General features: G+C 43.6%; 4 protein-coding genes across 9 annotated transcripts in view; 1 reads left to right on the top strand and 3 right to left on the bottom strand.

The window, feature by feature from the left end:
• The window catches only part of LOC115175647 (ATP-binding cassette sub-family F member 1), an 18,823-nt gene extending 15,571 nt beyond the window's left edge, over positions 1-3,252 (bottom strand). The window contains exons 1-9 of one of the 2 annotated variants that reach the window (XM_029735054.1): positions 2,982-3,252; positions 2,320-2,366; positions 2,117-2,188; positions 1,580-1,706; positions 1,416-1,447; positions 1,170-1,271; positions 640-696; positions 210-308; positions 1-59 (exon numbers count right to left, since the gene is read on the bottom strand). The exon at positions 1-59 is cut by the window's left edge and continues 10 nt beyond it. In XM_029735054.1, coding sequence (XP_029590914.1) covers positions 1-59; positions 210-308; positions 640-696; positions 1,170-1,271; positions 1,416-1,447; positions 1,580-1,706; positions 2,117-2,188; positions 2,320-2,366; positions 2,982-3,051 — 665 coding nt within the window. In that variant the 5' untranslated portion in view covers positions 3,052-3,252. The remainder of the gene's footprint in view (positions 60-209; positions 309-639; positions 697-1,169; positions 1,272-1,415; positions 1,448-1,579; positions 1,707-2,116; positions 2,189-2,319; positions 2,367-2,981) is intronic. The other variant, XM_029735055.1, reaches the window with a different exon arrangement.
• Positions 3,253-6,162: 2,910 nt separating this feature from the next.
• On the top strand, positions 6,163-10,839 carry LOC115175645 (uncharacterized). The gene is made up of 7 exons (XM_029735053.1): positions 6,163-6,378; positions 8,221-8,456; positions 8,583-9,284; positions 9,377-9,465; positions 9,609-9,809; positions 9,957-10,026; positions 10,170-10,839. The coding sequence occupies exons 2-7, from the start codon at positions 8,367-8,369 to the stop codon at positions 10,353-10,355; spliced, it is 1,338 nt and encodes a 445-aa protein (XP_029590913.1). The 5' UTR covers positions 6,163-6,378; positions 8,221-8,366; the 3' UTR covers positions 10,356-10,839.
• Positions 10,840-13,562: 2,723 nt separating this feature from the next.
• On the bottom strand, positions 13,563-29,520 carry bag6l (BCL2 associated athanogene 6, like). 4 transcript variants are annotated; one of them, XM_029735050.1, is made up of 24 exons: positions 29,120-29,520; positions 28,791-28,878; positions 28,490-28,607; positions 27,750-27,961; positions 27,483-27,554; positions 25,516-25,638; positions 25,201-25,400; positions 24,933-25,062; positions 24,458-24,664; positions 23,993-24,251; positions 23,663-23,722; positions 23,195-23,517; positions 22,871-23,009; positions 22,401-22,759; positions 21,666-21,948; positions 18,873-19,042; positions 18,661-18,714; positions 18,479-18,581; positions 18,195-18,319; positions 17,749-17,937; positions 17,295-17,507; positions 17,005-17,112; positions 16,537-16,683; positions 13,563-14,749 (listed from the first exon to the last, which is right to left on the bottom strand). In XM_029735050.1, the coding sequence occupies exons 2-24, from the start codon at positions 28,869-28,871 to the stop codon at positions 14,651-14,653; spliced, it is 3,774 nt and encodes a 1,257-aa protein (XP_029590910.1). In that variant the 5' UTR covers positions 28,872-28,878; positions 29,120-29,520; the 3' UTR covers positions 13,563-14,650. The 4 variants fall into 4 exon arrangements, with proteins under 4 accessions (XP_029590910.1, XP_029590909.1, XP_029590912.1 ...); XM_029735049.1 differs by having other exon boundaries at positions 29,133-29,520; XM_029735052.1 differs by having other exon boundaries at positions 21,666-21,897; positions 29,133-29,520.
• A 626-nt stretch (positions 29,521-30,146) lies between these two features.
• LOC115175643 (lysophosphatidylcholine acyltransferase 1) lies at positions 30,147-66,299 on the bottom strand. 2 transcript variants are annotated; one of them, XM_029735047.1, is made up of 15 exons: positions 66,022-66,299; positions 50,751-50,890; positions 49,872-50,086; positions 47,711-47,823; positions 47,537-47,597; positions 38,088-38,146; positions 37,319-37,353; positions 36,416-36,470; positions 36,183-36,265; positions 35,901-36,026; positions 35,716-35,727; positions 33,229-33,382; positions 32,511-32,609; positions 32,178-32,319; positions 30,147-31,907 (listed from the first exon to the last, which is right to left on the bottom strand). In XM_029735047.1, the coding sequence occupies exons 1-15, from the start codon at positions 66,139-66,141 to the stop codon at positions 31,729-31,731; spliced, it is 1,593 nt and encodes a 530-aa protein (XP_029590907.1). In that variant the 5' UTR covers positions 66,142-66,299; the 3' UTR covers positions 30,147-31,728. The 2 variants fall into 2 exon arrangements, with proteins under 2 accessions (XP_029590907.1, XP_029590908.1); XM_029735048.1 differs by lacking the exon at positions 35,716-35,727.
• Between the last annotated feature and the right edge of the window lie 4,514 nt (positions 66,300-70,813).

The raw sequence follows: 70,813 nt of genomic DNA, 5'->3' as shown, positions 1-70,813 counted from the left end.
TCCTTCTTGCCTTTCTTTGGCTGAGGCTTCTCCTCCTCTGCTTCCTCCTCCTCAGTTGCCTACAAGGGAAGAGAAAAAGGAGAGATCTTTCTCATTTAGTTCTCAACATAATGCTGAATCCCAAATCAATACTCTCTAAATACTCCAGTAGATCTAAAATTATTTGATAGGTATAAGCAATATTCCACCAAGCCAATCAGAAGCCTGACCTTGGGTGCTGTTTTAGCCTCTGGGTTCTTGTTATTTTTCACAGCTTTTTTCTCATCCTTGTCTTTCTTCTCTTCCTCCGCCTCATCATCGGCGGGAGCCTGGTATTATGTAGTAAAAATAGAGTGAGGCTCCACGTCTGGGAACAAGTGAGATCAGACTCACACGGTTTTATTGTATTGAGTATCTCAGTGGGTTAGATCTGGAGATATGAGGTGTACAAATAGAAAGACGTCAAACACAGAGTAGAGTGGATTAAAAGAGAATGGATTGAGAGGGGAATGTGTTAGTGAACATTTAACATGTGCTGCCTTCTGTTATCAAGCCTGTTGGATGGGAAACAGACAGGCACAGGGGTAAAGGGTATGAAGAAAGGGGAAAGGAGAGGGAATGAAAAGAGTGCAGAAGGAGAAGAAACATTCCATCACCCACCTTTGCTTTTGGCTTAGGTTTATCTTTTTTCTTGCCCTTCTGCACCTTCTCAACCTCCTGTGTTAAAGTATTAAAGACGCACAGACACGCACACAGATACGCACACAGATACACCAGTTCCTTCATATTAGACATGTCCTTACACCAGATCACCATGTCATTATGAAGAAAAATAACATGCTTGATTCAAATCATTAGATTTTAAGTGCCTTGCAAGCCCCAACCTTTCTGGCCAATGCTAATTTGTCCAAAGCATGTAGATGAAATGCAAAAAAAGGTAATGATTTAGGAATCACTTAGAATATGGATGTGAATATGTGTAGCAGGTCTTATTGTGAGTGTGTGACGAAATCCAAAAGAGAAGACAGTAGAAAAGGAAGAGGAAGGAACGATACGAGGAGGGATGGATTAATTAATAAACATAAACACATTCTTAGAGCTGCCTGGACCTCTGAAACAAAAAGTATCAATAGAATCAACATTCAGTCAGAGAACATGATACATAAACATAAGAAGCAAACCCCACACACCTTCATCCGTCTCTCTTCTTCATCATTATCATCCTCCCCTCCAGCCACTCCATCATCACCATCACTGTCTCCCTGACTGAGAGCTGCAAATATGTTCCCGGCCTGAGACAACAAAAATAACAAATACAATTTAAAAGTGGATTATAGCGTAGTCTCCCCTCAAAATGTAATAGAATAGGACAGTGATCAAATCTGCTAAGACTGTAGATATAGTGATCAAGACTGTTGCATGCACAACACAATTACCTTACTTCCCTTGCCTTTTCTGGGGGCCACAACTGAATTAAGAGAGAGAGGAAGCAAGAGCAAGAAGTTGATGAAAGGCTAGCTAAGCTATCAACTCCGCACATTTCCATCTTGAAATGTATACATCATTTACGTTTGACAGACTTACTAAGCAGTCAACTTACCCTCCTCTTCCTCGTCCTCGCTGGCTTGCACTGACAGCTTCTTCAGTTTCTCCATCATATCCTCGTCATCATCATCGTCTCCCTCTCCAGCTTTACCTTTCCGCCGGTCTTTCTTTTTCTTCTGAGGCTGAGAGCAAGAGAGATTATATTAGATGGGCATGATGGTTTACATGATAACTACTAGGGTAGGGACCAGGAGGGTAGCAGGGAGGGACCACACGAAACACATAGGGCACGATTTTTAAAATGTGATTTATATATATCTCATGATTTTCTATGTTGGAGATTCAATACGGCAAGCTAGCTACCACTCTGGCTAGTAGTGGCTACCTCCCCAACCTCTTCAAGCTCATCTTCTGTCTTTCAAGAGAGCAAATTAGGTGGGAAGGGAAGAAACATAACAATTATGTAATAAGTGGACCTATTAATGACAACATATCACTGGACATCGTGTTATTGATACAGTATTGCAAAAATAAGTAATCCAACTGAAAATGACCTAAATGATCATCTGTATTAGTCAAGGAAAACAATGACCTGCTTTCCTTGAGTCTCCTTCGCCATAGGTCCATCCTCCTTTTTGTTATCTGTGGCCAGCTCATCAAAGAACTGTGAGAGAGTGTGACAGTCAGTGAGAAATGTTGATACATTTTGTTTAATGTGTTCACACATCGACAATTACGTTTTCTTTCTCACCTCATTCAATCTACTCAAAATATCCCCAAAAGAGGTATACTCACACTCTTCTTCCCCTTCTTATCCTTCTTTCCTTTCTTTACTGATTTTTCTGAAGAGGGGAGAGAAAATGTAGGTAACAAAATTAGCAAGTTTGTCATCAACATATGGATGCACTGAGTGACAAAAGAGAGGGTCTGAATGAGCCAGAGGGGAGGTAAAGCCCGTTATAAGGGAAGCGGAGGGCTGGCGTATTTTCAGAATGACTTTTGGCAACACAGCAGTTCTTCTAACAATGCATGTTAGCTATGACAGAGCTAACCTAGCCTTTATGACTTCAATGAATGAGAAATTCATAACTAGCCATGACCCTGTGTTGATTATTCTTCCACAAAGGACCCCTTTTACATGTTGAAGTGTGTCTCTACTTGACTGTCAAGTAGAGAGAACAAGGAATTATTTGTCTGACAATTACAAGGAACGCATATGGCATTGCATCATTTTCAAAACATTGATAGCAAGTTAGCTAACGTAGTTTCTAGGTAGTTAACCATCGCTAATGCCACACTGTTGTCAAAATAACCCCTATCATATGACAGCCAGGACAGCTACTTGTTAATTAAATATCACATCGATGCACAATAGCTAACGTTAACTAACAACTGTGGTGCAGTGGCTGGAAAGGATTCAGTTGTAACCGTTAGCTTAGCTGCTAACAATTAGCTACCTGCCGCCGCTGGTGGGGCTGCTCCCTCTTCTCCTTCCCATTCTGCATCTTCTTTTGCTTTCTTGGGCATTTTCGTCTATTTATTTATACGTATATTAACAGATAACCACCTGAATCTGTCTTAAAATAACTTAAAAGCAGTGGTAAGTGTGGCTGTCAGTGAAGCGCAAGTGTTTTGTCACAATACACGAGGCCTAAGAACTTCTCTCTACATGATGAAGCGAGAGCACCACCAAAGAGGAAGAAGCAAAGCGAGAGGCCTAACTCAATGACGTGTATAAACACATCATTGTCCCAACTCGGCCAAAAATCTGTCTTCTCCAGCAGGCATTCTTTCGTTTCTTTCTCTCAGCAAGCGATGAGTTTTCGTATGGAGGTCAACGAGTGTCGAATTTGGTCCATAAAAAAATCGAATGGTGTAAACATTAAACATTACACTCACAAAAGTTTCAGAGGAATAGAGACATTTCAAATGTCATATTGTGGCTATGTACAGTTTATAACAATGTGAAAATAGTAAAGTACAAAAGGGAAAATAAACATAAATATGGGTTGTATTTACAATGGTGTTTGTTCTTCACTAGTTGCCCTTTTCTTGTGGCAACAGGTCACACACATCAGGTCACACTGCTGTGATGGCACACTGTGTATTAAACCAAATAGATATGGAGTTGATCAAAATTGGATTTGTTTTCAAATTCTTTGTGCGTCTGTGTAATCTGAGAAAATATGTGTCTCTTATATGGTCATACATTTGCCAGATTAGGAAATGCAGCTCATTTTCCACCTCACTTTCTGGGCAGTGTGTACATAGCCTGTCTTCTCTTGAGAGCCTGGTCTGACTATGGCGGCCTCTCTCAATAGCAAGGCTATGGTCACTGTCTGTTCATAGTCAAAGCTTTCCTTAATCTTGGGTCAGTTACAGAGGGCATGTAATTCTACCACTCTCTCCATTAAATATAGGCGGTTGACTTCAACAACCCTCTTCGAATATTTAAAAAGTAACAATGAAATGTATCCACAAATCCAAAGAAAGGACAGGCGTGAGCTAGACAGCCCGCCGAGACGCTTTATGGACAACGACTCCCATTGTCAGGGCGTGGACACTAGTATCTTGTCAGTATATCCATCATCTTTGGCACCACCGAGTTTCATTCGCTAGTGATAGAGAAGCAATATTTCACAGCGCCACCAGTAGGTTTGTCACACAATTGTAGTCTCTTGTGAGTGAAAAAAGCAATTGATCGTGAAATAATAATTTTGTTTAATGGATAGGATAAGTATTACATAATAATATTTTTTCTCAATAAATTGCTTGAAAAGTTTCATATTTATTTTATTTTAGTATTTTATTTCACCTTTATTTAACCAGGTAGGCTAGTATCATTTGCAACTGCAACCTGGCCAAGATAAAGCACAGCAATTCGACACATTCATCAACACAGAGTTACACTTGGAATAAACAAAACATACAGCCAATAATACAGTAGAACAAAAGAAAACAAATAGTATATTTACAGTGAGTGCAAATGAGGTAAGTGAAGGCAATAAATAGGCCATGGTGGCGAAGTAATTACAATATAGCAATTAAACACTGGAATGGTAGATGTGCTGAAGATGAATGTGCAAGTAGAGATACTGGGGTGCAAAGGAGCAAGATAAATAAATAAATACAGTATTGGGATGAGGTAGATTGGATGGGCTGTTTACAGATGGGCTATGTACAGGTGCAGTGATCTGTGAGCTGCTCTGACAGCTGGTGCTTAAAGCTGGTGAGGGAGATATGAGTCTCCAGCTTCAGAGATTTTTGCAGTTTGTTCCAGTCATTGGTAGCAGAGAACTGGAAGGAAAGACGACCAAAAGAGGAATTGGCTTTGGGGGTGACCAGTGAGATATACCTGCTGGAGCGCGTGCTACGGGTGGGTGCTGCTATGGTGACCGGTGAGCTGAGATAAGGCGGGGCTTTACCTAGCAGAGACTTGTAGATAACCTGTAGCCAGTGGGTTTGGCGACGAGTATGAAGCGAGGGCCAGCCGACTAGAGCGTACAGGTCGCAATGCTGGGTAGTGTATGGGGCTTTGGTGACAAAACGGATGGCACTGTGACAGACTGCATCCAGTTTGCTGAGTAGAGTGTTGGAGGCTATCTTATAGATGACATCACCGAAGTCGAGGATCGGTAGGATGGTCAGTTTTACGAGGGTATGTTTGGCAGCATGAGTGAAGGATGCTTTGTTGCGATATAGGAAGCCGATTCTAGATTTAATTTTGGATTGGAGATGCTTAATGTGAGTCTGGAAGGAGAGTTTACACTCTAACCAGACACCCAGGTATTTGTAGTTGTCCACATATTCTAAGTCAGAACCGTCCAGAGTAGTGATGCAGGACAGGCGAGCAAGTGCGGGCAGTGATCGATTGAAGAGCATGCATTTAGTTTTACTTGCGTTTAAGAGCAGTTGGAGGCCACGGAAGGAGAGTTGTATGGCATTGAAGCTCATCTGGAGGTTAGTTAACACAGTGTCCAAAGAGGGGCCAGAAGTATGCAGAATGGTGTCGTCTGCGTAGAGGTGGATCAGAGAATCACCAGCAGCAAGAGCGACATCATTGATGTATACAGAGAAGAGAGTCGGCCTGAGAATTGAACCCTGTGGCACACCCATAGAGACTGCCAGAGGTCCGGACAACAGGCCCTCCGATTTGACACACTGAACTCTATCAGAGAAGTAGTTGGTAAACCAGGCGAGGCAGTCATTTGAGAAACCAAGGCTGTCGAGTCTGCCAATAAGAATGTGGTGATTGACAGAGTCGAAAGCCTTGGCCAGGTCGATGAAGACGGCTGCACTGTAATGTCTCTTATCGATGGCAGTTATGATGTCGTTTAGGACCTTGAGCGTGGCTGAGGTGCACCCATGACCAGCTCTGAAACCAGATTGCATAGCGGAGAAGGTACGTGGGATGTTTGTTAAATTTCATAAAGAAATGTAGCTAAAGAAGGTAGTCTAGAGTTACAAAATGTTCACAGCAGACTTCGATTTAATACTATTATATAATAAAAAATATATAAATATATTTTTTCTTGCTGATAATGTAATGATTGTATAACTTTTATTGATAACGACTGAAATTTGCATTCTCCACCAATCGGCGCTACGCCGGTGTATGACGCGTGGGCGTTTTTTCCTTCTTCTAGAAACGTTCCTACGCTTGAGTGAGGCGTGTTGCTGCTGGACAAGGACATTGGGAAATGGAATGACATTTCTGTAACGTTTGATAACTTCCAAGTTCGTAACATTACGTGGGAAATCAAAAGTAAAATACCCGACTTGGAGGATTATCATCTGGTCCTTGCTAAACTGACTCATCGCAATTCCGATCCAATTCTCTTCTGACACAGGCAGGTAACATGCTAGCTACTAGCTAACCCAATGTTGTGCTGACATGTGATCTAGCTGCTAGCTTATCAACTAACTAGTTAGCGAGTTGTAGAACGTTGGCGTGCGTTTTATAACTACACTGAGGGGTCCATATATTCGTCAATCAATGATGTATTTCCATACATAACGTCAACGTTGATGCATGTTTCACTTGTTTCCGGTTGTGTCTGTTAGATTGTTCATCGTCCAACCAATCCACTCGGCTACCAGAGGTTGAATGTCAGTTCACGTTTAATAAAGTCTAGAATGTGAAATGTTACATCATAATATTGTAACTGCCAGAAAAACTGATTGCAGTTTATTCTGCCTCTGCAATCATTGGTAAATATCGGTTGTCTTTAATGACAAGCAGTACGCTGCAGTGTTAGGTATGTACGGTTTTTCTATGTCATGTATCAACATCACGGTTCTATAGTTATAGAAGAAACATCACGATATTCGCTACTGTAGTTATCCAGTAAATGTACCAAATTACTGTGTTATTGGAAAGACGAGACGTCTGAGTATCAATTACGATCTCGTGGGTCGCTGTTTCCACAACTCACTGTCATCATGGGCAGTGTTGCCAACTCTTCAGTAAGGAAATTGGCCATGTGCATGTAATTGTGATGGAAGCTGTAGGAGAGAGGAATAACGTCGTGGGAGAGACAAAAAGTGAGTAAAAAACACCCTAAATATGTTTAGAACTACAAATGAACTTTCTTCTGTCGATTCTTTTTTTTTTTTATGTCACAATTCCAACCCTGTTTTATCTGGGCTTGGGACCTGCAAAAGTGACCCAAAAGAGACACTCTGTCTGAGTTAGTTTTTTATTTAAGTTTTTATTTTAGTTTTTTACATTTACATCCCGCCCTGAATGTTTGCCAGGGCGGGATCAGCCAGTGGCGGCTTCCCGCATGCGCGATTAATTTGCAGTCTGGATGCGGAGGGGTGAACATCTCCTGCTCTGACTGCAGCTGGGAGTGACTGCTGCGTGAGGACTGGGCCGCCTGTGAGTGCTTTGGGACGGGGTTGGGGCCCACGGCAGCACCCGCTGCTCGTTGAGAAGAGTAAGAAAGATACGTGCTTTCATGTCAGAGTCTCCAGTAACACCAGAAAAAGTCGCTAGATTTGTCGCTAGTCGTTTTTTGAAAATGTGTCGCTAGAGGAGTCTGAATTCTCGCTAAATATAGCGGCAAAGTCCCTAAGTTGGCAACACTGGACATGGGCTACTGGCATATTTTTCGCGCTCTAAAAAGATTTTTCAAGTGGGTTGGGTCAACGTTTAACGTAAAAGAGGACGGACATGCTTCAAATCTATTGCTCCTAGATGAGCACTTCCAAGGGCTGTGTTGTCAATTTATGGTAATTTGGCAAAAAGTTTCAAAGGAAACTTTTAGAAAAATTCAGTCAAATATGGAATTTGAAGTTGAACAACTCAAACTCCAGGGACATTTAAAAATGTGTCTTGAATCATTATCACCTCATTCCGGTTCTCTTCCATTTGGCAATATCTCAATAGAATTTAGTATTTAAAAACAAAACCCATCTGTGAAATTCCATGGATGCTAGATCTGACCTTCGTCATGGTATAGGCATGCATGTATGTGTTATGTGTACCGTATGTATACCTGTCTGGCATAGCAGTGAATGCCAGTAGTATGAAGGTCATATAGGTCTTGATTTACAGCCTAGCAACCTACGCATGAACTCAACTGTTCCTTGAGGAGCCAACACATTCACACACCAGGCCATATGATCATATGGACATTTCATTGAGACGATGGTCTAAAAATAACTGTTCACACTCAACTGCCCCCCATCTAGGTTTCTTATTTGGGATTGAGAGGGGACCAAGAAGATAAAGAGCTGGTCCTTCCTTTGGGTTGCTGTGGCATGGTGGTCTGGTGACTGTCTGGGGTGTCCCCTGCCCCTGGTGACTGGGGTTACACCCTCCCTCCTCCCTGTTGTGAATGGCTGCATATAGAGGGGCCCTCGCCTTGTGTGTGAGGAGCCATGGCAACAGGCAACCAGTCAAGCAACAGTGCTGGAGTCTTGCACAGGTATTGTGTTGACAGACAGGCCTACATTAATCATTTGAATAAATGCAAGGCTGGATCCAAGTCTGGGACCAGGCTAAATAAGAGCACCTTATGGATAATCTTTACTTGTCCTATGTGAATTTGCAGGTGCTGGATGTGCAGTGGCGTGGACAGATTCGGCCTCTCAGCAGCGCGTCATGGGCCCTGGTTCCCCCCAACAGTCTGAGGTACCAGAACATCAAGCAGCCGTCCCTGTCACACCCCTTCCACCATGCCAGCCACAGCCAGAGGCCCCCGGGCCTGGACGAGGCCTGGGAAGAGACTGTCAGCCTGTGTTTGCTGGTGCGGCCTGTCCCTGGGGAGTGTGATGACCAGCACACCCTGGCAGAGGTGCCTCTGTTTGGGCAGACTAAATTAAGTGAGATCCTGGCTCCGAGAGGACTCAGTAGGCCCGTGGAGTTCCTCTTCCCCATGACCACTGTGGATGGGAGCCGAGAGGACGACATCATCGTTGGGATGACGAAGATGAACGAGGGAGAATGGCTGCATGATGATGCAGAAAAGAGGGAGAGAGGATCGTTCCGACGCCTGTTTGAGACGGAAGGATGTCCTGCTCCATTTATGTATGGGTCCAGGTTTTACTGCTTCCACTGTCCTGGAATGGAGCCGTTGCCTGGTTACGGGGACAAATCGGGCAATATGATTGGACTAGAGAAAGAGTTGTCGCTGTTCCACACCTCTCTGTATAGTAGCTACACAGAGAGAGAGACAGTGGAGGGGCGACACAGCGACAAAGAGAGGGAGGATGAGGAGAAACTGGCCTTGATGTATGAAAAGCTGAGGATTGAGGTAAGAAGGGTTTGTTTGTTAGGAGATGGCTGTTTGATGGCATACACTGCTATTTAGTTATTAGTATTGATGATGATTTGTTTGATTTGCAGCTTCCTAGTTTTTTTGTGAAGAGTCATGACTACACCATGTACACAAATGATATTGAGTTCGTCAACTGTATTCTAAATGCCAAGACCAGGTAAATGCTACTCAATGGCAGTTCACTTTCTGAATTGAAATGGAATTGACCTGAACCCTGATATTTATACATATGTAACTACACACATTTACACCCCCATAATAGGTCTATATTATAATAGTTATACTGTCTCTGTCCTCTAGGGGCAGAGTTCTGTACCAGCTGAGCCTGTCTCTGTGGAGGCTGCTGTGTCTCTGTTATTATGCTGAGGCCCGGTTAGAGGTACTGAAACTGACTAAGCACCCAGAGGACGGGACCATCAAGGCCAGGTGGAGGGTCAGAGGACTGCCCTTCCTCTCTCTGCTGCTGAGATTCTACCGCAAGGACAAAACTGACCTCTACAGGTACAGAAACCTGACTGGGATCTTTTTGTCTTTACACAATGTTCAGATAGAAATGTATTGGAATGGATAGTGTTTCTGGTAAGTGTTCCTCTTCATTGTGAATTATTTTTGATCATTCATACTCTAGTAAACACAGTCTTTCAACAGGTCATATGATGCGTTCTCCACCTTCTACCTTGGCCATGATGGACTCATACACTGTCACAAAGTGGAAAAAGTGAGTGGCCCTGTTGTGTACTGTCTCCTCTGACTCTGAAATGGACATGCCTACAAATTGCTGAGAAATATAATCAGATTCTCTGCCTTGCCTGAACTGATCATGTCAAACTTGCTGAGTATTGTTTTCCCGTCTTCCTCCAGATGATGAAGGCCCAGCCGCCCATCCTGCCCAGGGTGACCACTCTGTTAGCGGGGGCCCTTGTGGCCCTGGGGGTCCAGGAGCACCGGCCGGCCCTCAACCTCCTGCCCCCCTTGCTCTCCTCCCTCCGACAGAGCCGAGACGGAGAGAAAGGAGGGTCTAGAGGAAGGAGCATGTGTGTACCATGAAAGGAGTAACGCACACACAGAGAGAGCGGGAAACGTGCAATCAATGTTGTCCAGAAAAACGTGTTTATCCCTGATCACTCGTACAATCTCCCCCTATTGTACGCCTGCTCTGGAAAAAAATTACATTAAAATAAACCTTTCCAAACCTGTTCTCTCTCTGGACTCCCACAGCAATAGAATAGCTGCTAATACTTTAGTTCATATGCAATCCAGAACTTCAGTTTATCCAATAAGTTGAGTTGGTACCTTATTAACGCACAAACAAATGATCGCACAGCACTGAGTGACTGCTTGTGGGATGTTGAACCTCTCTCTGGGCCTACACGCTCACCTTGCACATAGCCTGCTGCTCATAAAAGTATCTGCTAAATGGCATATATTATTGGACAAGCCTATTTTCACTACATTACATGAAGACCCTGTTAAATGCAACAAAAAAATAAAGAAATGCAAGATTAGTATTAAAGTTAAATCGATGAATCATTATTGGAATCAGTCATTTTGTGTTTCATGTGTCCTCAGCCTATGGGGCAGTCAAGCGTGTCTGGGAACTGGGCACACATTTGTCACTGGTTTCCTTTGAATACAGTTGTCACTGGTGAATGCATTGTTGATGTAACAGTTTGCTCACAGCCCAATAAACCCTTTATTGAGGCCAGGGGGTCTTAATATGGAGAGATTAGACCCCATTCCATATAGCCATTTGAAGTAGTCTATTATCTATGGCCTGCCATGACTCAATGTGGGCCTTGTTCTAACATACCCTCTGATCTCTGTGTGCCAGTAGAAAGTCATCGAGATAGCATCCATGTGGTATAAAGCAACCAAATGCGTGATGTTGTGTCGGTCTCTCTGTCCCTGTACAAACTTATTTTGAAGTGTACATGTCAATCTCATAAGACTCTTATTTTGAAGAGCCTTAAATCTCATGTCCTCATTGCTGTACCTTTTAACTCAACCCCATTTGTACCTTAGTTGGAAATGGCTAATATCCTTCCATGTTGGATGGCTAACTGGCTGTCAGGGAGAGGAGACAGCTGCCGACTGCCTGGCTTGCAGTTCATGTCTGACCTGACCTCAGCTCATGTCCCTGACACTGCAACACAGTTGCGTGACATACACCACATGACCAAAAGTATGTGGACACCTGCTCATTGAACCTCTCATTCCAAAATCATGGGCATTAATATGGAGTTGGTCCCCCCTTTGCTGCTATAACAGCCTCTACTCTTCTGGCAAGGCTTTCCACTAGATGTTGGAACATTGCTGTGGGGACTTGCTTCCATTCAGCCACGAGCATTAGTGAGGTTGGGCGATTAGGCCTGGCTTGCAGGCAGCGTTCCAATTCATCCCAAAGGTGTAGGTTGAGGTCAAGGCTCTGTGCAGGCCAGTCAAGTTCTTCCACACCGATCTCAACAAACCATTTCTGTATGGACCTTGCTTTGTGCATGGGAGCATTGTCATGATGAAACAGGAACGGGCCTTCCCCAATTGGAAGCACATAATTGTCTAGAATGTCATATGCTGTAGCGTTAAGATTTCCATTCACTGGAACAAAGGGAACCATGAAAAACAGCCCCAGACCATTATTCATTCTCCACCAAACTTTAGAGGGCAATATGCATTGGGGCAGGTAGCGTTCTCCTGGCATTCGCCAAACCCAGATTAGTTCGTTGGACTGCCAGATGTTGAAGCGTGAGTCATCACTTCAGAAAATGTTTCCACTGCTCAAGAGTCCAATGGCGGAGAGCTTTAAACCACTCCAGCCGACACTTGGCATTGCGCTTGGTGATCTTTGGCTTGTGTGCGGCTGCTCGGCCATGGAAACTAATTTCGTGAAGCTCCTGACAAACAGTTATTGTGCTGAAGTTGGTTCCAGAGGCAGTTTGGAACTCGGTAGTGAGTGTTGCAACCAAGGACAGATGATTTTAACATGCTTCTGCACTTGGAGATCCAATTCTGTGAGCTTGTGTGGCCTACCACTTTGTGGCTGAGCTGTTGTTGCTCCTAGACATTTCCACTTCACAATAACAGCACTTACACTGGACTTGGGAAGCTTTAGCAGGGCAGAAATTTGCCGAACTGACTTGTTGGAAAGGTGGCATCCTATGACGGTGCCACATTGAAAGTCACTGAGGTCTTCGGTAAGGCCATTCTACTGCCAATGTTTGTCTATGGAGATTGCATGGCTGTGTGCTCGATTTTATACACCTGTCAGCAACATGTCTGGCTGAAATAGCCAAATCCACTAATTTGAAGGGGTGTCCACATACCTTTGTATATATAGTGTAGATAGCACTCTGGAGTCAGGTTTCTGAAAACATGTGCATTTGCCTGTTCGGGACTGACACTTCTCTGTTATTTTCTGAACGGTAAACAATACTCTTGATTGGAATGACAGTTGACTTTTAATTTAATGGTTATTATAAGTTGCAAAAAAAGGAGTATGTGTAGAATATTGAGTACCTGTCATCAGAATGCGACTCAAGCTTCCTCTGCATCGTTGATAAAATATGTTTCACTCAACATGATAATGTGTGTGTTTGAGACTACAATACATATGCTTTCTTAAACTAGGTGACAAAGCATGCCATGTGTTAAATCTAGCATGACCGTTAATACTCAATAACACTTTACTTTGAGGGGGCATACGTAAGACATTCATAACACCTCATGAATGACGTTGAATAAATAAGTTATGAAGGTTGTTATGAATGATACTGGAACACTTGTAAAGTTGTTACGATCTCTTTCATTAAGGTTTTAACCCCTTCAAGTAACGTGTTACCTAACTCTTTAGTAACAGTAAAATTCAATCAGTACAAAAATCGTAATGGAAAAAAATGAATGAAACATTCTCGTCTAGTGCCGTGTGTTTCGCTACTTTAAGATTTGACTCAAACGTTTTTGTTGTTGCAATAACTCAACATCTTGTGTGAAACCTGGCTATGTATGTGTGAATAAAACTATCTAGTGATTATACATGTATCTGCTGCTGTTCTTGACTGAGTCATACCCAACATTAGCACCTCAAAAGGACCGCACCAGACACTTATCTGACAACTTCAATCATATTTACATTTCTGCAAGAGCCGAGTGCTCAGTCAACCAATTGTTGAAAAAAATATGTTTAAAAAATCCCTTATTTCACAAAGTTAGCTCTACAGTGTAGAAGTGTGTGTGGTTTCTTGAGGAATTTTCTATAGCTTTTCGACATCGACAATTTATTTTAAAGCAATGTTCACAAGTTACATAGCATTCAACTTTTTACAACAGTCAGGTTCTAGAAATGATAGCCGTGGTCGCCTAGAAAGAAATACATTGGCATAAAACGAGACTTATCTTTATCATGGTCTTGATTATGGCAGTTATTATTACAACTTAACATAATTATGGCTAAAACACCATTGAGCCCCGTATTCACACTCACTTTAAAATAGCTAAACACAAAATATCACTGATGACATGACAATCACCCCTAACACCTAAACCATCCTCTATCCTGAAAGTAAATATGTTGCCCGGTTACACCAGACAATGTTGCGCTCACCAGTTTCAGTTGTTCACACGGTTCAGTCTGGTTTAACCAGGCCAGACAACATGTAGAATCTGTGCTTCTTTCATCTCTAGTCAGGATACCAAACTAAATGCCCCCCCCCCCCCCCAAAAAAGCCTACGGAAGGTTTTCGTTACTTAACAAGGAATAGCTGTTGCATTATCACTAGAATATTATTACATCACGTTCTTAATACAATGTACAATTTGTGCTAATTTACAAGTTACAGCAAAACCTTAAGGACAACCGGACATACAGATGACACAACCGGTTAGAAATGAGTTTGTTGGAATGAGAAAGCGGTGCTTTAGGGGAGATACCACAGAGAGACTGACATTTTCCATTGATAGATGACAGACCGGTTGTAAAGCTCTTCTCGGTTTTAAATACGTGTAATTTCAATGAGAAAGCAGGATTTAAGCAAGTCAAGACTCTTGTGTTTTCTTTTCTCTTTGTTCTTCACTGGACATGACAGAACCACAAGGAATGTTGCAGAATCGAATCTGGGGCGTGTTACAGAATGTTGAAGATAGAAATTTCACAAATAGAGCTGACATGATTCCAGATGTGATGTTGAGATGCATGATGATGAACACACCCCTGGATACATCATGGTTGTGAGTGATTGGCTAGATAGGGTTATTGACAGGTGTGGTGACCAATCAGATTAGGAGTCATCCAGGGAGAAAACTGTGATTGACAAGATGGAGTGGTTGACAGGCCTGAGGACCAATAATATTTAGGAGTCGTCTAGAGAAAATGCCCGGTGTGTGTTGGGGAAACGCTGGGAGCTGAATTCTGGGTCATCTCTCACTCTCTCCTTGATGTCACTCCTCACCTGAAAAACAAAGGAGTCAAGGTTAGGGTTGGTCAGTCTCACATTGCCACGCTTTAAAGTCTCGTTCACCCTGCTGTTTCAGAGTGAATGTGAGCCCAACATGTTTTAGGTTTAGGCCCGGTTCATATACTTTTCAAATGCTTCTGTTGTTCTGCCCTTACTTTGAGGTTATTACTAATGTACAGTGCATTCGGAAAGTATTCAGACCCCTTGACTTTTCCACATTTTGTTACTTTACAGCCTTACTCTAAAATTGATTAAATAAACATTTTTCATCATCAATCTACACACAATATCCCATAATGACAAAGCAAAAACAGTTTTTTTGACATTTTTACAAATGTATTAACACTTTAAAACAGAAATACCTTATTTACATAGGTATTAAGACCCTTTGTTATGAGACTCGAGATTGAGCTCAGGTACATCCTGTTTCCATTGATCATCCTTGAGATGTTTCTACAACTTGATTGGAGTCCACCTGTGGTAAATTCAATTAATTGGACATGATTTGGAAAGGCACACACCTGTCTATATAAGGTCCCACAGTTGACAGTGCATGTCAGAGCAAAAACCAAGCCACGAGGTCAAAGGAATTGTCCGTAGAGCTCCGAGACAGGACTGTAATCGAGGCACAGATCTGGGGAAGGGTACCAAAAAATGTCTGCAGCATTGAAGGTCCCCAAGAACACAGTGTCCTCCATCATTCTTAAATGGAAGATGTTTGTAATCACCAAGACTCTTCCTAGAGCTGGCCGCCCGGCCAAACTGAGCAATTGGGTGAGAAGGGCCTTGGTCAGGGAGGTGACCAAGAACCCGATCGTCGCTGACAGAGCTCCAGAGTTCCTCTGTGGAGATGGAACCTGCCAGAAGGACAAACATCTCTGCAGCACTCCACCAATCAGGCCTTTATGGTAGAGTGGCCAGACGGAATCCACTCCTCAGTAACAGGCACATGACAGCCCACTTGGAGTTTGCCAAAAGGCACCTAAAGGACTCTCAGACCATGAGAAACAAGGTTTTCTGGTCTGATGAAACCAAGATTGAACTCTTTGGCCTGAATGCCAAGCGTCACATCTGGAGGAAAACTGGCACCATCCCTACGGTGAAGCATGGTGGTGGCAGCATCATGTTTTTTAGCAGCAGTGACTAGGAGACCAGTCAGGATCGAGGCAAAGATGAACAGAGAAAAGTACAGAGAGATCCTTGATGAAAACCTGCTCCAGAGTGCTCAGGACCTCAGACTGGAGCAAAGGTTCAACTTCCGACAGGACAACGACCCTAAGCACACAGCCAAGACGACGCTGGGGTGGCTTCGGGGCAAGTCTCTGAATGTCCTTGAGTTGCCCAGCCAGAGCCCGGACTTGAACCCGATCAAACATCTCTCGAGAGACCTGAAAATAGATGTGCAGCAACTCTCCCCATCCAACCTGACAGAGCTGGAGAGGATCTGCAGAGAAGAATGGGAGAAACTCCCCAAATACAGGTGTGCCAAGCTTGTAGCGTCATACCCAAGAAGGCTCGAGGCTGTAATCACTGTCAAAGGTGCTTCAAAAAAGTACTGAGTAAAGGGTCTGAATACTTCAGATTTTGCTTTGCCATTATGGGGTATTGTGTGTAGATTGATGAAGAAAAAAAACTAATTTAATACATTTTAGAATAAGGCTGTAACGTAAGAAAATGTGGAAAAAGTCAAGGGGTCTGAATACTTTCCGAATGCACTAAACATGTGATTGGATTTGGGAAGATGTTGCATCCTCCAGAAAGCAACACTGGCCAAAGTTTACCTGTTCTTGGTAGGCCTCCTGAAGCTCTGGCTCCTCTAGCTCTCCCTGGAGGCTGTCTGGGGTAGTGACAGGTCTGACTCCTGCAGCACGGGCCGCCCGGCTCACTGCCTCAGACAGGGACAGGTGAGGGCCTTCACCCTGGTGGGTCTGCGAGAGGGGGGTAACAACAGGTCAACACTAACCAGAGCTGTGTTCAGTAGGCACGAAACAGGAGAATAATATGTTTTGAAATTGGGAGGTATTACACAAAATTGTCCAATGATAAACGCTAAATCTCCTCTTCCGTATCAAAATGTTTGACTCTTACTTCCTATAGAAACACTGTTAGAATAACCAGGTATATAGACTACAGACTTTCTGTTGAGAATATTCCTTGGCCCAGTATTACTTAATGGGCATAGTGTCCTCATGACAAATAATTCTAATTTACAATGGCACATTAGGTTTCTAAGCAGATGGACAGCTCACCTTCCTCCTCTTGGCAGGCATCCCGTGGAGGTATGCATCAGACAGAGGGGGCTGAGCCTTCATCTTCCTCTGAGACAGCATGTCGTGTCTGATGATAGGAACCCACTCCTGATGAACCCAAACACACAGCTCAGTGGTTAAACAGGTGGGCCTGTAACCCAACAGTCACAATATCAAATCCCATGTCTGACTGGGGAATTCCAGGCATCCTAGAAGCCATCTCCTGTAATTGTGTCCTTGAGCAAGGCACTTAACCCCTAAACAATAAAGCATAGGTCCTATGTCCTTACTGGGGGCACTGCAGCTGCCCAGGGCTCCACGTCTCCTCCAGACTCCTCCCTTCCTCCTGCTGCCATGGCAACAGATCCTCTGGTCTCCGCTGACGATGCTCTCCGCGAGGGGGTGGTCACCCCGGGGGATGCTCCGACCTCCTGTGTGTTCCCTGATGAAGCCATGGCTTCCTCTGCTGTGGTGGCCGGGGCCGGGGACAGACCTTCATCCATCTAGAGATAGGGAGAGAGAGGAGAGGAGAGAGGAGAGGAGGTTAACTAAGGTCAGCTGTACTGTCTGAAGACAAAGATAACCATGTCCTCAAAACTGTCTAAACTTTGTGTTCCTTGCTGATTTCCTGGTATTACCAGATGTTTTTCTAGGCGAGCCCAAGCATGCAGTGTCCTTATAACCCTCAGATAACAACACCTGGAAAGACTGACCACACACACACACATACACACACACACACACCTCCACACTCTGTGTGTCTGTCTGCTGTCCAGCCTGTGCCCCAGGCTCTGCGCTCCGTGTGTGGATGACATAGTGCTGGATGTGGTCCTCAGTGACTGGGTTGTGCTCCAGGATGACATGGAGCCTCATGGTCATCATACTGGTCAGCCAGTTGACCAGGCTGGGGTTGACCTCTGCTGACATCCTCCTCTGTGGACATAGAGAGGAGAGAGAAAACATGTATAGATCTTTACATCATACACACCAAGCAGATATACCAGGACTCAACCCACAACCTACCAGATACAATTGGATTCCACTGATTCTTTCATTGACTAGTTTAGCAACTAGCTTGTACTGAAATGGGAAAATGTTGTTGACCGGCTATGGGTCCTGGGGACCGGGTTAGGAAACACTCAAGTCTATCAAATATTAGAGTGGATAGAGTAGTGGAGGAGTGTACTAACGATGCGGTGGTTGATGACTTGGGTGAGAGCTCTCTGTTCCCCTCGGAGACAGTAAAGGTTGAGAGCCAGACACTCAAACAGACCCTGGGTGCAGAGCAGCAGCAGGCGGGGGCCAAACGTTTGGTCTGCAGAAAGGTAGAGACACACAACACCAACAACACATTTACTGCTGCTGTTTGGTACTAGACTAGGGTTGACAGTAGTCCGGTGAACCAGTTTGGTAACAATGTGTAGGACCCAGTATAGAAAAGCTGTATTTTACACAAGGGGTTTGAGTGTTTTACCTGTGCAGCGTAGGATGTGCGTGGCCACGCGGGTGAACTGCTGTCTAAGGAAAGAGATGTTGGTTTGAATGATGTCCACTCCCTCTCTCACGGTCACTGTGGCCTGAGAGAGAGACAGGGTACAGTATTATTACAATATTATCAACATATAGTGACAATTTAATAGTTCGAGGGAGACTTACAAAGCTCTCCGTTATGTATTCCTCCAGATCATTGATGAGGTCCACAGATGCTGCCTGAAAACCCAAAACACAGCAGCTTCAGTTTCTAATCTTTTGAGGTGAGATGCCACAAACACTGGCCTTAATAAAGTTCACTGCAAATGGAGAGGATACTGTGCCAATGTCATGCTTCTCATCAAAACAGCAGCTGGCAGTAGAGCAGAGATACTCACGTTGATATTGGCGTCAGTAGGCTCTCGACCCTGCAGGTAGTGCTGGTTGAAGAATTCAGTGAGCTGGGGCTGGATCCGGCTGATTGGCTGGGCGTTACCATGAAGTAACAACACCATGTCCACCATGGAGAAACTGTGACACACCAGGGACAACAGGTCCCCAAAGAACCCTGCAGAGAGATGAGGTCAAAGAATATGTTCAGCAAAAACTAAGACACTTTGGTCTTCTTTCACTTTTCTAAGAACGCTATCACAGGTGTAGACTTATACAAAACATATATATTTTTTTTACATTTACAGTCGGAAGTTTACATACACCTTAGCCAAACACACTTAAACTCAGTTTTTCACAATTCCTGACATTTAATCCCAGTAAAAATTCCCTGTTTTAGGTCAGTTAGGATCACCACTTTATTAAAAGAATGTGAAATGTCAGAATAATAGTAGAGAGAATGATTTATTTCAGCTTTTATTTCTTTCATCACATTCCCAGTGGGTCAGAAGTTTACATACACTCAATTAGTATTTGGTAGCATTGCTTTTAAATTGTTTAACTTTGGTCAAACATTTCAGGTAGCCTTCCACAAGCTTCCCACAATAAGTTGGGTGAATTTTGGCCCATTCCTCCTGACAGAGCTGGTGTAACTGAGTCAGGTTTGTAGGCCTCCTTGCTCACACACGCTTTTTCAGTTCTGCCCACATATTTTCTATAGGATTGAGGTCAGGGCTTTATGATGGCCACTCCAATACCTTGACTTTGTTGTCCTTAAGCCATTTTGCCACAGCTTTGGAAGTATGCTTGGGGTCATTGTCCATTTCGAAGACCCATTTGCGACCAAGCTTTAACTTCATGACTGATGTCTTGAGATGTTGCTTCAATATAGCCACATAATTTTCCTCCATTTACATTTACATTTTAGTCATTTAGCAGACGCTCTTATCCAGAGCGACTTACAGTAGTGAATGCATACATTTCATTTCATGCATTTCTTATTTTTTGGTACTGGCCCCCCGTGGGAATCGAACCCACAACCCTGGCGTTGCACACACCATGCTGGCATTGCAAACACCATGCTCTACCAACTGAGCCACAGGGATGCCATCTATTTTGTGAAGTGCACCAGTCTCTCCTGCAGCAAAGCACCCCCACAACATGATGCAGCCACCCCCGTGCTTCACGGTTGGGATGGTGTTCTTCGGCTTGCAAGCCTCCCCCTTTTTCCTCCAAACATAACAACGGTCATTATGGCCAAACAGTTCTATTTTTGTTTCATCAGACCAGAGGGCATTTCTCCAAAAAGTACAATCTTGTCATGTCCTGACCAGTAATAGGGGTTATTTGTTATTGTAGTTTGGTCAGGACGTGGCAGAGGGTATTTGTTTTATGTGGTTCGGGGTGGTGGTTTGTTTAGAAGGGTGTTTGATTTATTATTTCTGGGTTATGTTCTATGTTTTGGTATTTCTATGTTCTTTCTAGTTTAGTATTTCTATGTTTAGGTATTGGGTGTTGGACTCTCAATTGGAGGCAGGTGTTTTCTAGTTGCCTCTGATTGAGAGTCCTATAATTAGGTATGTGTTTGTAGTTTGTGGGAGATTGTGCTAGGAATAGCTTTTATGCCTTACCGGCCTGTTACTCGTCATTGTGTTTTGTGTACGTGTTTATTTTGGTTTTTCCTTCTTTGCCAATTTAATAAAAGAAGATGAGTGCACATAACCCTGCTGCGTTTTGGTCCGACAATGATTTTTCTTTATCATCTGACGAAGAAGATTGTGACAGATCTTTGTCCCCATGTGCAGTTGCAAACCGTAGTCTGGCTTTTTTATGCCGGTTTTGGAGCACTTCCTTGCTGAGTGGCCTTTCAGGTTATGTCGATATAGGACTCATTTTACTGTGGATATAGATACTTTGTACCTGTTTCCTCCAGCATCTTCACAAGGTCCTTTGCTGTTGTTCTGGGATTGATTTGCACTTATCGCACCAAATAACGTTCATCTCTAGGAGACAGAACGCGTCTCATTCCTGAGCGGTATGACGGCTGCGTGGTCCCATGGTGTTTATACTAGCGTACTATTGTTTGTACAGATGAACGTGGTACCTTCAGGCATTTGGAAATTGCTCCCAAGGATGAACCAGACTTGTGGAGGTCTACAAAAAAAATTCTGAGGTCTTGGCTGATTTCTTTTGATTTTCCCATGATGTCAAGCAAAGAGGCACTGAGTTTGAAGGTAGGCCTTGAAATACATCCACAGGTACACTTCCAATTGACTCAAATGATGTCAATTAGCCTATCAGAAGCTTCTAAAGCCATGACATCATTTTATGGAATTTTCCAAGCTGTTTAAAGGCACAGTCAACTTAGTGTGTGTAAACTTCTGACCCGCTGGAATTGTGATACAGTGAATTCTAAGTGAAATAATCTGTCTGTAAACAACTGTTGGAAAAATTACTTGTGTCATGCACAAAGTAGATGTCCTAACCGACTTGCCAAAACTATAGTTTGTTAACCAGGCATTTGTGGAGTGTTTGAAAAACAAGTTTTAATGACTCCAACCTAAGTGTATGTAAACTTCCGACATCAACTGTATATTCTAGTCATTTGGCAGCCGATTTTAACCAGAGACACTTACCTATTTAAGTTGAATGCTCATATTGTAAGGAAACCACATATCCCCATTATTACAAGTAAATCCGTCTAAATAGGCGCTATCTTTTTGGTGGTAGTAAGAAAAGACAAGTGTGTGTATGAGTGCAAGAAAGACAAGTACAACAGTTAAGTGTTGTCAGTGACTCACCGACAGCGTCCCCAGATCCAGGTGTGAAAAGGTTGGTGGTCTGAGACAATCTCTGGATGAACTGAGCGATGCTCTCCCCGTTCCCCTGCGGAGCCCCCAGAGACCCCATCATGGTGGAGAGGACCCCCTGGACAATACCTGTAAACAGCTCCGGGCTCAGTGATGGATCCCCTCCACCCCCAGGGGCCGCCTGGGGAGGGGGGGTAGGGGTGCCTTGGCCAGGGGGAGGCTCCTGGCCAGGTGGGGGTACGGGTGAGGGTCGGGAGAAGATGGGTTGGTTAGCCTAGAAATGGGAGAGGAACTATTGGGTAACTACTGGGTGACACTTTGTTGCACAGTCATCTAGTTGTCTAGAGTTTACTTCTACTAATTGCGACTACTTCAACTAATGACCACAACTTCGACTTCTACTAATGACGACAGCTTTGACTAATTACAACAACTTCTACTAATTACAACTTCTACTAATGATGACAGCTTTGACTAATTCAGACTTCTATACATTTCGCCGACTTCCGACAACTCCGACAAATTCAGCCAACTTCGGCCTAATTGCTGAGGCTCCGACTTCTACTAATTAGGACTACTTTAATTACAACTACTACTAATTAGGACTACTTCAATTTCTATTACAGCGTGATAACAGAGTAATTACATAATTATTACCTAAGAGTTACTTTTCAGTCACATTGATTATAAGAGTTACCAATATGGTTCAATAATTTCCTCTCTCACCTGGATGAAGTCTGACATTCCCTGGAAGAACCCTGGGACTCCAGGTACGGTCACAGTGATGTGTGGGTTAGCTCCAGAACCAGAGGCTCCTGGCCCACTAGCTCCACCCAGCAGGGAGCCCAGGAGTTGGGCTAGGTTGGCCTCGGCGACCCCCTCCGGTGGCTGGCCCATGGAAGTGGTGTTGGTGGTGTGGGTGGTGGTCTGGCCAGATGTGTTCGCCCCACAGGAGGCGTGGGGAGGGACGGGATTGGAGGAGGAGAAGGAGGAGGAGGCAGAAGAGGATGAAGAGGAGGAGGTAGAGAAAGAGAAGGAGTGGGAGGCTGAGGAAGAGCTGGTGGATGTCTGGTCACCTGGAGGAACTGGGAAAAAGAAGACTTCTGAGTTGTTGCCCATTTTCTTTGAACACTACAAAATAAAACCTATCATTCACCCAATATAATAATCAATAAATCAACCAATCAATCACTCACCTTGCTGTCCAGGCATCTGTTGTCCAGGCATCTGTTGTCCAGGCATCTGTTGTCCAGGCATCTGTTGTCCAGGCATCAGTAGCTGTCCAACCAGACCACTGATCATCTGAGTTAGGGGAGAGGAAGCCAGAGGTGTGCCCTGGAAGAAGAGAAGAAATGGATGAAGAGATCAGTTGATTGGTTGAATCAGGTGTGTTAGAGCAGGGCCGGAACAAAAGTCTGCAAAACCAGTAGCTCTCCAGGAGGATTGGCCACCCCTGTCAAAGTACAACAGCACAAGGACATAAGAGACCAAACTCGTTCCTCACAGACTTCTCTCCTCACCTGAAGGTTCTGTTGCCCGCCAGCAGGGGGCACTGAAGCCCTGAGGTTGATGGTGGTGCCCCTGGTGCCCACAGGCTGGGGGATGTGGGGGGAGAAGGAGGGGTGCGTGATCACCACCCTGGCTCCAGGGGGCAGAGGCCCGTGAGGGTGAGGGGGGGCAGAGGGGTCAGAGCTGGGGCTGGTCCTGGGGACGCCTGCTCCTGGTTGCCCGGGTTGACCTGTGGCAGCAGCGTTTGCCATGGCAGCAGCCTGCTGAGAGATCTGGTGAACGATGGCCTGCATGAACTCTGGAGGAAGGCCTGCGATTTGGACTGGAGTAGCACCTTCAGATTGAGAGAGTACAGAGATAAATAGTTGATATAACGGTCAGCAACATCCTAGGGACTGGTGGTTCAGAGACTGTGGTATAGGGGTCTGGTGTATATACCATAACGAACATAGTGTGATGTAGGAGTCAAAAGCACTCACCAGGCTGTCCAGTACCCATAGGGATCTGTTGTCCTTGGACCTGAGGGCCGCTGCCAGATTCTAAGAGAGACCAACCAGGGAGAAGACATTACCTTACAACTCTGAATATGTATACTGGGTATGCAAGTTTTTGCTACATTCCAGCTCTCCTCAGACACACCTATACGTTTCCTATAGGAGATCAACAATGACTACGGTCTCTCTCGGTTTGGAATGATTATCTAATGTACTGATTATTTGGTACGCATGAAAGACAGTTAGGGCATGACAACTCCAAGATGAGCCAAGAGCAAGAGAGAGAGAAAATAACAAAGGTGTCCCCTCCCTCACCATCCAGGTTCATCTGCATCATTACCACAGGCTCCATGGTCTGGTGGGTGATTCTGATCACATGCGGAGGCCCCTGGCCCTGAATTGGCTGCTGATTGGCTGCGTTGGGCTGTGGAAGCGGGGCCTGGCCCTCTGATTGGCCAGGAGCCTGAGAGGGTTGGGCCCAGCCCTCGGCTGCATGCCTCCCATTGGACGTCATGGTCACTGTGGTTCCCAAATTTCCGAGGTTCCCCAGGTTTCCTAAGTTTCCAAGGTTTATCTGAAGACACAAGTCAAGTTAGTAACGTCCCAAGAAAATGGTGCGCATGTACAAAGTTACATTTGAAAAGACCTACAGCTAAATGCTGGTAAAAGGTATGAATGGCTGGTGATTTGAATCCACCAACCAGTGAGGTTTAGTTTTAGAACCTGGTGCTAAAATGACTGAGAGTATATGTGGAAGAATCTCTCCACACAGTGACCTACCGGAATGGGGGTGTGGTGTGGCATTCCACCCTGCAGCAGGACGGGGGAGCCGTAGTGGGACATGGGCCGAACCACGTGGAGGTGACGGGGGGGAGGAGTGGCCAGGTTACAACGTAGGTCACTAAGGGCAACCAGGGTGTTGCCAAGGAGACGTAGAGACTCCCCGACCAGGTTGAGAACGTGCTGGTCTTCTTCTCTTTCCTGGATCTGTGAAGACAGATGAACAAAGTGGCGATTGATTCACATGTGGTTTATTCAAGTCTGTTTGGGGCTCCATTTTACTCATGCAAAGCAGCACTGTGACTGACCTATTCAAAAAGACTAAACTCTGCGGCGCAGTTTATGTTGTAACTTTTCTTCTCATGGACACCATTGAAGTTAAAGGAGGAATATGTAACAGGAGTGTGATAATGTGTTGCACAGGTTGAATAGGTAGTCGCTGTGCAACTGAATATAATGGAGTCGTAGTGTTTACGTTGTTGTTGTAGTCTGCTGAAGTGGCAGCCCCAAGGATGGAGTGAGTTCTCTCTATGAAGGGACGAAGCCTCTCCTCCACCCTCCTCACCTCTGACAACACCTCCACTAGCGCTGCTGGGCTGGGGTGGCTGGGGAGGGAGTAGAGGAAGCAGAGAGAGAGAGAGAGAGAGAGAGAGAGAAAGAGGTGTGTGTTCAGTAGGCATGAAACAGGAGAATGCGTTTTGATTCTATTTGAAACACTACGCGGTGCCCTCCTGAGCACTTACTTGGGCCCGGGGTGGGGTGGTCCCTCTGTCTGGCTGGAGGAGGTGGGAGGGGGAGGTGGTGGAGCAGGAGGGGAGGTGTCCATAGGCTGGGATGCTCCTGCAGTGGCAGCTGTAGCGGAAGAGGATGAGGAGGAGGAAGAGGAGGAGGTGGACTGAGATGTCTCCGGCTCGGCTTGAGATGGAACACCACTGGGCTGTCCCTGCAAACACAAACATGTTGTCTAAAAGGTAAATTAGGCACTGAAAATAGATTCCTGTATAGTATAGAATAATAGCATAGCATAACATAGCATAGTATGCGAGTTGTTACTGTACCTCCAGTCTGTGGATCAGAGACTGGGTATCCCTTAGCAAGTTCTCAGCCAATTGCAGCCTCATCCTGGGCTCGCTCTGCACTGATTGGTCAACGTTGATATGCACATCCACTGAACCGTTGCTCTACAAACAAGACAGATCATAAACATACCCTAATAGCAATGTAATAGACAGATCATAAACATACCCTAATGGTAATGTAATAGACAGATCATAAACATACCCTAATAGTAATGTAATAGACATATAATAGACATATATCTATGTGTATACATATTCCTTGATTTTGAAAGAGAAGCAATTTTTTTTGTCCATTTAAATAACATCAAATTGATCAGAAATACAGTGTAGACATTGTTAATGTTGTAAATGACTATTGTAGCTGGAAACGGCTGATTTTTAATGGAATATCTACATAGGCGTACAGAGGCCCATTATCAGCAGCCATCACTCCTGTGTTCCAATGGCATGTTGTGTTAGCTAATCCAAGTTTATCATTTTAAAAGGCTAATAGATCATTGGAAAACCCTTTTGCAATTATGTTAACACAGTTGAAAACTTTTGTTCTGATTAAAGAAGCAATAAAACTGGCCTTCTTTAGACTAGTTCAGCATCTGGAGCATCAGCATTTGTGTGTTCTATCACAGGCTCAAAATGGCCAGAAACAAATAACTTTCTTCTGAAACTCGTCAGTCTATTCTTGTTCTGAGAAATGAAGGCTATTCCATGCGAGAAATTGCCAAGAAACTGAAGATCTCGTACAACGCTGTGTACTACTCCTTCCTACTCCTCTTTCTATTCTGGTTAGAGCCCGTTTGTGCTGTTCTGTGAAGGGAGTAGTATACAGCGTTGTATGAGATCTTCAGTTACTTGGCAAATTCTCACATGGAATACCCTTCATTTCATCAGGCCAGAGAATCTTGTTTCTCATGGTGTGAGAGTCCTTTAGGTGCCCTTTGGCAAACTCCAAGCGGGCTGTCAAGTGCCTTTTACTGAGGAGAGGCTTCCATTTGGCCACTCTACCACAAAGGCCTGATTGGTGGAGTGCTGCAGAGATGGTTGTCCTTCTGGAAGGTTCTCCTATCTCCACAGAGGAACTCTGGAGCTCTGTCAGAGTGACCATCGGGTTCTTGGTCACCTCCCTGACCAAGGCCCTTCTCCCCCGATTGCTCAGTTTGGCCGGGTTCCAAACTTCTTGGTGGTTCCAAACTTCTTCCATTTTAGAATGATGGAGGCCACTGTGTTCTTGGGGACCTTCAATGCTGCAGACATTTTTTGGTAGCCTTCCCCAGATCTGTGCCTTGACACAATCCTGTCTCGGAGCTCTACGGACAATTCCTTTGACCTCGTGGCTTGGTTTTTGCTCTGACATGTACTGTCAACTGTGGGACCTTATATAAACAGGTGTGTGTCTTTCCAAATCATGTCCAATTAATTGAATTTACCACAGGTGAACCGCAATCAAGATGTAGAAACATCTCAAGGATGATCAATGGAAACAGGATGTACCTGAGCTCAATCTCGAGTCTCATAACAAAGGGTCTGAATACTTATGTAAATAAGGTATTTCTGTTTTAAAGTGTTAATACATTTGTAAAAATGTCAAAAAAACTGTTTTTGCTTTGTCATTATGGGATATTGTGTGTAGATTGATGATGAAAATGTTTTATTTAATCAATTTTAGAGTAAGAGTTTTAGAGTAAGAGTTTAATTTCGAGTCTCATAGCAAAGGGTCTGAATACTTACGTTAATAAGGTATCTGTTTTTTAGGTTTAATACATTTGCAAACGTTTCTAAAAAACTGTTTTCGCGTCGTCGTTATGGGGTATTGTGCGTAGATTGCTGATGATTTTTATTTATTTAATCCATTTTAGAATAAGGCTGTAACGTAACAAAATGTGGAAAGATTCAAGGGGTCTGAATACTTTCCGAAGGCGCTGTATATGACAGTAATAAGGAAGACTGACTCGAGTGCTGGTGCTGACTCTGGTATTCCTTCCTGCTTCTCCCACTCCTGCCATCATCTGCTGCACTTGCATCTTCCAAGGAAACCACAGTTATTACACTTGTATTACTTCATTGTTAATACACTCGATGTTCAACAAATCCTACAGACACATTTGGTACCGATTAAAACTGTTTGATTCAATACATTTTTTGGTGCTCAATATTTTTTCTGAATAAAGACTATGAAACAGCTGCACAGTGCACACCAACACACAACCTTGACTCACCTGTATCTGCTGAGGGTCCATGATGTTGACGGGCAGGTTAAAGGTTCCCAGCATGACGTAGCTGTTCCCGTTGCGGTCCTGGGGGCCTCCCTGGGAGGAGGTGGTGGCACCTCCCTCTGTTCCCCCTGAGGACACTCCTCCTCCCCCACCGCCAGACTGGGAGGTCTGAGGAGGAGCACGCTCCACCAGGTGGATCACCTTACCAGCCACATCTGAGAGGAGGCCATAGGAGGAGAGAATGAGAGTGGAGGAGAGAGAATGAGAGTGGAGGACAGAGGAGAGAGAAGGAGAGAGGACAGAGGAGAGAGAAGGAGAGAGGACAGAGGAGAGAGAAGGAGAGAGGACAGAGAATAAGAGTAGAGGATGACAGGAGGACAGAGAAGCAGAGTGGAGGACAGAGAAGCAGAGTGGAGGCCAGAGAAGCAGAGTGGAGGACAGAGAAGCAGAGTGGAGGACAGAGAAGCAGAGTGGAGGACAGAGAAGCAGAGAGGAGGACAGAGAAGCGGAGAGGAGGGCAGAGAAGAAGAGAGGAGGGCAGAGAAGAAGAGAGGAGAAAAGACGGGGAGAGAAGAGAAGTCCGGGGGTTACTGGAGCAAGGTGCTCTCATGTACATTCTCAATAACACAAGATGTCCAGCAATGTTAACTGTTTAGCTGCTTTACAACAGTGCAGAGACTATGTATGTAGTATATTACTTACTGTGTCCTTTGAATAGAATAGTTGCTGGCTTTTTTACTCACTGTATTCGTTCAGTGTCCTCTCATCCTGCAGCACTCTGCCCTGGTAGATTAGTCTCTGCTTGTCCACTGGGATCTCCACTGATGCAGCTATGTGTTCTTTGAACTCCTTCACTGTCAACTGAGGGAGAGGTTGAACGCTCACTACATTGCTAGTACAGAGCTGAATAAATATATTTCCCACTCATAAGTGTACAATACATAGGCCACATAGGAGTAGCCTGGAATCTAAACTGATATGTTCCGTTTGATTTCAGATTAAGACCGAAGCAGACAACAACAACAACAGGAAGTCACAGCCTACCTCCCTGCGGACAGTGTAGCTCCTGCTCTGGGAGTCCAGGGTCTTCACAGTGACCTCTATGGTGTTTGCTGACTCCTCCATGGTTTCTCTGCTCGAGCACAGAGAAATACAGTCAGCAAATGTATTTTCTCCCAGAAAATGTTCACCCATGAAGACAAATGGGGTGTATTCATTACGGAAAACGTTTAAGAAGCATTTCGCTACACCCGCAATAACATCTGCTAAATCCGCAATAACATCTGCTAAATATGTGTATGTGATTAATACAATTTGATTTGCCCCGCCCGCCACAAAGTCGATTGGTACCCAGATCGTTAATAGTACTGTACCATAGTACGGTACCTGTTTTGGGTAATTTCACTTGAATCAGGGTTGTTGTTAGCTTGCTAGCCAGCTATCATAGCTGGCTAATCCAAATGGAATTATCAGGAAGCCAGCTAACCTCCCAGAGGAACTTCTTTGTCTTCGTTCAATGTCAAAGCACGGCAATTCCGTTACTTTCTCTGCATCCAACGGAATACACGGTAGGTGAAATTGCAATGGTATTACATGAGCAAATAGGTACTTTGTCTATTCTTCAAATATTTAAAGTTCATATTCCGTTCAATAGTTGCTAAAAAAAAGTGCGACACCACCTATTCGGGCAAGGACCCATATGACGCACAAAATGCGAGTGTCCATTTTAAATGCCTGTTTGTTTTAGTATGAGTCTGAGTGTGAGAGAAGAGTGTAATAACTGACTACAGTTAAACTAAATTGACCAATTATCAGTTTACCGATGCAGTTTGACTGTGTGTCTAATGTACTCTACTGTATGCTCTCCCTCCTAATGTTCTTTCTATCTCTCCAAGACCCTTACTTCCTTCCTCTGGCCCTTGGGAATTAGATTTGGAGCAGTGTTCCCTCTATTCATCCCTCACTCCTTCACCTCTTTCTCATCCCAGCTTGAGCTTAATCCTGCCTATTTTTAGCTGAAGCCAGGATGGTTGGTGTGTGTTAATGGGCACAGTGTTAACCTTACCTTCATGACACAATGTTCAGCTTGTGTAAAGAGGGTGTGAGAGGAGAGGGAACACAAGAGGCCATATGCACTGATTGGAAATAACTGGACAGTTGAGAACAAATTCCACAGACATTGCTTTCACCTTTCCTGTGTTCTGAAATTAGCCCAGATGTAGGGTGGTTGGCGGGGAGTGAAAGTCACCATTAACTACAGAGATGGATATATACACACACTTAACATTTTTTTCTTCCAATCATCCTTGCCAAAGGCATAGAATAGTCACCATCTAATAAACTGAATATCTATGTATTTCCACAGCTTCCACTAGTGGCAATAAAGAATAACGCCGCAGCTGTAGAAATGTCATGATTTAATTCAACATAAAAGGCAGGGATGAGCACTGCATAGGTATTCATAATTTACAATTCACTTTCTTACAAAATGAATATTCAAACATTCAAAGATGTAGATACCACAAATGTACAGCATACAAAAGGTGTCAATTTAAAGTCAAACGGCAGAGTATTCCCAAAACAAAACCAACCAGCACAAAAAGCCAGAACAGATTGATGGTTTATCATAAAGTCAGAACTAATCCCAGATCAGTTTGATGATGGCCCCCTGCATAACGGTTAATGTTAGGATTTCAGCAGGGTGGGCTTTCAGCAGGGTGGGCTTTCAGCAGGGTGGGCTTTCAGCAGGGTGGGCTGGTCCTATATATTTGTGTAAGGTCAACTTCATTCCAGAGTGATATGAGAAAGGCAATAAAACATGTTTTTTTTAAAAAGAGGTAAACATCTGAATGTGTCCCCCAATGGCATCCTGTTCCCCATATAGTGCACTACTTTTGACCAGAGCCAAATGTGCACTCTTTAGGGAATAGGGTGCCATTTGAGTTGGAACCCAACTCTTGTTCTCTGTTCATTCCAATAAGAAAAGAGAAAACAACAAAATGTTCATCTTTGAGACCCCAGTGTTTATGCCTATGAAAATAAACACACTTAAGCTGTGGGATGTTTCACTCAAGCAACATTAAAACAACCATTAACATGTTTAAAACTATTTAAAAGGCAACAAGGAGCTCAATGTGAACGTGGTTTAAAAATAAGAAGTCTATGTTTGGTCCCATATTCACCCATGTTAACAGTTTGTCTTGTGAGTTGCTATGGTCTGCAAGGCAGTGAGATGCTTAGTTTCAGCTCGATCCAATTGATCTCCGTCAGTCTCGTTATGAACAGCAGTGATTAAGCTCAGCTCAGTTTGGTGCTTAATCACCTGATAAAAGGAATCTTGAAAAGAAATATGAATCATCTTACCAGAGTGTGCATTTCATTGTCATTATGATAAAAAGGAAAGATAAATAAATACCTATACTGTACATAACAGAAAAGTAAAACCCTTTTGAAAATAAATAGCCAAAGTGTTTGATGAACTCAGAAGACCTTCAGAGGTGTCCAGGTCCTTTAACTCATGTTGGAAAGTCAGAAAGCATACAAAGTCCTTGAAAACAGTAGCAGACAAAACCAGAGATGGGAGTATTGGTGTGAGATGGTGTCCGGAGGAACAGATTGTCTCCACCCTCCATCATATTCTCTCACTAACCAAATCTCTCCCTCAACATACCAAACCCATCTTTCCCTCCATCTCTCCCTTTCACAGTCTCAATCTCTTTCCACATAATAGTTTCTTACTTCTCTCTCTCTCCCTCTGTCTATCCACCCCTTCTTATCTCAATATATCCTATCCCTCGCTCCCTCCCTCCTCCTCCTCTCTGGTAGAACATACGGGCCACAGTAACATAGAAGATATAGTAACTGTAGAAGACAGATTTGTTTGATAGAGGCCCAGGACCTCCCGATCGTCCTTCTATCCCGCCATCTTTTCCCTCCTCCCTCCTCCTCTCTCTGTGATTGGCAGTAGATAGATCCATTTGAGTCAGTCTTCTTTCCTCTTTTGTCCAGGGAGGCTGCAGGTCTGCTCCTCCATGTCGTAATGGTCCACACTGAAGCCGTTGACCAGGGGGGCTGTGTGGGGGGTAGAGGGGGTTGTCCTGGAGGAGAGGAGGTACTCCTGAGCAAAGTCTGGGTGCTGCTCTACGAACCGACAGAAGTCATCTACAGACGGATATAGAGAGAGGGAAGGACAGAGCGAAAGAGAGATTGTAATTACAGCGTTGGCCGTGGTCCCGTTAGTTGGACGCTCTTAACCACAGTGATTTACAGTTAGTGCATTCAACTTAAAGTAGCTAGGTGAAACAACCACATATCACAATCATAGCAAGTAACATTTTTCCTCAATAAAGCAACTATCAGCAAAGTCAATGCTAGTAAGAAAAGACGAGTGAGAGCGTTAGAGCAAGAAAGGGCGTTAGTGTGTGATATCACCGTGTGTGATCTTCCCCGCGTCAAGTGTGTCGATCGCTGAGAACAACTCTGTGACGTCAACCTCCGCTACTCCCAACGCCGTTCTCAAAATGGACGCCAGATCCTTTTCCACGATCGCCCTGTCCTCCTTCGCCTCGTACATCTGACCAGGGTCAGGACATAGGACAGTTATAACGTTTTATATAGCAGACGTTTTATATATTGTCTAGGTATTTCTATTATAAATGCCTTATAAGAGCAGACAAAGATATTATAATGGTTTCAAAGAGCAGACATTGGGTTCTTATAGTGCTTCAGAGGAACTGTTATAAAGCTTCATTGCCTGTCACTCACCCCAAAGGCCAGCCTGAGGGTGTCCATGGCTTTCGAGGGTTGACACGCCACAGACAGGGCTATCACATACTCCCTGATGTCGATCTGACCATCTCCATGCTTCAGAGAGGGAGAGAGAGGGAGAGAGGGAGTAAGGGAGAGAGAGGGTAAGAGAGAGAGAGAGAGAGAGTAAGAGAGAGAGAGGGAGTAAGGGGAGAGAGAGGGAGTAAGGGAGAGAGAGGGAGAGAGAGAGAGAGAGAGAGTAAGAGAGAGAGAGAGAGAGAGTAGAGAGAGAGAGAGAGAGAGAGAGAGGGAGAGTGAGAAGGAGTAAGGGAGAGAGAAGGAGTAAGGGAGAGAGAGGGAGTGAGAAGGAGTAAGGGAGAGAGGGAGAGGGAGAGAGAAGGAGTAAGGGAGGGAGAGGGGAGAGAAGGAGTAAGGGAGAGAGAGGGAGAGAGAGGGAGTAAGGGAGAGAGAGAGGGAGTAAGGGAGAGAGAGAGAGGGAGAGAGGGAGTAAGGGAGAGAGAGGGAGTAAGGGAGAGAGAGGGAGAGAGGGAGTAAGAGAGAGAGGGAGAGAGGGAGAGAGAGGGAGTAAGGGAGAGAGAGGGAGAGAGAGGGAGTAAGGGAGAGAGCAAGAAAAGAACACTAATGGTTATTTATTTCTCCTAATTTGATTGATTGACTGAATAAAATCAGTGTGTTGGACACTATGTGAGTTATACACTGTGTGTTAGATACCTACCTGGTTGAAGAGGCTGTGTAACTCTGTGAGCATGTCTGTCACAGGTAGGTCGAGGTAATGAGCAAAGTCCCCCAATCCCAGTCTGTATCCCCAAAGTTTCCTGGCTTTGCTAGCCTGCTGCTCTAACACTGTATCTGTCGTCCCCGCTCTCAGCCTGCACATAGAAAATACATGGTTAAGAAATACATTTCCTACTGTCCAGGCTTGTGGCTAGAAGCTTGGTTTTGTCCATTTAATGCAGCGGTATTCAAAGTCTGGGCGCAAGTATTGCAGTGGGGTCACCAAATTAAATATATATATAAAAATTGGGAACCAGTACAGATTATTTTATGGGACAATATACAAACTTTATTGATAAATAATTTGAAATTTGATTGAGTAAATGTATGTATTGGTTGTCTTAATGTTGATAGGAGAGATGAGAATGTAATGAATTGAAGGTTATTTGTTGCTGTGAAAATAAAAATGTACCGGTTTTAAGGATGTGTCATTAGATTTGGGGTGGGAAGAATTTCTGGCGCCAAAAATGGGGTCCCCGCTGAAAAAGTTTGAAAACCACAGATTTAAATGGAAAAATCAAGTACATCTCAAATAATTTGAAATACTATACTTTCTAGTATCTGAATCTATTCAACATATTCCTTTGACATAGATCTGCCATTTTCCTTAGTACTATTTCCCAGTATTATCAGTAAACCCAGTAGTATTTCCTAGTAAACCCACTAGCATTTCAGTAGTATTACCCACTATTATAACTAAACCCAGTAGTATTTCAGTACCATAACCCCAGTATTGTCAATATGTCCAGTTTAATTTCAGTACTATTTCCCAGTATTATCAGTAAACCCTGTAGGATTTCCCAGTTCGACCAGTAAACCCAGTAATATTAGTCGTAGTATTTCCCAGTAATATTAGTCGTAGTATTTCCCAGTAACCCCAGTAATATTAGTCGTAGTATTTTCCAGTAAACCCAGTAATATTAGTCGTAGTATTTCCCAGTAAACCCAGTAATATTAGTCGTAGTATTTTCCAGTAAACCCAGTAATATTAGTCGTAGTATTTTCCAGTAAACCCAGTAATATTAGTCGTAGTATTTTCCAGTAAACCCAGTAATATTAGTCGTAGTATTTCCCAGTAAACCCAGTAATATTAGTCGTAGTATTTTCCAGTAAACCCAGTAATATTAGTCGTAGTATTTCCCAGTAAACCCAGCAATATTAGTCGTAGTATTTCCCAGTAAACCCAGTAATATTAGTCGTAGTATTTCCCAGTAAACCCAGTAATATTAGTCGTAGTATTTCCCAGTAAACCCAGTAATATTAGTCGTAGTATTTCCCAGTAAACCCAGTAATATTAGTCGTAGTATTTCCCAGTAATATTAGTCGTAGTATTTCCCAGTAAACCCAGTAATATTAGTCGTAGTATTTCCCAGTAATATTAGTCGTAGTATTTCCCAGTAAACCCAGTAATATTAGTCGTAGTATTTCCCAGTAAACCCAGTAATATTAGTCGTAGTATTTTCCAGTAAACCCAGTAATATTAGTCGTAGTATTTCCCAGTAAACCCAGTAATATTAGTCGTAGTATTTCCCAGTAAACCCAGTAATATTAGTCGTAGTATTTCCCAGTAAACCCAGTAATATTAGTCGTAGTATTTTCCAGTAAACCCAGTAATATTAGTCGTAGTATTTTCCAGTAAACCCAGTAATATTAGTCGTAGTATTTCCCAGTAAACCCAGTAATATTAGTCGTAGTATTTCCCAGTAATATTAGTCGTAGTATTTCCCAGTAAACCCAGTAATATTAGTCGTAGTATTTTCCAGTAAACCCAGTAATATTAGTCGTAGTATTTCCCAGTAAACCCAGTAATATTAGTCGTAGTATTTCCCAGTAAACCCAGTAATATTAGTCGTAGTATTTCCCAGTAAACCCAGTAATATTAGTCGTAGTATTTCCCAGTAATATTAGTCGTAGTATTTCCCAGTAATATTAGTCGTAGTATTTCCCAGTAATATTAGTCGTAGTATTTCCCAGTAAACCCAGCAATATTAGTCGTAGTATTTCCCAGTAAACCCAGTAATATTAGTCGTAGTATTTCCCAGTAAACCCAGTAATATTAGTCGTAGTATTTCCCAGTAAACCAGTAATATTAGTCGTAGTATTTCCCAGTAAACCCAGTAATATTAGTCGTAGTATTTCCCAGTAAACCCAGTAATATTAGTCGTAGTATTTCCCAGTAAACCCAGTAATATTAGTCGTAGTATTTCCCAGTAAACCCAGTAATATTAGTCGTAGTATTTCCCAGTAAACCCAGTAATATTAGTCGTAGTATTTCCCAGTAAACCCAGCAATATTAGTCGTAGTATTTCCCAGTAAACCCAGTAATATTAGTCGTAGTATTTCCCAGTAAATCCAGTATTATTTCCCCAGTATGACACCCTTAAAATTTCACAAAACGAGGTAAAGAGATCACTCATCCCCTACCTACCCAGTCAGACACCTAAACAAAAACAGAATGTACGATTTTAGAATAAACATTTATAACATTTTGAAATGTTCTTATTCATTCAACATCAACGTTTTGTTACATCAGCAAAACAATTCTGTTTTTAAAAACTATTAAGGACCTGTAATAACGCTTAACAACCAATAGTAAAGTAAATCCCAACTCACCCGAGCCTTCGCGCTAGTCTATTGAACTGCAGTAGGCTGCTGTTGCTAGGGACACGCATTGGGCCCTTTGCTAGGCTCAGCTGGCAGTCATCAAACGACAGGTCTGTGATGGGCAGCTCCAGGGCCCTATCAGAGCACGGAGAGAGCAGTCAGGACCCACCCCCTGACATGTCAGATATACTGTATATGTTGCAGGCATTTAGAGAAGTATAAAACACACAGATAGCCAGATGTAAACGATGCAACCTGGGGAGGCCACACACACACACACACACAACTAACTTGGCCATGATGCTTCTGACATTATTGGCGAACAGAGCAGGGTTGTTCTTCTCTTCCTCAGAAGGAGTGTAGAGAGGCAGGTACTGCATGGAAGAAAAACTCATTGTTATCACCTGCCCATCTTCCATTTCTCTTTCTTCAAGAGAGATTGGACGTCCGCACGCAATAAGACGCCCCACTATGTAACAATGGCGTCATATTTGCTGAGTCCACCTTTAAAAAAGAACCGTTACCTCAATCTCTATGGGGTTGTGAAACTGGCACAGTGTCAGCCACAGTATCTCAAACCTGAGTGGAAAGCGAGAGAGAGTAATCAGTTGATTCAGAAAGAAAAAAGGGGGAGGGGTGATGAGAGAATAGAGAGGAGTTGCGCATGGGGATATTGTGAAGATTAACCACAGGCCTAAAAACACAACATCCTCGTCCAATCTAAAACATATCGCCAGATGTGTGCCGCTTTTGAATATTGATGAGTGATTGTCAAGGACGCACAGAAATCCCAAAATGTGTGGAGCTTTTGTTTGCAATGTGTGATCTATAGGCTAAGAGAGCTGTTGTAGTAGTGTGAGAAGAAAACCTATTTGGTGAGAATTACAACACAGGGTACAACGTCTATTCTAGCTCCTAAAGGGGCAGTAGCCTACCTTGGGTGTAAAAAAAAAGGTTTTTATCTGCAGATATTCTATTGCTATTTATTTTGTTCCCAATCAAATTTACATGTTAATAGTATCTTCTGATTACAATTATTATGTCTCATATTTTACCCAAATGCAATCTATTAGCTTCCAAAATATAAGTACTGGAAGTATATCTAGCTGTCCGATAACGCATTCTGATTGAACGGCTGGTCCTGTACTTTGTAAAAACAGAGTACATGTTGGGAAAAGGTCTTGGTTCCTTTCTAAACATAGCAATGTGAATGCAAAGAGGACTCTGTCCACAAAATAGGTGAAGCGACCTGGCTAAAGAGTTGAGTCCTCATTCAAAGGCAAGGGCAGTATGAATACAAAGAAACTGAGTTCACTTTAAAGAGGACTGAGATGGGTTCTTTTAAAGAGGCCTATATGTGAAAACACCCTAAGAGACAGAGAGACCTAGAGACAGAGAGATGAAAATAACGAGGAAGAGATACTCACGCTCCAGGGCCTTGCCATGTCCACGTGATCGTATCCTGTTGGAAGAGGAAATTAGTTACACAGCAAGAATGGGGCCTACACAGAGGCTGCATCTGAATACTTTACACTGGCTTCCTCTCCTCTGTGGGCCAGAGACACAGACGCATGAATAGGGATCAAATCGTACGACGTACATCATTGTCTGTTTTTGTCCGTCAAAAACTCAAGCCAAATATTTTCAGACGAGTTCTATCTGTCTAAAGACAGACCATTTGTGCATTTGTCAGACAATCTGTTGTCATTCATCTGTCAACAGAAAACTCCCATTGAAAAAGCATTGGCTCCATCCGAAATACTCGAACACAAAATCACAGTGTGCTCATGGCCTAAATGAGTGACACACAGCAGGACTAGCGCCTACACAGAGGCTGCATCTCAATACTCTACAGAGGCTTCCTTTCCCCTCTCCTTCGTCTACAATGGTCTGAAAACTATGTACAAGTGAAAGCAACTTGGGGCATCTTCTATTTGAGACTTGCTTTGACTTTCAGTTATTTTGTGCTATTGCAGGTCAAGAGGAGAGGACGACATTGTAGAAATTAAATATCACTCCGCACGATTATGAAGCCACTCAAAACGGACACAGACTGACTCACGCCTTGAGAAGAGAGAATCTGTCAACGGACGAAGGGAGGGAGAGGGGAAGGAAAGATATGGAAAGGAAAGTAGGAATGGAGAGAGGGTGGTTTGGAGGAGAAGAGGGAGGGAAGGAGAGTAGTTGTATGCTTACCATTTTGTTGGGATAACGTAGGACTACTGGTTGGACTGGAACTGCTGGAATGAAGGCCCCTGAGAGAGAGAAATGTTACTGAGTGAGCTCGAGTGTGTGTCTATGCGTATTTGTGTGTGTGTGTGTGTGTCTATGTGAGCATATTCATACTCTCCCATATATACCGTATACCGGTTACTTGGAAATAGCCACGGGATGGTTTTTCAATACTGCTGTAACTATCATTTTTTTTATAAATGTGAATATTTCTAGGTACTTAAGTATACTGAAAAATATATATAAAACGCAACATGTAAAGCATAAGTACGATGTTTCATGAACTGAAATAAAAGATCTCCGAAATTTTCCAAATGCATACAAAGCTTATTTCTCTCAAATGTAATGCACAAATGGATTTCTCCTTTTCCAAAATAATCCATCCACCTGACAGGTGTGGCATATCAAGAAGCTGATTAAACAGCATGATCGCTACACAGGTGCACCTTGTGCTGGGGACAATATAGAGCTGACCCTATTTAGTCGACTGGTCGATTGTTTGGTCGCTAGGCTGTTGGTGGGCCGAGCGGTCTAAAAGATATGTTTTTATGGCATATGAGACACCGGTCTGATTCCCGCCTGTCTCAGTGGACTAATCCATTGCTGAGGCCGCGGGGTTGGCTCACCATTATCACCAATAGTGCATTTACCGTTCATTCCCATCATTTCTAATGTTTTGTTACGGCCATTTCTGTTAATGCATTCAATACATTCTTATATTCTTTAACCTTTCTCATTGTCGAGGGGACCACACAACCTATGCTACATTTGTGAGGAACAAGTTTTGGTTTATTTCATTCCATTTAGGAGTTGTCAATCAATTCATTGTCGTTTGTTTGTAGCGCTCCTGTCAATGTTGAGTAAGGACGCACACCTGATTATACATAGAAGTAGGCCGAGGCCACCTGGCCTGCACACAAATGTAGGCCTATAAAAATGTGCCCAATTGGGGATCTGATAGTATTTCTGATTGTCTTAATGCACCACCACCGTGGAACTTCTCAAAGTAATAAATTCTTCACCTCAAACAGCAAGTAAACAAAGTCTGTTCTTACATGACATTAGTTCCTCAACTCAGCCTAGTTAAAATCTTTCAACCACTCACCGTGAAAAGAAAAAGAATGGTCATGCTCTGATCCAGTGGAAACGTCATAAAATAAGCCTACCTGATTATTTCTTATCCCTTTCGCAAATAGCCTACAGCTATGTCTGTCTGGAGCTGACTGGAGCAGGAAACTGAGGGCCCAGAAAATGTTACACAATGTTGCAAGTTTGCTAGTGCTAGCTTCAGGATGGACCAAGTTAATAAATAACGCAATGTTTCAAGCTCCTTGCAGACAGGCCATGCGTAGCCAATTAGATTTATAGAATTTTTTTTTTTTTTTATCAAGATATTTTCTACCTGCAGGCTGCAATGTTATTTGTTGGCCTTATGTAGGCTATTTTTATATAGTTGGCAATGGCAATAGAAGTTACTTTGAGAATTTTGATTAAGTACATGATAATAATTTTGAGATACGAAGACTATTATAAATGAAAAGAAAACTGTTCCACGAAAATGTGCACATAAAAAGAATAACTGGCATGCAGATCGGTAGAAATGGTAAGATAAATTGGCACTCCAAATGGTAGCCTATTCGTAGCATTACAGCCGGAGCTGAAAAGCAGACTCTGTAAAGGCCAGCAGCAGTAGGAGGAAGATGCCACAGATGTCTCAAGTTGAGGGAGTGTGCAATTTGCTAGACCTGTCTCCCCAGTGCGTTAGCCTGCCTCCCCAGTGGGTTAGCCTGCCTCCCCAGTGCGTTGGTTAGCCTGCCTCCCCGGTGGGTGGGTTAGCCTGCCTCCCCGGTGGGTGGGTTAGCCTGCCTCCCCGGTGGGTGGGTTAGCCTGTCTCCCCGGTGGGTGGGTCAGCCTGTCTCCCCGGTGGGTGGGTCAGCCTGTCTCCCCGGTGGGTGGGTCAGCCTGTCTCCCCGGTGGGTGGGTCAGCCTGCCTCCCCGGTGGGTGGGTCAGCCTGCCTCCCCGGTGGGTGGGTCAGCCTGCCTCCCCGGTGGGTGGGTCAGCCTGCCTCCCCGGTGGGTGGGTCAGCCTGCCTCCCCGGTGGGTGGGTCAGCCTGCCTCCCCGGTGGGTGGGTCAGCCTGCCTCCCCGGTGGGTGGGTCAGCCTGCCTCCCCGGTGGGTGGGTCAGCCTGCCTCCCCGGTGGGTGGGTCAGCCTGCCTCCCCGGTGGGTGGGTTAGCCTGCCTCCCCAGTGGGTTAGCCTGCCTCCCCAGTGGGTTAGCCTGCCTCCCCAGTGGGTTAGCCTGCCTCCCCAGTGGGTTAGCCTGCCTCCCCAGTGGGTTAGCCTGCCTCCCCAGTGGGTTAGCCTGCCTCCCCAGTGGGTTAGCCTGTCTCCCAAGTGGGTTAGCCTGCCTCCCCAGTGGGTTAGCCTGCCTCCCCAGTGGGTTAGCCTGTCTCCCAAGTGGGTTAGCCTATGCTGCGCCCCTGCCCAGTCATGTGAAATCCAAATATTAGGGACTAATGAATTTATTATTTCAATTGACTGATTTCTTATAAGAACTGAAACTCAGTAAAATCATTACATTTTTAGCATGTTGTGTTTATATTTTTGTTCAGTATAAATACCTGCAGTCAACTTACTTGTGCCATTTCACCTGTCACACAACTGTTCGTAATGAAGCATAGCGGTAGACCCCAGCCCCAGTCACCTGATGTGTGTTTACCAGCACACAACATTAAGAGACTGGAGCCTTGGGAGTCACTCACTATTGTGCAACATGAGCCAGGTGACGTAGTTACAGTATGGAATTCACAACTAAATGTTTGCCAGCTAGATGTATTATAACTATTAAAGTTAACTGTCTAAAATGTGCTAAACGCTCTGTAGTTGTGCATTCGGTTTGCTAAATGAGTAGCTAGCTATCTAGCTAAGTGGTTCGCTTGTTTCATAATCAAGCTTCGCTTGGTAAAAGCAGAGAATCTCCCCCTGGATCAAGAGCCTTGCTGTCTAATATTTGTTTTGCATGTATAGCAAACTGTCAGTATCATTTTTGAGTTACTTATATAACTTGATGAGCTGGGATGTCTGCCCTGTAAATTGTTTGTCAGAGACTGTATAGAATATTCGCAATGACTTAGTTAGCATTTAACTAGCATTCGCCATGGGATTCTACATGTACTTGTTAGCATTGCTAACTTTCACATTATAGACTCAGTGGGGTTTGAAAACAGTTCCGCTATTACCGAATAACCTGGGATGGCATAAGGTTGGTATGAAGGTATGACAATCTGGACAACGCCCAAGCCTAATTCACACTCGGTGGATGACTGACATTCTGACAACCTTCTGTGTGTGTGTGTGTGTGTGTGTGTGTGTGTGTGTGTAAGATGACTGACAACCTTCCCCCTGAGGTCACACAATGTCAAAATCCCGTGTTAATGGTTAGTGTTATACAGTAGTACAGCCTGGACGTGAAACTGCTGGAGACTACCCTGACCTCTGGGTGCAATGGGACTAGAGGTCGACCCTTTCATTGGAATGGCCGATTAATTAGGGCCGATTTCAAGTTTTCATAACAATCGGTAATCGGTATTTTTGGCCACCGATTTGCCGATTTTGTTTAATAATGTATTTTTTTTAATATTTTTTTTAACTAGGCAAGTCAGTTAAGAACACATTCTTATTTTCAATGACGGCCTAGGAACGGTGGGTTAACTGCCTTGTTCAGGGGCAGAACGACATATTTTTACCTTGTCAGCTTGGGGATTCAATCTTGCAACCTTACGGTTAACTAGTCCAATGCTCTAACCACCTGCTTTAAATTGCACTCCACGAGGAGCCTGCCTGTTATGCGAATGCAGTAAGAAGCCAAGGTAAGTTGCTAGCTAGCATTAAAGTTATCTTATAAAAAACAATCAATCAATCATAATCACTAGTTAACTACACATGGTTGATGATATTACTAGTTTATCTAGCCTGTCCTGCGTTGCATATAATCGATGCGGTGCGCATTTGCGAAAAAGGACTGTCATTGCTCCAACGTGTACCTAACCATAAACATCAATGTCTTTCTTAAAATCAATACACAAGTATATATTTTTAAACCTGCATATTTAGTTAATATTGCCTGCTAACATGAATTTCTTTTAACTAGGGAAAATGTGTCACCTCTGCAACAGAGTCAGGGTATATGCAGCAGTTTGGGCCACCTGGCTCGTTGCGAACTGTGAAGACTATTTCTTCCTAACAAAGACAGCAGACTTCGCCAAATGGGGATGATTTAACAAAAGCACATTTGCGAAAAAAGCACAATCGTTGCACGATTGTACCTAACCATAAACATCAATGCCTTTCTTAAAATTAATACACAGAAGAGTATATTTTTAAACCTGCATATTTAGCTAAAAGAAATCCAGGTTAGCAGGCAATATTAACCAGGTGAAATTGTGTCAGTTCTCTTGCGTTCATTGCGCGCAGAGTCAGGGTATATGCAACAGTTTGGGCCGCCTGGCTCGTTGCAAACTAATTTGCCAGAATTTTACGTAATTATGCTTATTAAGGTTGTGCAATGTAACAGGAATATTTAGACTTAGGTATGCCACCCGTTAGATAAAATACGGAACGGTTCCGTATTTCACCGAAAAAATAAACGTTTTGTTTTCGAGATGATAGTTTCCGGATTCGACCATATTAATGACCTAAGGCTCGTATTTCTGTGTGTTTATTATATTAGAATTAAGTCTATGATTTGATATTTGATAGAGTAGTCTGACTGAGCTGTGGTAGGCACCAGCAGGCTCGTAAGCATTCATTCAAACAGCACTTTTGTGCGTTTTGCCAGCAGCCCTTCGCAATTCGTCAAGCATTGCGCTGTTTATGACTTCAAGCCTATCAACCCCCAAGATTAGACTGGTGTAACCGATGTGAAATGGCTAGCCAGTTAGCCGGGTGCGCGCTAATAGCGTTTCAAACATCACTCGCTCTGAGACTTGGAGTAGTTGTTCCCCTTGCTCTGCATGGGTAACACTGCTTCGAGGGTGGCTGTTGTCGATGTGTTCCTGGTTCGAGCCCAGGTAGGAGCGAGGAGAGGGATGGAAGCTATACTGTTACACTGGCAATACTAAAGTGCCTATAAGAACATCCAATAGTCAAAGGTATATGAAATACAAATCGTATAGAGAGAAATAGTCCTATAATTCCTATAATAACTACAACCTAAAACTTCTTACCTGGGAATATTAAAGACTCATGTTAAAAGGAACCACCAGCTTTCATATGTTCTCATGTCCTAAGCAAGGAACTTAAACGTTAGCTTTTTTTACATGGCACATATTGCACTTTTACTTTCTTCTCCAACAATTTGTTTTTTAATTATTTAAACCAAATTGAACATGTTTCATTATTTATTTGAGGCTGAATTGATAGTATTTATGTATTATATTAAGTTAAAATAAGTGTTCATTCAGTATTGTTGTAATTGTCATTATTACAAATAAAAAATATTACAAAATTAAAAATTAAAAAAAATAATTAAAACTTTTTTTTTTTTTAAATCGACCGATTAATCGGTATCGGCTTTTTTTGGTCCTCCAATAATCAGTATCGGCATTGAAAAATCATAATCGGTCGACCTCTAAATGGGACCATTACCACTAGGATACTGTAGGAGTTATGACTGGATGATTATGTAGGAGTATGGAGAGAGAGAGGGATGAGGAGGTATGAGAGGGAGAGAGAGGAGAGAGGGGGCAAGAGAAAGAAAGAGGGGATAGAGAAAGAGGGGGAGAGAGGGGAATATGCATGTGAAGGTCAGTGTGAGATTGAAATTTTAGTACAGCAGAGAGGAAGACATGAGGGAATTCAGGAAAGAAAGAGAAGATCAGACAAAAGTGAAAAGGGAAGATGAAAATATGATTAAGACATACTGTATGCCAGGGCTGTTTGGCAGAGAGCCAGTGAGAGGACTAAACAAGAGACACATTGGACAGCTAAATCCAGACAAGATCGAGGTACTTATTGTTGGAGCCAAAGTACAGTGAGAGAATTTGGCCTCACATTTTAATTCACGGGCAATAAAGGTAAAACACCAGGTAAAAAAAACTAGGTGTTTTATTCTATTGGTTTTTAAATCAATCCATGATTGCGCACCCCAATACATGTCAGACATGCTTTTAAGTTATGTACCCAGTAGGTCCCTCAGATCCTCTGGAACTGGCCATATAACTATCCCAAAGCCTAGAACCAAGAGGCATGGAGAGGCAGCCTTTAGTTATTATGACCCCAGCCTCAGGAATAGCCTGCCAGAGAACCTGAGGGGGACCAAGAGGCATGGAGAGGCAGCCTTTAGTTACTATGACCCCAGCCTCAGGAATAGCCTGCCAGAGAACCTGAGGGGGACCAAGAGGCATGGAGAGGCAGCCTTTAGTTACTATGCCCCCAGCCTCAGGAATAGCCTGCCAGAGAACCTGAGGGGGACCAAGAGGCATGGAGAGGCAGCCTTTAGTTACTATGACCCCAGCCTCTGGATCAGCCTGCCAGAGAACCTGAGGGAGACTGAAACTGTGGACATATTTAAAAGATCTTTAAAAAAACACCCCTTTTTAGCTTTGCTTTTCCTTAGGGTTCTTTTTAGTTGTTCCGATTTTACTGTTATTCTTTAGTTTTTTTATCCTCTTACTTAAATATTTAATTTTATTTTCATTGTTTTTATTTGTTTTTTCCTGTGAAGAACATTGTATTGTATTTCTGAAATGTGACGTATAAATAAAAATGGATTTGGACAGAGACACTAACAACCCAGAGTTAAACTAACAGCTGGGTTTGAAGGGGCAACACTACACAGACGGGAACACGCTTAGATAAACAGGGATTTACAGCTCCGGTCTGAGATTTGGTCAGTTAAATTGCTAATATATTACTATTTACCTTGTCATAGCTCAAAATATAAGAAAGTTACTCCATTGTTTATAAACAACAATGTATGCCTTTCCTTGCATCTGGAGCCCTGTCTATGAACTTCTGTGGTTACATTTCCCTCGCCCCATCCCTCAGCTGTATACCATCCCAAATGGCCAGGACACCATTTTGTTGTTTTTCGTTTTCCAGAATGTAGCTTAACTGAACAGGGTGAGACAGGTTTAGAAAAGCACGGCTTATGGGGACAGGACAGTGACACAGGGGTAGAACAGAAGGGATTACTCTGTGGGGACAGCTACAATGAAGAGGGGTCACTAGTGGGAACACACACACAAAGCCACAACACACACACGCTGAACAGAGACACACACACGCTGAACAGAGACACGTACACGCTGAACAGAGACCCACACACGCTGAACAGAGACACACACACGCTGAACAGAGACACACACACCCTGAACAGAGACACGCTGAACAGAGACACGTACACGCTGAACAGAGACACGCTGAACAGAGACACGCTGAACAGAGACACGCTGAACAGAGACACGTACACGCTGAACAGAGACCCACACACGCTGAACAGAGACACACACACGCTGAACAGAGACACGTACACGCTGAACAGAGACACGTACACGCTGAACAGAGACACGTACACGCTGAACAGAGACACACACACACACTGAACAGAGACACGCTGAACAGAGACACGCACACGCTGAACAGAGACACGCACAACAGAGACACACACACGCTGAACAGAGACACACACACGCTGAACAGAGACACGCTGAACAGAGACACGCACACGCTGAACAGAGACACGTACACGCTGAACAGAGACACGCACACGCTGAACAGAGACACGCTGAACAGAGACACGCACACGCTGAACAGAGACACGCTGAACAGAGACACGCACACGCTGAACAGAGACACGCTGAACAGAGACACGCACACGCTGAACAGAGACACGCACGCTGAACAGAGACACGCACACGCTGAACAGAGACACGCACGCTGAACAGAGACACGCTGAACAGAGACACGCACGCTGAACAGAGACACGCACACGCTGAACAGAGACACGTACACGCTGAACAGAGACACGCACACGCTGAACAGAGACAAGCTGAACAGAGACACGCACACGCTGAACAGAGACACGCACACGCTGAACAGAGACACGCTGAACAGAGACACGCTGAACAGAGACACGCTGAACAGAGACACGCTGAACAGAGACACGCACACGCTGAACAGAGACACGCACACGCTGAACAGAGACACACTGAACAGAGACACGCTGAACAGAGACACGCACACGCTGAACAGAGACACACTGAACAGAGACACGCACACGCTGAACAGAGACACACACACACGCTGAACAGAGACACACTGAACAGAGACACGCACACGCTGAACAGAGACACACACACACGCTGAACAGAGACACACTGAACAGAGACACGCACACGCTGAACAGAGACACGCTGAACAGAGACACACACACGCTGAACAGAGACACGCACACGCGGAACAGAGACACGCACACGCTGAACAGAGACACGCACACGCTGAACAGAGACACGCACACGCTGAACAGAGACACGCACACGCTGAACAGAGACACGCACACGCGGAACAGAGACACGCACACGCTGAACAGAGACACGCACACGCTGAACAGAGACACGCACACGCTGAACAGAGACACGCACACGCTGAACAGAGACACGCACACGCTGAACAGAGACACGCACACGCTGAACAGAGACACGCACACGCTGAACAGAGACACACACGCTGAACAGAGGCACGCACACGCTGAACAGAGACACGCACACGCTGAACAGAGACACGCACACGCTGAACAGAGACACGCACACGCTGAACAGAGACACGCACACGCTGAACAGAGACACGCACGCTGAACAGAGACACGCACACGCTGAACAGAGACACGCACGCTGAACAGAGACACGCACACGCTGAACAGAGACACGCACACGCTGAACAGAGACACGCACACGCTGAACAGAGACACGCACACGCTGAACAGAGACACACACGCTGAACAGAGACACGCACGCTGAACAGAGACACGCACACGCTGAACAGAGACACACACACGCTGAACAGAGACACGCACACACTGAACAGAGACACGCACACACTGAACTGAAATACACACACATGGAAGTGCGCATTCAAGACTCACATACACAGTGACAGGCACAAGGGGTGCGATTTTCAAACCCCACTGAGACTCTGTAATGCAAACATTAGCAATGAGAGAGAGGGCGAGCGAGACAGACACACACACACAGAGCGAGAGACAGACACACAGCGAGAGAGAGGCAGCGCGAGAGAGAGAGTAACACAGAGAGTGACAGAGAGCGAGAGAGCGACAGCGACACAGAGAGCGACACAGACAGACAGAGAGACACAGACAGACAGATGAGGACCTGGTCAGCATAAGAACACATACCAGGCTTGAATGTGATGAGGCAGGATCTGTTGGTACACGTCCCCTCTGGAAATATCATTATCTGCAAACACACACACACACACACACACACACACACACACACGGGTACTTATCTAAATACACAGTACACTGAATTTGACTTCCAAGATTGAGGAAGGTTGGTCTTTACGTTACCTGAGGCCACTCCCCTCCAGCGTGGGCTCTGCGTTTGATCTCCTCAACTGTCTTCTTGCGAGAATCCTGGTCCGACCGCGACACGAACACTGGCCTTATGAACTTTATCAGAGCTGGTGGGGCAGGGAGAGACAGAAGGGGATGAGGGAAAGACATGGGGGAGGTGGGGGAAGGGGGAGAGAGAAAGATGGAGATAAAGGGAGGGAAAGAGGAATGATAGAGATGAATGATTAGCACAGCATAATATCATAAGTATAATAATGTGATCATGACAATATAATGACAATATGGTCATCATTAACACCTGGTCTCACCACCTCATACTGTTCCTCTCTCCAACCGTCATGTCCACTAACCTCACTAACACACAACAGTTACTATCTATCAGAACACTATGGTTCTCACCGCCACTGACGGAGACTGAGGGGGTTTCTCAGTATGCATACTACCGTGCTCCCCACTCTCATGCTCCGAGCGCATTCTCCGACAACCTTCTCTTGAGGACCTTCTTGTGAGGTTGAGGGTGTGGAGAACGCATAAAACAATACATTCGAGAAGCAGTCACACTCCCCCTACTGTATTACCTCACGCTGCACCTCCCCCAACTGTATTACCTCACGCTGCACCTCCCCCAACTGTATTACCTCACGCTGCACCTCCCCCTACTGTATTACCTCACGCTGCACCTCCCCCTACTGTATTACCTCACGCTGCACCTCCCCCAACAGTATTACCTCACGCTGCACCTCCCCCAACTGCATTACCTCACGCTGCACCTCCCCCAACTGTATTACCTCACGCTGCACCTCCCCCTACTGTATTACCTCACGCTGCACCTCCCCCTACTGTATTACCTCACGCTGCACCTCCCCCTACTGTATTACCTCACGCTGCACCTCCCCCTACTGTATTACCTCACGCTGCACCTCCCCCAACAGTATTACCTCACGCTGCACCTCCCCCAACTGTATTACCTCACGCTGCACCTCCCCCAACTGTATTACCTCACGCTGCACCTCCCCCAACAGTATTACCTCACGCTGCACCTCTCCATTCACTGAACCTTCTTCCAGCCAGGGCAATGGCAACCATAGACGATACAAGATGTACACAAACCAAACGCTTTACTTCATAGTTATAAGCTAGATATGTGAACTGTAATTAGCCAGCTAGTTAAACAGGCAAAAATGTCCTAAAACTAATGTTATGCAAGGTAGATGTACATTTTTTGTGGGTAACTACCAATTCTTCGTAGCTAGCTAGCTTTCCAGTTTGCCCTATTGACTTACTATGGACATGGGACTTACCCATTCACTGAACGGTCTTTCAGCCAGGACAATGGCAATAGAGACGAAAGAAGATATACACAAGGCAACCGTTTTACTTCATAACTATCAGCTAGCTAAATGTGAATTGTAACAATATAGCTTACCAGATAGTTTAAAATGACCTAAAACGAATAATATGTAATAGATTCGTGGGTAGCTAGCTAACTATTCTTTGTGGCTATCTGGTTAGCTAACAGTAGTAGCTAGCCCTATTGACCTATTATGGGCTTGCGATCTACAGTACGTAGGCAGGTAAACAGGCCAAAATTAACAGCATGTATTTATTAACGTATCAAGATAAAATATTGTAGTCAGGCAACATATGAGATGTGAATAGGTAACATTTCATTGCCAAGTCAGAGTGAATTTTCTCTCGCTTCCGCTCAAATAATGGCCACCATTGATTTCAACAAATTTTGCATAATTTTTAAAGTGGTTGCGTCATATTTCTTTGCGTACCTTCCGTTGAAGCTTGTGCATCGATACATGCTTCACAATATGTACAAACGGAGTACGCATTAGAGAAGTGCCCTCCATGCTCCGTTTTGCACACTTTCATTTGGACTCATACTCTGACCCTCGCACACTTCAATTTGCGTGCTTGGAGCACGGTAGTATGCATTTTGAGACACACCCAGAGAGAATTGAGGAAGACTGCAGTACCAGAGAGAGAGAATGAAGATCACGACTAGAGTACACATTTCCCTAGACAGTGAGACAGACTGAAAAGGCCTGACAAATCAGGAAGAGGCAGAGAGAAGGAGAAAGAGAGGTGAGGAAGACAGTGGTATTTAATGAAGATGAGAGAGATGAAAATGAGAACGACTACTCACTGCCCCAGACGGGGATGTTCTTGCTCTCGGTCTTCATGACGATAGAGGCCATGGTCATGGTGACGGGGATGGCGTCGAAGTAGGACGAGTGAGGGGCCAGGGTGAGGATGGGCGCCTGCGAGGGCGGGGCCGGTTCCCCTTTCACCGTCACCCAATGGAACCCTCCACAGAACCACATGGCACGCATGATCCCCCTCAGGGCGATGTCACAGATCCTGTAGGAGAGAGACTGATTGAGGGCGTGTGTGTTTATTTTCTATTTAACTTTTATTTATACAGGTAAGTAAATTAAGACTTGTTTGCAATTACGTCCTGTTGCGCGCGTGTGTGTGTGTGTGTGTTTGCCCTGGCAATGTCAATCGTACCCAAACCTTCTACAAATATTCCACAACATTTGTCATTATCAGGTGTGTCATTCATTTTATACACCGAGTGTACAAAACATTATATTGAGTTACACCACCGTCGAAGCATTCCACTGGAATGCTGGCCCATGTTGACTCCAATGCAATACAGTTGTGTCAAGTTGGCTGGATGTCCTTTGGATGGTGGACCATTCTTGATACACACGGGAAACTGTTTAGCATGAAAAACCCAGCAGCATTGCAGTTCTTGACACACTCAAACTGGTGCGTCTGGCACCTACTACCATACCCCATTCAAAAGGAACTTCAATATTTTATCCAGCCCATTCACCCTCTGAATGGCACACAAACAATTCATGTCTCAAGGCTTAACAATCCTTCTTTAACCTGTCTCCTCCCCTTCATCTACACTGATTCATAACTTTCACCTGGCCAGTCTCATGGAAAGAGCAGGTATTCCTAATGTTTTTCCTGTCACTCGCTCACTCACACTGACACACAGTGACAGGCGTACCTCCTCCACCAGGTCTCGGTCTCCACAGCCAGTTCAGATCGTCCCAGAGCGGCAGCGAAGGCAAAGGGCCAGGCCAGCAACATGAGGAGCACTGCAAAGAACAGCCGCACTGGGAACACAGTCATCGTCATCACACCGATCTGAGAGAGGGGGGTGGAGAGAGAGAGAAAGAGACTAAAGCAAATGGTCATGCATTCATCCATAAAATTACAGAGAGAAAGAGGGAAATAGAGGGGTACAAATGATCACATTTAAGCGATTGGCCCACACCACACAGGTCAGGACAAGCATCTCTTTTTGTGAAAACAAGTAAAACTACTATAGCTTTGCCTTGGGGCTACACATTTTCTGACCATTGTATGAAATAAAATCTAATTGTATCTGTTGCGTACACATATTTTGCAGATGGTCTAGCTCCAAAAGTACAGTATACCTAACAATACAAAACACACAACTTTCAAAAATAAAAATAAAGAAATATCAGAACGAGCAATGTCAGAGTCCGGAATATAAAAGGTCTGAATGAGTACGTAAATGTGATATCAGTTTTTTATAAAAAATAAAATTAAGCAAAATGGAGCTCTTTTGGCATCAACTCAACTCGCCATGTTTGGAGGAGGAGGAATGCTGCCTATGACCCCAAGAACACCATCCCCACCTTCAAACATGGAGGTGGAAACATTATGCTTTGGGGGTGTTTTTATGCTAAGGGGACAGGACAACTTCACCGCATCAAAGGGACGATGGACGGGGCCATGTACCATCAAATCTTCAGTGAGAACCTCCTTCCCTCAGCCAAGGCATTGAAAATGGGTCGTGGATGGGTATTCCAGCATGACAATGACCCAAAACACACGGCCAAGGCAACAAAGGAGTGGCTCAAGAAGAAGCACATTAAGGTCCTGGAGTGGCCTAGCCAGTCTCCAGACCTTAATCCCATAGAAAATCTGTGGAGGGAGCTGAAGGTTCGAGTTGCCAAACATCAGCCTCGAAACCTTATTGACTTGGAGAAGATTTGCAAAGAGGAGTGGGACAAAATCCCTCCTGAGATGTGTGCAAACCTGGTGGCCAACTACAAGAAACGTCTGACCTCTGATTGCCAACAAGGGTTTTGCCACCAAGTACTAAGTCATGTTTTGCAGAGGGGTCAAATACTTATTTCCCTCATTAAAATGCAAATCATTTTATAACATTTTTGACATGCGGTTTTCTGGATTTTTTTGTTGTTATTCTGTCTCTCACTGTCCAAATAAACCTACCATTAAAATTATAGACTGATCATTTCTTTGTCAGTGGGCAAACGTACAAAATCAGCAGGGGATCAATTACTTTTTTCCCTCACTGTACATATGAAGTGGGTAAAACAGTATGTAAACATTATTAAAGTATGTTTTCTCCAGAGTGGTCAGTGCTGGTCTACGGATGAGCAGTGTGAGGATGTGGAAGAGAGCTAGAAAATTAGATTGACCCATCAGGAACGGCTCCGAGTAGAGGCTCGGGCTTGCCTTTAATCATCAACCATCCAGCAATGACAGACATACAGCTAGTCATCCCTCCTCTTTTTCTCCTTGTTCACTCTACGCTCCTTATGTTAGCGCAATCATGGTCGATGCATACATTAGCTCATACAGAACAAAAAAGTTCATTAAGGTCAAAGGTCAAAGCATCATCTGAGATCAAAGCTGATAACTATTGACCCGTCATCCCTTGCGGGGAATATGGTCATCTTGCGTGTGTGTGTGTGTGTGTGTGTGTGTGTCAGGGTCATGTCATCACTCCTAATAACAGGGTCAAAATGCCACAGCCAGAGGTGGGGAAAGTACCCAATTGTAAAAGTAAAGATACCTTAATAGAAAATGACTCAAGTAAAAGTGAAAGTCACCCATTAAAAACTACTTAAGTAAAAGTCTAAAAGTATTTGGTTTTAAATATACTTAAGCATCAAAAGTATAAATAATTTCTCATTCCACAGATAGCCACTCCAACATAATTTACAAAATAAGCAATTGTGTTTAGGGATTCCACCAGATCAGAAGCAGTAGAGATGTTCTCTTGATAAGTGTGTGAATTGGCCAATTTTTCTGTCCTGCTAAGCATTCGAAACATAACTAGTACTTTTCGGTGTCAGGAAAAATGTATGGAGTAAAAAGTACATTATTTTCAGAAGGAATGTAGTGGAGTAAAAGCTGTCAAAAAGATATGTAGTCAAGGAGCCAGCAGCAAACCACCCTGCATCCCACTGCTGGCTTGCTTCTGAAGCTAAGCAGGGTTGGTCATGGTCAGTCCCTGGATGGGAGACCAGAAGCTGCTGGAAGTGGTGTTGGAGAGCCAGTAGGAGGCACTCTTTCCTCTGGCCTAAAACATATCCAAACACCACAGTGATTGGGGACACTGCCCTGTGTAGGGTGCTGTCTTTTGGATGGGATGTTAAACGGGTGTGCTGTCTCTCTGAGGTCATTAAAGATCCCATGGCACTTGTCGTAGGTGTGTTAACCCCGGTGTCCTGGCTAAATTCCCATAGTCACCTAATCATCCCAGCTTTCAATTGGCTCATTCATCCCCTTCCTCTCCCCTGTAACTATTCCCCAGGTCTGTAAATGAGAACATGTTCTCAGTCAACTTACCTGGTTAAATAAATGTAAAAAAACAACTTAAGTAGTACTTTAAAGTATTTTTACTAGAGGACTGCCCCAGACAGCCAACACTGTCATTTCAGATCCCATCTATCTCTAGAGATCTCTTCCCTCTCCTACTGGGTGTTACAGTAATGTGTTGTTCTCCATATTGTACATCTTATCTCTCTATAATTATATTTCCATCTCTGCCTCCCTTCATTACAATGATGTGGTCTCCTTTCCTCTCCCAGGGGACTATGTATTGCTTCTCTTCTCTTTCCTTGTTTAAAAGTAGCCTAGGCAAAATCCAGCCATATCAGTGGAGGAATTTACTTTCTACAGACTTCCATATGCCATTGAAACCAGTAACCTATTGTTTTATAAAGACTTCCATATGCCATTGAAACCAGTAACCTATTGTTTTATAAAGACTTCCATATGCCATTGAAACCAGTAACCTATTGTTTTATAAAGACTTCCATATGCCATTGAAACCAGTAACCTATTGTTTTATAAAGACTTCCATATGCCATTGAAACCAGTAACCTATTGTTTTATAAAGACTTCCATATGCCATTGAAACCAGTAATCTATTTCTCTCATGTTCTATTGGTTTTCAACTTTCTTTCATTGTCTGGTAGCAAAAACATTTGTGGTACCCTACTGCCTTGTGCATACCCTATTGCCTTGTGCACATTGCCACCCTAATAATATTAAGAAAAAAATGGTTATAACAACATATTAAGCTAAACGTCCTGATCTATTGCATCAGATTCATTGCTTTTTTAAAGTAGTTTATGTACCTAGGTGTACTGGCTGTATGAATTTGGGATCTATCGTCCCACAACTGTGGGAAGGTAGGTAGTCTAGTGGTTACAGCGTTGGGCCACTAACCGAAATGTTGCTAGATCGAATCCCCGAGTTGACAAGGTAAAAATCTGTCGTTCTGCCCCTGGACAAGGCAGTTAACCCACTGTTCCTAGGCAGTCATTATAATAATAATTTGTTCTTAACTGACTTGCCTAGTTAAATAAAGGTTAAAAAATAAAACTGTCCCAGAGTCTGGGCTATTTCTTTCTTGACAAGCTGACCAATAGAATAGGTAAACTTTTCTACTATGGGGATAGTAGATTGACATAGGCGGTGCGTCCATAAAGCTAGGGGAAGCTAAGCTCTCCCTAAGTAAATTGAATTAAATTATAAAAATGATATAGCCTAATTAGCCACTCCTGTCTATACAGAAATAAATAAATAATTCAAAATAGGCTACTAAAGCATGACTTGGCCACAGAGGATCATTAGCTTCCATTACACTTAAAAAAGAATACATCATGAATTGTTTTAAATTGCATTGCCTAGTCTGAAGGAAAGGCAGCCCGCGCACAACTTGGGCAGCGCACGCTGCAAATACCAAATAGATGATTATTGAGTTGCGACTGTCAGTGGAAAGTACAGTCCAAGCCATGCATTTCGCAATATTTCAAAATTCAGTCGCTGGAAAACAGTTTGTAAAGCAAATGGCTATTTATGATTTTGTTGTCATGGAGGACTGATTGGGCTCATTGATTCGAGTTGAAAAATAAACGTTGCGCTCTTGGAATAGCATGCTATAAGCACTAGTGAAAAGCGCTATTTACATGTGAAAAATAAATGCAATATGCTGCATTTGCTGTAGGCCTATTGTTCACCTTTTTGTTGGTGACATTTTGATATCTTGATACGCAGCTGTTTAAAGGGCAAATCCACTGAGAAACAATAACAAAACAGCCGCCCGCCTCTGTTTTGGTAATAAGCTGAGGGATGGGCCTGGAGAAATGTAACCACTCTCAGATTAATAGACAGAGCTATGGATGTAAGGACTGATGGTCCATGATATCAAAAGTATTGTTTTAACCATGTTATGAGGCTATACAGTGTTTGTTTACATTTAAATGTTTACAAACATTGGAGAAAAACAAGCTTATATTTTGGGTTCTCATGGAGTGTGACAGTTGAACTAAGCTCATGAAGCATTTATAAGTTATATTCTTCAAGAATCAATGGAGAGATATAGAAACTCAGCAAAAAAAGAAACCTCCCTTTTTCAGGACCCTGTCTTTCACAGATAATTCATAAAAATCCAAATAACTTCACAGATCTTCATTGTAAAGGGTTTAAACACTCTGTTTCCCATGCTTGTTCAAATAAACCATAAACAATTAATGAACATGCACCTGTGGAACCTTAGGGACACTAAAGAGGCATTTCTACTGACTCTGAAAAACACCAAAAGAAAGATGCCCAGGGTCCCTGCTCATCTGTGTGAACGTGCCTTAGGCGTGCTGCAAGGAGGCATGAGGACTGCAGATGTGGCCAGGGCAATAAATTGCAATGTCCTTACTGTGAGACGCCTAAGACAGAGCTACAGGGAGACAGGACGGAGAGCTGATCGTCCTCGCAGGGGCAGACCACGTGTAACACCTGCACAGGATCGGTACATCCGAACATCACACCTGCGGGACAAGTACAGAAATGTCCGGGAACTTGCAGATGCCTTGATGGAAAAGTGGGGTAACATCTCAAAGCAAGAACTGGCAAATCTGGTGCAGTCCATGAGGAGGAGATGCACTGCAGTACTTAATGCAGCTGGTGGCCACACCAGATACTAACTGTTACTTTTGATTTTGACCCCCCCCCCCCTTTGTTCAGGGACACATTATTCCATTTCTGTTCGTCACATGTCTGTGGAACTTGTTCAGTTTATGTCTCAGTTGTTGAATCTTGTTATGTTCATACAAATATTTACACATGTTAAGTTTAAAAAAAATAAACGCAGTTGACAGTGAGAGGACATTTCTTTTTTTGCTGAGAGAGAGATATATATATATATATATATATATACACACACACACACACACACTACTCAAAAAAATAAAGGGAACACAAACACAATGTAACTCCAAGTCAATCACACTTCTGTGAAATCAAACTGTCCACTTAGGAAGCAACACTGATTGACAATACATTTCACATGCTGTTGTGCAAATGGAATAGACAACAGGTGGAAATTATAGGCAATTAGCAAGACACCCCCAATAAAGGAGTGGTTCTGCAGGTGGTGACCACAGACGACTTCTCAGTTCCTATGCTTCCTGGCTGATGTTTTGGTCACTTTTGAATGCTGGCGGTGCTTTCACTCTAGTGGTAGCATGAGACGGAGTCTACAACCCACACAAGTGGCTCAGGTAGTGCAGCTCATCCAGGATGGCACATCAATGCGAGCTGTGGCAAGAAGGTTTGCTGTGTCTGTCAGCGTAGTGTCCAGAGCATGGAGGCGCTACCAGGAGACAGGCCAGTACATCAGGAGACGTGGAGGAGGCCGTAGGAGGGCAACAACCCAGCAGCAGGACCGCTACCTCCGCCTTTGTGCAAGGAGGAGCAGGAGGAGCACTGCCAGAGCCCTGCAAAATGACCTCCAGCAGGCCACAAATGTGCATGTGTCTGCTAAAAACAATCAGAAACAGACTCCATGAGGGTGGTATGAGAGCCCGACATCCACAGGTGGGGATTGTGCTTACAGCCCAACACCGTGCAGGGCGTTTGGCATTTGCCAGAGAACACCAAGATTGGCAAATTCGCCACTGGCGCCCTGTGCTCTTCACAGATGAAAGCAGGTTCACACTGAGCACATGTGACAGACGTGACAGCCGTGGAGAACGTTCTGCTGCCTGCAACATCCTCCAGCATGACCGGTTTGGCGGTGGGTCAGTCATGGTGTGGGGTGGCATTTCTTTGGGGGGCCGCACAGCCCTCCATGTGCTCGCCAGAGGTAGCCTGACTGCCATTAGGTACCGAGATGAGATCCTCAGACCCCTTGTGAGACCATATGCTGGTGCGGTTGGCCCTGGGTTCCTCCTAATGCAAGACAATGCTAGACCTCATGTGGCTGGAGTGTGTCAGCAGTTTCTGCAAGAGGAAGGCATTGATGCTATGGACTGGCCCGCCCGTTCCCCAGACCTGAATCCAATTGAGCACATCTGGGACATCATGTCTCACTCCATCCACTAACGCCACGTTGCACCACAGACTGTCCAGGAGTTGGCGGATGCTTTAGTCCAGGTCTGGGAGGAGATCCCTCAGGAGACCATCCGCCACCTCATCAGGAGCATGCCCAGGCTTTGTAGGGAGGTCATACAGGCACGTGGAGGCCACACACACTACTGAGCCTCATTTTGACATTTTTTAAGGACATTACATCAAAGTTGGATCAGCCTGTAGTGTGGTTTTCCACTTTAATTTGGAGTGTGACTCCAAATCCAGACCTCCATGGGTTGATAAATTGGATTTCCATTGATTATTTTTGTGTGATTTTGTTGTCAGCACATTCAACTATGTAAAGAAAAAAGTATTTAATAAGATTATTTCATTCATTCAGATCTAGGATGTGTTATTTTAGTGTTCCCTTTATTTTTTTGAGCAGTGTATATATACACACACACACACGTTCAAAAGTTTGGGGTCACTTAGAAATGTCCTTGTTTTTGAAAGAAAAGCACATTTTTTGTCCATGAAAATAACATCAAATTGATCAGAAATACAGTGTAGATATTGTTAATGTTGTAAATGACTATTGCAGCTGGAAACTGCTGATTTTTAATGGAATATCTACAAAGGCGTACAGAGGCCCATTATCAGCAACCATCACTCTTGTGTTCCAATGGCACGTTGTGTTAGCTAATCCAAGTTTATCATTTTAAAAAGGCTAATAGATCATTAGAAAACCCTTTTGCAATTATATTAGCACAGCTGAAAACTATTGCTCTGATTAAAGAAGCAATAAAACTGGCCTTCTTTAGACTAGTTGAGTATCTGGAGCATCAGCATTTGTGGGTTCGATTACAGGTTCAAAATGGCCAGAAACAAAGACATTTTCTTCTGAAACTCGTCAGTATATTCTTGTTCTGAGAAATGAAGGCTATTCCATGCAAGAAATTGCCAAAAAACTGAAGATCTTGTACAACGCTGTGTACTACTCCCCTCACAGAATAGGAAACTGGCTCGAGCCAGAATAGAAAGAGGAGTGGGAGGCCCCAGTACACAACTGAGCAAGAGGACAAGTACATTTGTATTTGGTTTACCCTAGTTTGGGAATACCTGGACAACACCACTGCGGCAATCCTTACCTACAAGCGTTTTTTCGAATTGGATAATCTTTGGATGCCGACAGCAGTCGCACTATTGGAAGACATCGCTTGGAATGTAGCCTATAAAAGCCTATTCCTGCTCTTTTCCCACAATCCATAAAACCCATTTGGTGTGTCAACATAGTGGTCTCTGACTTGTGGTCAGACTCGCTCATGTGGAACAAACCTTTTTTTCCCCAATGCTGATTTGAATGTCATTGAGAAAACAAAGATTTGTCTTATTGGCACCAGGGGAGAGCGTCGGCCATATACCCGGGGAGTGCGCACTGCACACGTTCACTCTTTATCATTGTGGGTCAGTGCCGCTTAAAGTTTGTTTTTGAACAATAACTTCCTCATCCAGTTTAGATGGACATCATATTATATTTCTCTCTCCCCCTTCTCGTTGGCATATTATATGACCAACGTCGTTTTTATTGATCTGTTTATCACTTTCAGCAGAGTAGGTTACCCTGTAATTTGTCGTATTAAAAAATATTCTGCTAATGTCTCCAGTCATAGAAAAGTGTAGCAGAATTGCATGAAATGTGTTTTTCCCCAAGCGAAGAAAGAAGAAACGTATCTGATAGGGCCGATAGCCCAGGCCTCTACACTACACACGCTCAGCCCATTGAACGGTATTTTTTGTGAACAGTGATTGAGTTATATTACTAGCCTATATTATGACTATCCAAATCTACTCGTCACATTACACATAGTAGGCTCTCTTACATACTATACTGTAAGTCTGAACATGCGATGATGCATGGAATGTTTTATTATAAAGGTGAATTTTTATGGACAAAATGTGCTTCCCCAAACTTGAATCTCACGCTCCGCCAAAGCATAGGCTAGTGATTTAGCATAGGCTAGTGATCTTTTAAGATTCATTACCATAATCTAAATATGATTTGTCCTTCTGAGCACCGTGGGTGGACGCCATAATCAGGTTACGCAACAAATGCATATTAGTCCGGTACATTTCTCAAATGTCCGGTAAATTAAAATGCTGCCGGTCAAACGGAAACACGAGCAAATGCACACACTTAGGGGTGGGTCTCTGCCCTCTAAAGGCATCCACATGCATATATTATGACAGCATTTTGTGACGATTTTTTTGTTTCGGTCTACTGCAAGATTTGTTTATTTTTTTAAACTTTGTGCACATTACAGTTTTCTCGAGGCAAGCCGAAGTTCGGTTGCCGAAGTGTACGCCCCTTCGTCCGTGATTGGTAAACAGTAGGGATTCTTCAGTTAAAATGGTTGTCGACTCGTTTTAATGCATTTTTTTTAACTTGTGAAATACGGCACCAAACACCTTAGTTAGATGTACAACTGCGCAACTAAGATCTCCTCTGCAAAAACAGCCAACTTCATGACAGATTTCTTGAGTTACCTTACACTGAACAAAAGTATAAATGCAACAAGTGTTGGTCCCATGTTTCATGAACTGGAATAAAAGATCCCAGAAATGTTTCATAAACACACAAAAAACTTCACTCTCAAATTTTGTGCACAAATTTGTTTACATCCCTGTTAGTGAGCATTTCTCCTTTGCCAAGATAATCCATCCACCTGACAGATGGGGTATATCAAGAAGCTTGATCCTTACACTGCTGCACCTTGTGCAGGGGACAATAAAAGGCCACTTTAAAATGTGCAGTTGTTATAACACAATGCCACAGACGTCTCAAGTTAAGGGAGCGTGCAATTGGCATGCTAACTGCAGGAATATCCACCAGAGCTGTTGGCAGAGAATTTAATATTAATTTCTCTACCATAAGCCACCTGCAACATTGTTTTAGAGAATTTTACAGTACATCCAACCGGCCTCACAATCGCAGACCACCCGTAACCACACCAGCCCAGGACCTCCAAATCTGGCTTCTTCACCTGCAGGATCGTCTGAGACCAGTCACCTGGAAACCGAAAAATGTCTGCACAAACCGTCAGAAACCGTCTCAGGGAAGCTAATCTGCATGCTCGTCGTCCTTACCAGGGTCTTGACCTGATTGCAGTTCGGCGTCCTAACCGACTTCAGTGAGCAAATTCTCACCTTCGATGACCACTGGCATGCTGGAGAAGTGTGCTCTTCATTAATGAATCCCTGTTTCAATTGTACTGGGCAGACATCGAGTATGGCGTCGTGTGGGCAAGCGGTTTACTGATGTCAACGTTGTGAACAGAGTGCCCCATGGTGGCGTTGGGGTTATGATATGGGCAGGAATAATCTACAGACAAACACAATTGCATTTTATCAATGGCAATTTGAATGCAAAGAGATATTGACACGATCCTGAGGCCCATTGTCTTGCCATTCATCCGCAGCCATCACCTCATGTTTTAACATGATAATGCACGGCCCCATGTCGCAAGGATCTGTACACAATTCCTGGAAGCTGAAAATGTCTCAGTGCTTCCATGGCCTGCATACTCACAAGACATGTCACCCATTGAACATGTTCGGGATGCTCTTCTGCTTATTAACAGAAGCTGCTATTATTTAGTTGCATCATCAGTGCCGCCAGGGAGAAATGCAAACCCCAAGGATTTAATCTCCCTGGGCTAACTAACCCTAATGTCAACAAACACGACGTGTATGACAGCGTGTTCCAGTTCCCGCCAATATCCAGCAACTTCACACAGCCATTGAAGAGGAGTGGGAAAAACATTCCACAAGTCAAAATCAACACCCTGATCAACTCTTTGCAAAGGAGATGTGTTGTGCTGCAAATGGTGGTCACGCCAGATACTGACTGGTTCTGATCCACGCCCCTACTTTTTTTTTTTTTTAAAGGTATCTGTGACCAACAGATGAATATCTGTATTCCCTGTATTCCCAGTCACGTGAAATCCATAGATCAGGGCCTACAGGTGCCCCTGTAGCTAGTTGGTAGAGCATGGCGCTTGCAACGGCAGGGTTGTGGGTTCGATTCCCACGGGGGACCAGTATTTAAAAATGTAATAAAATGTATGCACTCTACTGTAAATCACTCTGGATTAGAGCATCTGCTAAATGACTAAAATTTAAATTAACTGATTTCCTGTAACTCAATGAAATTGTTGCAGGTTGCATTTATTTTTGTTCAGTGTAGATTAATTCAGACTATTTTGAGGAAGTGTATACTGCATAGTGAGTCAAACAGTACTAGGAGTTCTACTAGGAGCCAATTGAACCCAGACACCTTAACTCCCTATCTGTCCTTCAGAACCAATCCACCCATCTGCTGCTGCTAGGGCCACACACATCAGAATGGTCTTTGGAATCTTGGTTTGTTGCCCTTCATGGTTGTCAAATATAACAAAATATCCCTCTTTCTCCCCCTTCCACATCCCCTCTCTTTCTTCCTTCCGGTCTATGTCACCAATAGCCCCAATCCCTTCTTTTTCCTCCATCCCCTGCACTCCCCCTCTTTTTTCTATCCCTGTACTGTCACTGATAGTATGACCTTACCATCCTCCACCCCTCTCCCTCCTTCCGGTCTGTGAGGGATAGTCCCAGATCCCCCTCTGGGCATGTCTGTCAGTATAATGAACCAACAGCTTCACGTGCTTATTAGAAGAAGCTGATGTTATTATTTAGTTGCATCATAAGTGCCGCCAGGAAGAAACACAAACCAGAAGGACTTCAGCTCTGCAAGGGCTAACTAACCCTAACTAATGTCAACACAGACACACACAGGCTCCTCAAAGAATGCAGACTTTATCCATAGGCTAAATGGCAGACAGACAGACATTACAATAGAGATTCAGTCAGTGAGTGACTTCTTTATTAGGAATGTTTTGTTAGTTCATTGTGAAGTTAATTCATTTGGGGTGTTTTTGTTTTGCAAACTCCTCTTCTTCAAAACAGGCCATCTGGGAGAGAGAGAGGCCTGAGGGAGGAATGTGCTTACATGTGTTGGTGTGACACACACACACACACACACACTAAAACGTGTTACCCAGTCATATGGCTCTGTTGCCAGCTGCGTGAAGAGAACTAGTGTTTATCTTCAGGCAGAGAGAGAAAGACAGCTCTTAAATGAACCAGTGTGTGTGTGTGTGTGTGTGTCTACGTAGAATGGAAAAACACACCTGGACAACTTCACAGTAAGCTCAGGTAGTAGGCTAGTGAGAACCAAACTGAGATAGTGAACTGTAGTATGGGTCTAACTCAACTAGCAACCTTCACATCTCTGATTGGCCCAAGTGTGTTTACTTTAGCCCAAGTAACCTCCAGCACCTTTCTCTGTCCAACTAGCCTAACTATTACTTTGATCTGAGTTGAACAATAATGTAGATCTAATCTTTGACAGACATGCAATGGCAATGCAATTGGATACACTGTGACGGTGTTCTAAGAAATACAATTTAAAGGCCAACGTGCTCGTGTTACAATAGAAAAGACATTTCCAGAGGCTTGGCCTAGATCCAGAGACTGGAATAATTAGCACCAGATTCAGAAGCTAAATGCTGTTCCAAAGTCTCTGTCCTTTCTGCTCCTTTATCGACTTACGTTCTCCCCCTTGTCTCTTGTCTGCAGTGTGTGTCGACATTATGTGTAAAGTGTGTGCATGTGCGTGCGCACACGTGTGTGTGTGTGTGTGTGTGTGGTTGTGTGCAAAGCAAGCCTCCTGCTGCAGGAGTAAACTCGTTCGCAGTGTTTCTCTTCCACTGCTGGCACAAAATGTTCTGTGCCAAAATGGAGGCAAGTTTCCTGGACACTGTTGCGAAGGGCTCTCCAACCCTGTTCCTGGAGAACTACCGTCCTGTAGGTTCACTCCAACTCTCATCTAGCGCACTTGATTCTAATATTTACCTGGTTGATAAACTGAATCAGGTTAGTTATAACTGGGGTTGGAGTGAAAACGTACAGTGAAAGGCATGCAGTTTTACAGCAAAGAAAACAGATTGTCTCTAGCTCAAACGGTTAAAGAAACACGACTCCTATAACCAGAGCTACCTTTTCTTCTTCCTGCGCGATTTTGATTTTCGATATGTCGCAGGCCATTTTAAACTAATCCCGGGTCGCTAATTATTGGTTTGATAAACAACGTTGTTCAGTCACATTACCTAGCTAGCTAACAACCAAGTAACTTGAAAGTAGGTCTAGGAAAATTTGATTGGCAGAGGAAGAAAGCTCTGCTACTCATGTACTTTAAAAGATGGGATTCATATAGGCCTAATGTAAGCCTAAACTATCAAACATCTCTCTTTCTGGTGCTCCTTACATTCTGTTTGGTGCTTAATGTTTTTTAAAGTGGGAGCAGTGTGTTTGTGGAAGAGAGAGTGGTGTGTGTGCTTATGAGAGGGAGACAAAGTGAGTGTGTGTGTGGTAACTGAAGAGTAAAGAAGGTTTTATGCAGTTTTCCCAATTGCCACAATCAAATCAAATGTATTTATATAGCACTTCTTACATCAGCTGATATCTCAAAGTGCTGTATAGAAACCCAGCATAAAACCCCAAACAGCAAGCAATGCAGGTGTAGAAGCACGGTAGCTAGGAAAAACTCCCTAGAATGGCCAAAACCTTGGAAGAAACCTAGAGAGGAACCAGGCTATGAGGGGTGGCAGTCCTCTTCTGGCTGTGCCGGGTGGAGATTATAACAGCACACGGCCAAGATGTTCAAATGTTCATAAATGACCAGCATGGTCAAATAATAATAATCACAGTAGTTGTCGAGGGTGCAACAGGTCAGCACCTCAGGAGTAAATGACATGCAGATCATTACGCATGCATATTCCTTCCTATTCCTCCAGCCAAGTCGCAGTAAGGCCTTTGCAAATATGAGCAAAGTAGCCATTCTATTCAGTGTTATTATACAGTGTGAAGTTAAATTCAATATATGTTCTATTGAGTAGAAGTGTGAATACAGCCCCACAGTGGAGGTGTCATATTACCCATAAAACCTAGCGGTCAAACAGGGAAATGGTTCCAATCATTTTTCCACCCTTCATTTTCCCATAGGGAATTTTTGAAACACTTAAAATAAAGGCTGTGCTTTGTGTAGGCTTACCCTGGCGTGACGTTTTGATAACCATGTAAATCTCTCTCGTACAAGGTGACTTATCAATATAGTCGGCTCTACTTACTCTGATAGGAACATGCTATTTAGCGTCAAAGTAGAGATTGTGTAAGACTACAAATCCCTGCAAGCTCCTTCACGTTACCTCTGGCTGACACCTTCGCTAACAGGTATTGTGTCAATTTAAAACTTCATACTTGGCCTGGTATTGTATCGTTAGTAAAATGTTGGTATCGTGACAACACTACAGGAGGGTAGCTCTCCGGGAACAGGGTTGGAGAGCCCTGCTGTACAGTATATGGCAGAGAGTGACTGGGACACACCCTAGTCCTGGGGCCGTGTGAGAGACCAAGGAAACAGCAATGGGACATACCACATTTCCTGCACTTATAGGAAGAACGCCTGGTATACTTTCTAATGTTATTGTAATGAAAGTCAGTTATGTTTGGAAATAACAGGACAAGCCACATTTCTCTCACTCCTCAAAATACTAACTAGCTACACACATTAGCTAGAATGTTACGGTCAGGGAATGGAACACTTGGTGCAAATAAGGAAGATCATTTTCTGAATGATGCCATATGCTACAGCCATTCTGTCCTTTGCAGCATGGTCTCATAGTGACAACTGCATGTCCAAGCCCCATGGCTGTGTTTAAAAGGCCAAACAGAGAGTATGGGACAACTGTGTGTGTGGTCTTGTTCTTCTATCCAATGAGGCCAAAGGCTATTTTAAACTTAGAAGTTAGGTTTAGGGTTAGAATTTGGGTTAGGTGTAGAGATTAATGTTGGGGGAAATAGGATTTTGAATATAAAAAACAAAAAGTAGAACTCCATGAGGATAGAAGAATGTGTGTGTAATCAAATTGTTTTGGTCGCGTACACAGTTTAGCAGGTGTTATTGCAGATGCAGCGAAATGCTTCTGTTTATTAACGTTAGTTCCTATCAATCAATGAGAGAGAGAAAGAAAGAATGTGTGACCCAGATCTATTGAAAAGCCACAGTAGGCAACCCTCCCTTTAACAGTGAAGGCTGTCCAGTCATTTAGGACAGCAGTTTTACAGTTGACTGCGATTATTGGACATGGAAATCCAATGCCAACGTTTGACATGCAAATGATGAAAATCAATATCACCAATTCAATAGTTACAAAACGTTGGCTCTGGTATTTTGTAAATAAACTCTTCTTTATTTGATCAAATCACCATAAAATTACAGCATATGTTTAGATTTGAGTTGAGTCCCTAAATGTAGCTTATGGTCGAGATATACCAATTATTCTAGCAACATGCAACAACAAGCTTAACAAGGCAAGGAAAACTTGGTGGGCGGAGAATAATCAAGTCTCTACTAGTAGCTAGCCTGCTAGTAGCTACTGTAGAACATAGTCATGTTAACTGTCTAGCTAACAAGCAAAATAAAACATCAACACATCATTTGAATGTTCATTAGATATGATGTCGTGAAAAGTTGAACGGTTGCTTACCCTGATTTTCTCCAAGGGAGTGAATCGTAACTCGTGAACGAAAGGATTTCTGAACGGGGGAGGCAAGTCCGACCCATCTCCATTCTCCGAGGAATGATGCTGCTTATTTGGCAACTTCATAACTGAAAACAAATAAACAAACAGTTATCAGTTAGCAACGGGTTCTCTTCAACAATAAACAGGCAATGCTTCTTTGAAATGGACTATGTAGGCTAGCTTCACGGTGCTGATCTGTAGGCTCGAGGACCATCAATTCGTTCTCGTCTGTGAGGGAGATGACGTATGTGTTGTGAGCAACAATACTGGAATCGGTTGTTTGCCTTGAAAATAAAAGTTCTCCAAGTTCCCCATCTAGTTGGACTAGATGCTAAACGAGTTGGGAACGTGGCTATATAGGATCAACTGAAGACAATAATTAGTTAATTTGACAAAAGTCAAAAATCTGTTGAAATCGCACTGTGATGTATTAGACATCAGAATTGCATTGGAGGCATTCTTATATTGCAATGTATAGTCTTACCTATGGCTCTTGGGTCCATGGAATTGGGTATCAGCCATCTCAGTGACACTCAGAACACAGCTGTGAAGAGCATAGGTGAGGCTGTACATTACAATATGAATGGTGATTTCCCACAATTAAAGACCCACAATAACAGTTGCGACGCTAATATGTGTGTGAGGGGCGGCGGGGAGTTATGGGTAGGCCTTCATTGTAAATAAGAAATTGTTCTTAACTGACTTGCCTAGTTAAATAAAGGTTAAAATAAAAAAAAATGGATGTGGGTACTCAGACCAACAAGCCACTGCGGCTACTCATAATGAGTTCAGTTTTTCTGTGGTCCCCACCCCCATCAAAGTTGCCCATCCCTGGTCTTGTCCAATTGTGGCATGATTCCACTATTTTAACCGTTAACACGTTTCAATTGGGACTTTTATTCTGAAGGCAAACCGCCGATTCCACTATTGTTGTTCACAACACGCTGGTAGGGAGATGTGGGGCGGTGAAGGGAGGATGGCTAATTTGAGCATGCAGGGACTGCGCACGCGTATTAAGGAGTCCCTTATTCTGAGATCACTTTGGAAGGTGTAGGATCCTCTTAACACTTTTTTTGTACAGTGGTGCCACAAATTCAGCACACACACACACACACACACACACAGGCACACACACAGCGATAACTGGTATGTGTCTTTGAGAAATGCCAGATACCTTTTGAGTGTGTGTGTACGAATATGTGTGTGAATTTGTAGTGCTTCCTCTCTCACTTGATCCACCAATAAATGTGTTACTCAGTGCAGATTAGTGTCATTGACTAGACATAACATAGTAAACATAAATCTGGGACACTCAAATTAGCATAATATGTTATGTTAGGTATGGTTACATAAGATAGAAGGTTACTTAAGGCAAAAACGATAGGAGGGTGGTTGGTCGGAGGGGTGAGCGTATAACGGAAACATCTAGCAAAGCAAAGTTTGCGTGTTCGAATCTCATCACGGACAACTTTAGCTTTTTAGCTACTTTGCAATTACTTAGCATTTTAGCTAGCCCTTCCCCTAACCCTTAACCTTTTAACTAACCCTAGCCCTTAGCACTAACTTTAGCCAGCTAGCTAACACTAGCGTAAGCCACCTAGCCACTTAGCTAAAGTTAGCCACAACAAATTGTAATTCCTAACATACCATACATTTAGCAAATTAGTAACATATTGTACCTTTTGTAAATCTGTAACATATTGTACGAATTGCAATTCATAATATATCATAGGGAATAGATGATGGACAGCCACAAATGAATACTTAACAAATACAGACAAAATCATTTGAAATGCTCTGAGACCATGTTTCTGAGTTTGAAGTCTTTGGGTCTCTTTTGTTTTAGCCTGGTCTCATAGACTAGACGTAACATAGTAAAAGTACACTCAAATTACACTGAACAAAAATATAAATGCAACATGTAAAGTGTTGGTCTCATGTTTCATGAGCTGGAATAAAATATCCCAGAAATGTTCCATATGCACAAAAAGCTTAGTTCTCTCAAATTCTGTGCACAAATTTGTTTACATCACTGTTGTGAGAATTTCTCCTTTGCCAAGATAGTCATCCACCTGACAGGCGTGTTATATCAAGAAGTTGATTAAACAGCATGATCATTCAACAGGTTCACCTGGTGCTGGGGTCAATAAAGGCCATTCTGTAATCTGCAGTTTTGTCACACAACAATGCCAAGATTTGAGGGAGCGTGCAGTAGGCATGCTGACTGCAGGAATGTACACCAGAGCTGTTGCCAGATAAATGAATGTTCATTTCTCTACCATAAGCTGCCTCCAATGTTGTTTTAGAGAATTTGGCAGTATATCCAACCGGCCTCACAACCGCAGACAACGTGCAAACACGTCAGCCCAGGACCTCCACATCTGTCATTCTTCAGCTGCGGGATCGTTACTACTAGACCAGCCACCTGGACAGCTGATGAAACTCTGGGTTTGCATAACCGAAGAATTTCTGCACAAGCTGTCAGAAACCATCTCAGGCAAGCTTATCTGCATGCTCGTCTGCGCAAATGCTCACCATCGATGGCTACTGGCATGCTGGAGAAGTGTGCTCTTCACGGATGAATCCCGGTTTCAACTGTAACGGGCAGATGGCAGACAGCGTGTATGGCGTCGTGTGGGCAAGTGGTTTGCTGATGTCAGCGTTGTGAGCATTATTATTATTGTTCATTCAGTATGGATGTCATAATAATTTGGGATGATTTTCATTGAAAGTTCTATCTCTATCAGGACAGTAGAGGCCCTGCCAGAGAAACGACAGCAGGGTCAACAGTTAAAGAATAATTCCCAATAAATTAAAATAATTAATCACACACTGACAAGGTGGTTCCTATGTGACTGTGACCACAAGCTTGATTTACTTTCATGCCAGTCCATAAAGTCAACCACGAGGTCAATATTATTTATACTACTGCCTGCCAGGCTTGGAAATCCATGCACTTCACACACACACACACACACACACACACACACACACACACACGTTATGTTCTTCTTTCCTCGTGGGGACTTAAAATTAATTTCCATTCAAATTCCTATTTTCCCTAACCCTTTGCATAACCCTAACCTTAACCCTAACTTTAACCTGTAACCCTAAATCTAAATCCTAAACCTAACACTAACCTCTTACTCGAACCCTACCCTTAACCCTAATTGTAACTCTAACCCTAACCCCTAAGCTTAAAATAGCCTTTGTCCTCATGGGGATGTGGGAAATGTTGTTTTACTGTCCTTGTGGGGAATTTAGGTCCCCACAAGGATAGAAGAACCAACCCACCAGATTACTCCACTTCGAGTCACACAGTACTGAAAGAGATGGCTAGGTGGCTATTGCAGTTGCCAAGGTTTTTATTTATTGAAAAATATCTCAAAGTAGACATACCGGTTTCCAGAGCTCAGGTGATTGCACATTGGGGCCGTCAATACTGCACTATGTGCATTTCATAGTGTTACTGTGTGTCTTTGTCCTACAGAGAACACTCTGCACAAAAAAGTAATCCTGGATTCATAATTGGAAAAACATTTTGTAAATTAAGATCTAATACCTCCCTCTTCAAACTGGAAGGAAATGGAAATACAACTTATGACAAGGCTTATTGATAACCTCAGCACATATTTTTTTTTCACCAAACATCAGACTCTAGCTAGCACTAACTGTAACAAGGTCATGACTATCTGGTTTGCATAGATCAGGGATGTGCAACTTTGACGCGGTGCCCCCCACACACCATTTTAGTGGCCCCCCTAGTGAAAGCTAAAACAAAACAATAAAGTTTTAAAGTTAATTTCCTGCAATTCTACACATTTTGCCATGGTGTGGAGGGGTGATTTTGCAATTTTCTAACTCATTTCATTTTGCCATGGGGCGCATATTTTCTGTTGCAGTTTTACAGCTAAATGTTTGCCGTTTTTAATATAATCAATGGGCCCCGGTCGGTAAAGCAACCATGGCCGCTAAACTAACTTACCAATGAAAAAAAAAACATGGACATGGGCTAATTAGGCCTTTCCTGCAGTCATTGACCAAAAGCACCCTCTTTGGCCTCATGGGTGGAATGTTATTAATATATTTTTCATTTTTAAAAAACTGACAAATTCAGTGTTTCTATGTCAAATAGTTTTGTTATATTTCAGTCTTCTGTGATGTATATAAAGTGTAATATTGGGATGTAAACTCAAAATGTAATACATTTCAACTCTATATCTGGCATGGTATAGCTGTCTTCTGTTTTTAAGCCCATAACCATGTGTGTGAGGTGTACACTTTGTTTCTAAGTGGATTTGTTTAAGACTACCAAGAAACACTCTGTGTGACCCTGATTCAGCCCACTGCAATTAAAAGTACTGCTGACGCACAACCAAATTTCAAAATTGCACCTTGTGTATTCTACTATTCTCACTCTCAACAGTAAGTTGAGACCCCGACTGAGTCCCCCCCCCCCCCCAAAACAAATACTGTATATATGTATTTATTTCATTGGTGTGCGGGCCTACAAAATGGGGGCCACCAGTTGCCCATCCCTAGCATACATAATACAGGACATGGCTAAACGTCTCACTGCTGCAATTAGTCAAAATGAGAAGCTTTATTCCACTTTCAAATGTAGGCTATATGTTGGATAATTGCTTGAATCTAAATTACATGCCAGGATTGATACACGTGGTTTTTATACAGTTCACAAAAAGCAGTGAGTAGTTAAATAATTACATTGAGTCCAGGAATAGAAATGATTGGTGCA

This window comes from Salmo trutta, chromosome 36 (assembly GCF_901001165.1).
Source record: "Salmo trutta chromosome 36, fSalTru1.1, whole genome shotgun sequence".
NCBI lineage: Eukaryota > Metazoa > Chordata > Actinopteri > Salmoniformes > Salmonidae > Salmo > Salmo trutta.
Note: the sequence above shows the minus strand (reverse complement) of the source record. Positions and strands in the feature narration are given on the sequence as shown.

What these genes read in the sequence shown, in the direction of transcription:
- LOC115175643 (XM_029735047.1), bottom strand. Translation starts at nt 66,141, where the DNA reads ATGAAGTTGCCAAATAAGCAGCATCATTCCTCGGAGAATGGAGATGGG. An exon ending in ACCGAGACCTGGTGGAGGAG is followed by an intron (nt 50,087 to 50,750) that starts GTACGCCTGTCA and finishes TCTCTCCTACAG; the next exon opens with GATCTGTGACATCGCCCTGA. An exon ending in CTGGAGGGGAGTGGCCTCAG is followed by an intron (nt 47,598 to 47,710) that starts GTAACGTAAAGA and finishes GTGTGTTTGCAG; the next exon opens with ATAATGATATTTCCAGAGGG.
- LOC115175645 (XM_029735053.1), top strand. Translation starts at nt 8,367, where the DNA reads ATGGCTGCATATAGAGGGGCCCTCGCCTTGTGTGTGAGGAGCCATGGC. An exon ending in AGTGCTGGAGTCTTGCACAG is followed by an intron (nt 8,457 to 8,582) that starts GTATTGTGTTGA and finishes GTGAATTTGCAG; the next exon opens with GTGCTGGATGTGCAGTGGCG. An exon ending in ATTCTAAATGCCAAGACCAG is followed by an intron (nt 9,466 to 9,608) that starts GTAAATGCTACT and finishes TCTGTCCTCTAG; the next exon opens with GGGCAGAGTTCTGTACCAGC.
- bag6l (XM_029735050.1), bottom strand. Translation starts at nt 28,871, where the DNA reads ATGGAGGAGTCAGCAAACACCATAGAGGTCACTGTGAAGACCCTGGAC. An exon ending in GATGCAGATGAACCTGGATG is followed by an intron (nt 23,723 to 23,992) that starts GTGAGGGAGGGG and finishes GGTCTCTCTTAG; the next exon opens with AATCTGGCAGCGGCCCTCAG. An exon ending in TGGATCTGGGGACGCTGTCG is followed by an intron (nt 19,043 to 21,665) that starts GTGAGTCACTGA and finishes ATCTCTCTGCAG; the next exon opens with GGTTCTTTGGGGACCTGTTG.